The 72,089-nt window shown below is 36.9% G+C and overlaps 1 protein-coding gene across 2 annotated transcripts; it reads left to right on the forward strand.

Moving 5' to 3' along the window:
• The first annotated feature begins 27,725 nt into the window (after positions 1-27,725).
• Positions 27,726-57,861, forward strand: LOC5570833. 2 transcript variants are annotated; one of them, XM_021846483.1, is made up of 5 exons: positions 27,726-27,971; positions 28,067-28,390; positions 47,538-48,041; positions 48,112-48,781; positions 54,460-57,861. In XM_021846483.1, the coding sequence occupies exons 3-5, from the start codon at positions 47,898-47,900 to the stop codon at positions 54,711-54,713; spliced, it is 1,068 nt and encodes a 355-aa protein (XP_021702175.1). In that variant the 5' UTR covers positions 27,726-27,971; positions 28,067-28,390; positions 47,538-47,897; the 3' UTR covers positions 54,714-57,861. The 2 variants fall into 2 exon arrangements, with proteins under 2 accessions (XP_021702175.1, XP_001653341.1); XM_001653291.2 differs by having other exon boundaries at positions 27,726-28,390.
• The last annotated feature ends 14,228 nt before the right edge of the window (positions 57,862-72,089 follow it).

The raw sequence follows: 72,089 nt of genomic DNA on the forward strand, positions 1-72,089 counted from the left end.
ATTTCGTGGGGCCTTTTCAAAGTATATAAGTTTACGATTCTAATGACACTTTGATTAAAAATTTTGGTCGATCCAATGCTGAGGAAATTAGATATGATTTTTCAGTGTGTTTTTTTGAAAAATGTCACAACTTTAAGTAAAAATTTAGTATTCAAAGTTCAAAAAATGATTTTGGACGAAGTAAGAATAACTCTTTGCCTTTCAAATGCGGCTTAAGGAGTTTTAATTGGACATGTAATCACAGAGATATGGACAGAATACTTTTGTATATTTTTGAGGGGGTGAAGCCAAACTTAATAGTGTGTAATAGTAGGTCACGCAACAAGTTGCGGAATGACCATTTTTACAGCACACACGCCTCGTGTGTGCGGGTGAAAGAAAGGTTCGTCAGACAGAAGTGTTTGATCTGTTGAATCTGTTGTATGCTCCTATGGAACGAGCAACGAAATCAGGATCGTGTCTGGTTCACGCAACACTATCGGTATCGCTCATCCGTAAATATGGTCACGTATTCATTTCAAATTTTATCGTTTACCAAAACGTATTTTCGCGAAACATTACTAAATGACCTATGTACAAATGAGAGATTCTCTCCTCTCTCGCTCTCTTTGGATTATAACAGTGGAATATTGAAGCTTTTGGGAAGTTTTTCACTACAGATCGAAAGGCAGTTTCCATGACTAGCGTTTCATACAAAAAACGCAACAGAAGAGGTTAATGTGACTCAGTTATTGATCAAAGAGAAAGTAAACAAAGAGAGCTCTCATTTGTACATAGGTTCTTTAGTAATGCTTCGCGAGTATTCTTTCCTCCCAGCGTTTTCTTGTGGCTTCCATAAAGCAAGTAACATGTCAACTCCCATCCCCTTGCCGCCGTTATTGATATAATGATGAGAGCACCAGTACTTACACATTGAAAATGCTACTGGTCCTGAGTAGTGTCTGTTGGTTCCCTGTGTAAGTACAGCTGTTCTATTGAACACACTTCTGAAAATTTAAACAGCAAAATCATTTTCGGCGATGTCATTTTTAATAAAACCAGTATTTTCACATAAAAAGAAAACTTTTTTTTTGCTAAAATAGAAACTTTTATAAGCTCATGCATATAAGAAAGATAAGCACAAGTCATTCATTGAAAACATTTGATGAGTGCTTTGTACTGAATCAAAAATAAAAGTCGAAAAGAATTGCTCGGCCAAGTATCTAGCTTGAAGGAAATCGATGAAGAAGAATCGATCACTGCAGTTACACCCTTTTGATACTGAACATGACTCTAGCTTCAACTCAGAGTGTTAGAGCTACAGATTGGATTAATTGTTAATTGTTTTGCTCCTTTCAAATCTTAAGGAGTAAATGGGATATAACTTGTTCTGGTCCACTTCCGATTCGACTATCACATGGCAAACGTTCAACACGCTTATCCGATTATGAAACCTTGAACCATCTGATATGTAACTGTCTAATTTTATGCAACTGCGATCCCATGTACTTGCTTATACACTTCTTTAGTGGAACTGATTTCAGAAACCTGAATTACCAAGACATTCTGTTATTCTTGACTAGTTATGATAAGAAGCTACAGCCTATCATCTCGCTTATCAGAATTTCCCTCTTCAAGGGAGCTCACCCCCTCTTTTCTTTTCTTTTCTTATCCCATCAGATAGGATAACGAAAAAGTCTCGAATGTGGTGATGGCACATAGAGTAAAGTGGGGCAAAAGTTCGAGTGGGGTAAGAGTTTCTTTTTAAAATTTCTAGCTCAATTCAAAACAAATGTTATAAATGTCATGGTGGTTCGAATGCTATTCAAGTAAGAGACTTTCAATCCAAATATCATAAAATTCGTCTGAGATTTGGAAAAGTTATGGCTATTTGTTGTTTTTCGACGTGAATATTGTAATTTTTGGTCAAACTTTCGTTGCGTGGAACTAATCAAAGATAAAATCTTTTTCAATATTTTATGTAAGGGCGTTTCTAGGCCTATCATAAGGTTGCTTTGTGGTGTATTCGTTTTTGCATAAATGCTTGAAAACAATTTTTGGCCCATAGTGGGGCAAAAGTTCGACCCATGTAAAAAATCACGTAAAAATTTGCAAATTGCCTAAAATCCACATATTATCTTCAAATTTAGTTAAATTTATCTGATCGTATGAAAACTGTTACCAAAATTTTACATTTCCACTTAGTTTTGCGAAAAACTGATATTTTTGAGTATATTACAACCAACACGGTTTTGGGCAATTTTTTAATGAAAATTTAGTGTATATTTTTTGTTAAACTTAAGTTTACGGCTGGTGTAAAGTATGCCTGTCATAAAAGGATCGATATTTTGTGTTTTAGCCAGCGATCTTTTGCCCCACACTAAATTCGAACTCTTGCCCCACCGGTGGGGCAAAAGTTCGAATAAGACAACCAATTTAGAAACTGTTATAACTAAAAATGGGTAAATATTTTGACACAAGTTTGTTCAGCAAAATTATAGACAACATGTTTAAGGTTCACTGTATGGCATTTGTTTTGTTTTAACTGCTATTGTTTTCCTGGAAACTTTGATAATACTACTAAGGTCGAACTTTTGCCCCACCTTACTCTATATCCCAATTGTAAAAGGAAAAAGATCTAGTTGATTCGTACTTAGAAAGTTACATTCCTTAGGTGACCAATCTTGCCCCACCTTACCCTATTACGTTAGGCCACTCTAATACTATGAGTTTTTCACTTAACAGAAGCCAACGCGATTCAAAAAACTAATGGCTCAAAATTTATAATTCAGTTTCTCAACTTTTCCAGTACTACCGAACAGACAACGATGAAGATTCGATTTTCTCGTAACTCGTCTCCTGCCGAGATCTAACCAATATAGTGTATTTTTGCAATCGATTGAAATATACAACAAGATCCACTGGTGGCTGAAGACGTTCATACAACTTCTGCGATGGTAATCTGCTCAGTTGAAAGAAACTAACCATCCATCGTATCGAAGAGGTTGTCGTCTCGAGTCAGGTGTGAATAATTTTGTTTGCAAACTTTATCGTCCAGCACCGACAACAGGGAGGATGATCTTACACGATGAGGCGTTTAGTCTGTCGGCGGTGCAGTACAGTGAAAAGCTAGCTCCTTGGAACAATCTGATCTGGTGCATACTTGCTTAGCACGAGATGGGCAGAATTCAATTAGGAAGGCAAAGCCATCACCGGCGCGGTTTTCACGAGATTTAGCGCTGTGACCTTTGTGTAAAGTTGAGGTTTTTATTTTCAAAGTAGCGGAATAACAGTCTGGAACCCCGAAGATGGTGCCGGTGATGGCACCAGCGCACAGAAGGTACACCCACACGGAATACTTATAACCGAGTGATTTGTTTTGCTGATTGATGGAACCTTTTGCCGAAAACGATCGTCTCCAGTCGCCATCTGGGTTAGACACTGAACTTTTAGTCTAACGGCTGACCATTCGCTTGATAATTATAATCTGTGTCAAAGTTGTAAATTTGCTTTCAATGGTGGCGAACGCGTGATTAGCGTCTGTCATCAAAAGCAATTATCAGCAATTAATGTTGAGAAATTGGCAGTTTGTGCACGGTACATAACTTTAACTTGCTGAAGAAGTCTTTGAAGGTAAATGGCTAAAACTATTAAAGAAATCAATTGAGTTTTGTGACCTTCAACGCCTAACGCATTAAAGTGCTTATATGGAATCCTTACTGCGCCGATCGATTTGAGAATGGTTGAAACCCTCTCAGGACGACTTTTACATTAAAGTTGTTTAATGATGTTATACCTAGGTGAGCCAAACAGTTTTCAAAATTGATTTTAGTAAATATGTGACGAAAGAATAAATATACATTTTTCCCGAGAATGAGCACGATGGACCATATTTATCGTTGGTATTCCATGATTGACCAGAACAATCAAAGTTATAAATCAAATAAATGGGATGCACAGTGATTAATTAGCTCTTCTCAATGTGCTCAAATCGAAAGCTAAACATTTGAAAGCCAATAACAGTGCCGGTCATGTCCGTACTGTCATCAAAGAAGAAGAGAAATACAATCATTGTTACTAAAGACCAAATATACCTCTGCATCTCCACAGTTGTCAAGGAAAGCATATAGAATTAGTGGGAAAAAGTTAAGATCAAGAAGTCACTTTTGATTGATGATGCATTGCAGGATATATTCACACCCGAAAATGGAATATTGTACATAGTTACTCGATATAAATCATAGCATATTCATGGTAAAAAGACATGGAGATTGAAACTTTGCAAGGTACGATTTGAGCTGGTCATATTTTGGTCCTGATTGATGCCGCAGACGCTGGTTCCAGGGATTCTGGAATTTGCCAAATGAATTGAAAGTGAAGAAATATATTTATATATGAATCCAGAAACAAAAACTTTAGTTTTGTTTGGTCCATGCAGAACAGTCATGAAAATGATCTTCATTGAGACCCCATGAAAGACTGGTTGATGTAGTAGGTTATTCAACCAGAACTCCCAGATTATTTGATGCAACTGGAACATCTAATAACTTGCTTTAGTTAGAAGGTAACGTTACAGAATAAATTGTACTCTCCATGAGGTGTTGAAGTCAGCGTGAAATTTTGAGAAAATCCGACGCTAAATGAGCCGTCCGAGAACTTATATCCAGCACAATTGTGTTGGTTCGTCCCAAAGATGTAAAAGATTCAAATTCCTATTTCATAATACAAGAGTGTTTTAAAAAATGATCAAGCAAATATATTATACCAATCTTTTTGTTATATGTGTTTGAACGAAAACTTCAAACGGTAATGTTTCCCGTATTCGATTAATATTTGCGAAAATAATTACAGTTACCAAAGGCTGCTAGTGATACCTTATAGCTCTCAATGTGGCTATTTCATAAAACATTTTGCATCATTTCAAAAATGTGTTCATTTTGCAGCATGTATCTGCATCCCTTATCAGCCAAAAGATTCTCACCAACCACTTGGACCAAAACCAGACGACAGGTCGTATTTCAGCAAACGCCATCACCCATCCCATAAATATTCCTGCCCCGTAGGTGCTGATTATGTAAAAAAATATGCTCACTTGAACTAAGTAGTATCGAAAAAAAATCAATTAAAACTCAACGAACTCGAAGATGCACCTACTTCATCTGGGGGAGTAGCATTCACATCAACCATTTGAGGCCATTTCGGCAACTTGCGCGCGCGGCTCTCAAGCTGCAAGTGGCACAAGACGAGTGTCGTCTTTTGATTTTGGTGTGCCTGATTACCAGCCATAGCCGACGACCTCCGAGGAAACTTTTTTTTCGTATGGAACGCATCGTCATGATCGTTAAAATCGTCACCGTCCAATCGAATTTTTTTTTTTTTAAATCTTTATTTGAGTGTATTTTAACGCACGAGGGCTAGTTCTACACTCGTCCAATCGAAGGGGTGCTCGCGCGGGTCTTGTTTGGTAGTCAAATCGAGAGGCATTTAAAGAAAGGGAGCACTTGTTTTATCAACAAGTAAGAGATTAGCAATACCATGAACATAGAAAGGTTTCAAAAAAGCACTAAAATGTTTATTTTCTAACGGTCAATTCATAAAAAAGCAATGATAAATTTACAATCAGCAATAAAAAACAATCGATAATCCTATAGGAAATGTAAATGAGCAATCTTAAAATAAAAATTAGTACTAAACAAATTTGAAATGTTTCAAAGAAAAAAAATAGTATTCAAAAATCAAAATTATTAAAATAAAATTACCTAAAATATCCAATAAAAAATAAACTAACCACTCAAAAATACAAAACAAAAAGAGCAAACGTAAAGGTAAGAAAAACTAAAATAAAAAAGATTGCAATTAAAACAAAAAAAATGTTCAATGCTATTTTGTAATTATTACTAGTTTATACCCAATTATTGCTTGTTTCGAAACATTTTATTGTTTTTTTTTTTGGACTAAACTAGTAATGGTTATTCTTTTCCTAGGACATGGAAGTATTTTTCCCGTTCTTGTTTACATAGGCAGTCATGCGGTCAATCGATGTGATGCGGTTCGATGTGCGTGAGTTCACCACGCAGCAGAAAAAAAATGCACGATGGCAATAACCACAAATTTCTCACTCTCATCAAAATGTCATATTAAGAATGCGTTTACGTGCTGAAACCCTCGGGTGCAGTATCTTTTACGGTACGCGTGATCATTTTTGCTGATAGCAATTTTTTTTTTGCATTTTACGGGCATGTTAACGTTAACTCTAAATTCTACAGAAAAAAAAAATGAACCTGTTGGAGTCAGAGACCATACCCATGTCATCGCTGTTGGCGCTGTCATAATTTGACATTTACAGCGAGCATTCTTGAAGCTGCTCTGCTCGGTTGTTATGCAGTCAATCGTTTATTGTAGGACGCACACGCAAACGTAGGACCCAATATATCAAACCACATGCCCTTGGGCTTCGATAACTCCGAATATTACAGGCATAAATCCCATTTTGCACGCAATCATAACATTCTGCATGACATGCACGTCATTCGTTAGTTTATATGCCCTACAGGTTAAGATGACTTTAGTCACACTTTGCGTATTTGCACAAATATTTCTTATTATTCCTTATGATCTCAAAATTAAATAGATTTGAGATTTATAGCTGTGGTAGTAAGCTATTCATAATTCTATAGGAAGAATCTCCAACAATACTTATTCTTTTTTTTTATTCCTTAATTAGTATCATTTGTAATGTTTTCATTTTTTATATTTAGGTGTCCTGTGTTCGATAACACTATCATCCTAATCAGGATTTTTGTAACTGGAAACCCCGGGAAAGGCCCTCTAGCTGTAACTGATTAAAGTAAGATGGACTAGTCCATATGGAAATTGGGTTCGATATCATTATTTTGATTATTTTAATTCGACCAATTATTTTGATTCAGTCAAAATTCCGAACACCGAACATCGTAACTTATTTCCGCACACGCCGGTTAGCATTCCGATGTGATGGAGCTTAGTTTTTTGAGAATAAAATTTACATGCTGATTTTGAATTTATTATTCGTCCGAGTTCACGTTTTGCACGACCATGTTGCTAGGACTATCTCTAGTCACGGGCAGCGACCCAATCATGATTGGGGGTTATATCACTGGCGAAAATCCTTCTTCGGACTTCGGACCAACCAGCAAGCACGCAGCTGACCTTCACCTTTGTAGCGATAAATTTTATCTCTTACGTCAAATTGCGGGTGGCATTTTCCGTCAATTCCAAAATCGTGAACGAGCAGCTCACACTTTCTAGTATTGATAGATGCCGACAACGTGATTTAGTTGGGTGCACTACCCGATCACATGGAAGCAACAAGATTGTAACAGAATGTGGTTGTCTGGCATTTTTCTAGAACAGTTTTTGAATTTTGTATATTAAATTTTCATTTAAAGTTGTGACATTTTTCAAAAAACACACTGAAAAATCATATCTAGTTTCCTCAGCATTGGATCGACCAAAATTTTAAATCAAAGTGTCATTAGAATGGTAATCTTATATTCTTTGAAGGGACCCCACGAAATTTTGGTGAAAAAGTCTGGAAAGTATTCAAAATCAATGAAACAGTCAGTCAAGTCATCGTGCAAATGTTTGGGTTCACCTGAGCCGCACGCACATCATTTTTGTCAATATCTCTGCCATTTTTCAACCGATTTTAATAGTTTAAAGCTTTTTTGAGCGCAAATAATGGCGCGTACATGATTGGTTTGAGATTTCACAGATTTAAGTAAGTTTAGGTGTACCCAAACTTTTGCACGATACACCATACTGAGGGGTTGGAAAAATAATAAGAAGTTAGAATAACTCTTTGCCTTTCGAATGCGGCTTAAAGAGTTTTAATTGGACGAGTAATCACAGAGATATGGACAGAACACTTTTGTATGTTTTTTAGGGGGTGAACCCAAACTTTTGCACGGGAGTGTATAAATATAAATACAAAATAATTACACAATGTGTTCCAAGCATGTTACAAAATAACAAAATTCAATACAAATTCTGTTACTGCTTATACCATCGGATGTAATTTTACAAGAAACTCACAAATGCAATATCAAAATATATAACAAATGTTATTATGAATCTGTTACAGATGGTTTATTCCTAACTACTGTTGTTAGAAATGGGTAATAATCTTGTTATGTGATTCTGGTCGGGTACTGCAAGATAGTGATGCAGCACCCGACTCGCAACGAACTAGGCAGGCAAAGATGATGATATTTGGGCATGTCACGCGTGTGCCAACGTGATAGGTTTAAGCTCGAGATTAGTAAGTCTCCCCCGTGAAATTAGAAGTCATTTGAAATCAAATTAATTTTCATAATGATGTGTTTCGAAGCATCGATGCCGCTTCTGCTAACCAAGAGACATGAATTACAACTTGCACTATTGGTCAACATCATGGTACATTAAAGATATAAGGTACGTCGGAGCAAGTTGAAATGGTTGGAGAAAGATGAAAAGTTTGACTGATTTTTTCCTCAAAAGTTCGAAACAATCAATGGAGAATTGATTATATTTCCATTTATTAAGTAAGACATTTTTGAGATTTCTCACGTTACCCTTACGTAATTGAATGATGGCCCCTATTAGTCAAGAAACAGTACTAAGCTCTGTCTGAACTCGTAAGAATCCTGTTAGTTTTGGTTTTGATGACTATACGGCTTCAAACACAAAAGAAGGGATTTGTGATATATTTAACATATATTTTCAGTTGGTATATTTCCCTGCCAAATGGGAAAATACCAAAGCTGTACCAGTTTTAAAACCAGACAAAATCCTGCAAAAGCATCTAGCTATCGTCCAATCAGTTTGCTTTCCTTCATCAGTAAACTTTAAGAAAAAAAAAACAAATTTTGCCAATGAACAGTCCGATTCCACCATGGACATTCGACCACTCATCAACTTTTACGTGTTACAAAATTAGTTCGTTCCAACAAATCTGAACAATTGATCTTGCCCTTCTAGACATAGAAAAATCATTCGAAAGTGTTTTATATGAAGGTTTGATTGTAAAAATGAAAAAACTTTCATTTTCCAACATACATTGTTCGAATAATCCAAAGTTATCTGTCAAATCGTACACTTCAGGTTAATTATCAAAACTCCAAGTCTGAAAGACTTCCTTTAAGAGCTGGTGTTCTTCAAGGCAGCATTTGGGGACCAATATTATACAATATTTTCACATCTGACTTACCTGAGTTACCTCAGGGATGTCAAACATCTTTATTTGCTGATGACACAGGCCTCTCCGACAAAGGACGAACCCTGCGTGTCATCTGTAGTAGATTGCAAAAGAGTTTGGATTTTTTTTCTTCAAACTTGCAAAAATGGAAGATTTCTGCTTCCAAATCTCAAGTAATATATATTCCCACATAAACCAAAAGCTCTTTATTTGAAACATGAAAGTGACATGTCCTAAGACATAACACCTAGTTATAAGAAATGAATGTACTGTTTAGAGTGATGCTAATAAAGATTTAAAAAAAAAATAAAAGGAAGGGATTTGCATATTTTAGACAACGGAAACATCGAAAATAATTCAAAATATATAGGAGACATTGAGAAGTTGCTGAACTTTGCAATAACTCCTAAGCAATCTCCACCTTCACTAAGCAAGGGTTGCTTATTTTGTTAATAGATGCTACTAACATGCATTGTAGATTACCTGCCTCAGATTCTTCGAAATCATCGTTATCCCGGGGTTCATTCTTTCCAGCATTTTGGAGATGTGCCTGTCCGCCGATGGCCCTGGTCTATATGAATCAACCAGATTCACTGCGGCACGGTGTAAATTTTTCAGCTTGAAGCACTTCTTCCGAATATGGCCTTTATTCCGCAAAAATTGCAGATCATTTGGGAGTAGCCGGGTCGCTTCCATTGCCGATGCCCCTGTCGTCCCTCCCGTGCTATGGTGTTACTTGCTTCTGCTCTATGTCCCCCTCGGTATGGTTGCTGCCATCTCTCCCTTTGTCTTAAACCTAAATGACTTTTAACGGACCCTCTACCGCTAGTACCTTCTGCTCCAACATCTCCTGCCAGTCTATAGACTTGGGCCAATCTTGAAGCCATTGCTCCCACCCTTTGGCTTGGACTGCTGTATAGTACTGCTACCAAACTAGAGTGCCCCCCATTTTGTTGTTGAGCTGTAGTCAGAGTCAATGTTTCCTCACTCAAAAGTCGTTGTCTAAGGTTTTTATCCCTGATGCCGGCTACAAGGCGGTCTAGGATAGCAACCTGTCGAGCCTAGTATACGACACTGAGGTCGAAATACGCGTATCTGTCAAAGGATACAAACTCTAGTGGAATTAAATGGTATAGTACTAAATTAGGTTTTTTCATCTACTTAACCTGTTCTCAAAAATGTGTACCTTTGTTTTGTCCAAGCAATTTTTAAGCTTTGATACGATATCGTTCAGTGACGCTTCCCTAAAATTCCTCGAAGGATAAAGAAGTTTTATCTCGGCAAAAATTACCGGACCAGTGATTGTAATAAAGTAGGCCAATTTGTTCTCCTCCTTTACATCATTTACACGGAATAAATATTGCATGCGGGTGTACCAATCGTTAAACGATGTACCACGACGTAAAGCTCCATAGAAAAAAAGAAAAGGCCACGATGGAGCTTATTGTACTAATTGCCAATTATCAGAAGGTATTTAGGAACAAAAGGTATGAAATAATTAAATAATTCAAGTATTCAGTAATTGACAAAAGGTATTCAGTAAATGACAAAAGGTATTCAGTAAATGACAAAAGGTATTCAGTAATTGGCAAACGGTATTCAGTAATCGACAAAAAGGTATTCAGTAAATGAACAAATTTGTAAAAACAAAGCAGAATTAATGTTTGAAGAATAACCCGGTACAATGGCACACCCCAATAATGCAAAATGGTTGTTGAATCGGCAGTAAAACAACAATTTAATATTCATATCTCATCTTTTATATATAAATAAAAATGGAGTGGTGTTTGTATGTCATGAAATGACTTACGAAAGGGTTAACGGATTAGGATGATTCTTTCTCCGTTCTGTTCATCAAGGGTTCCGACGTGTTTGTTTGTATAGAAATCTCAAGATATTCACCGGGAAAGTCGGAATAACGAGAGTGAACGGAACTATAATTTTGTATGGGACGGTCCATAGCGTTTTTCAGCAGCCTACTTGATGGAAAGACGAAGTTTGCCGGGACCACTAGTAAAGTTATAAAAATAAACTTGGTCGTTAGGAAAATTGGAATTGTTCTTCAAAGTATTACAAATAACATAAAACGGCAAAATATTACTCACCCTATCACGCTATGTCTGAACCAGGCGATTATAAAACTCGAATGTACATCGGATTTCTTCTCACTAAAGATCAGTATAATCGGAAAGTTTTAAAATATTCTATCGGTGATTTTTTTTCCATACATTTTGTATTGGCTGAAATTCATCGAAAAATGGGGTTTTCATGGTGTAAAAAATTTCAAAATTTCACCGATGGAATATTTTAAAACATCCCTATTATGAAAATATAACCCAAACACTGAACACTAGCGAGAAGAAACCCGATGTACATTCGATTTTTATAATCGTCTGGTTCAGACATAGCGTGCCTATTATGTTCTTTTCAAGCACAACATTTGCTTCACCTCTGCAACTCAACATGAGCGATCGTCGAACATACTAGACCGGATGCCTGAATTCCTTCGAATAAACCGAGGACAATCAACTGTTTCTACTAGATTTGAAGAAAAGAAAACTTCTATTAATTATCAATCGAAACAACGAAATGGCGTGAAAGTTAAACAAACATAGCTGAAAACAAAATGGTTATTTTATGGACCACCCTATCGACCGCATACAAAAACGAAAAGGCCTTTTCGATTTTCACCGGCAATTGTGTCCGGAGTAAAGCTATTAATGTAATATTTTCACACTTTCAATTTCTTTAATGATTTTCCTGCTGTTTTGTCACCTTACTTACGATTTCACAGCGTCGAAAACCCTTTCGTTGACCGAAGCGAGAAATCTATCGGAAGCCACCCGAAAAACTGCACCGTGAACTTCAGAACCTTTGCGACGGCTTGGTCCTTCTCTGGCTGCTAAACGAGGCTACTAAATCGCTTATCCGGTGCCCGTCCCACGGCGAAATAAAGCACTTTGGTGATGAAAACTTGTTTTTTTTTCTCACTTTGCACGCAAAAGCTGTTTTTCCGTCGTCACTTTTATATGTTTCCATACCGGACAGAGGGAATGATGAGCGCACTGATTATAGCGTAAACTAGGTACCGTGATGAGAAGGTTTTTAAAAGAACTTCTACTTCAAGTGGAGTATTAGAACAGACTGTAGTCTGATTTATTTTTGCTTTTGTTCGAACCCTTCGGCTCTTGCACTCGTTTGTCCGATAGACGAATGTCAAATGACAAATCGTTAGGGATGTTCATAACGTACATATCAGTAGTATCTGTAACAACAGCTTGTAGTAGGTGAAAAACCTAAAAAAGTAACTTGGACGGGGTATGAGCAACTTTACAGAAGACCGGGTAACTAACCCTAGTAGGAACTTTGGTCAAATGCTGACAGGGGAGTGAGGGAAGGAGGGTTTGCTTCTGCAAAACTGGAGCTTCTGTACTCCATATTGGGAGCGACTGAGGTTTATTTTATGAATCATGGTAAAATTGACAATATTGAGAGTTGATGTCTTGCAAAGGGTTTCTGAGATAATTTCATGACGTTCAAGAAGTCGCATTGTTGCTTTGAGTCAAATTTACCTGTGTTCCTTGGCCTTACCCGGCAAGTTCTTACAGCACAAGGTTCCGGCTTTAGCCCTATTCAAGAAAAAAAAAACTAACAAATGTTGTATTCTTGCATTGGTAAAAAATGTGACTAGGGAACACTTTTTTCCGGTTGAAAACCCGTCCAGACCTGTCTAATTCATCCAGTCGTTCATAGTGAAAACCGCATTTCATTGAACGTTATTGTTTCTTAGCACCAGTCGATTGAAAATAAAAGGTCTGTCCTGGGACTTTGAGGGTTAGCAACGTACGGTACCGACGGCCGCCTCAATATGACCTAGTGCGGCTAAACCAACCAGATGTCGCAACTGCATACGTTCGGCACCTCGAGGCTGCATTACCGGAAGAGGGTGTGCTGGATGAAGCCCCTCTTGAGGACTTCTGGAGCACAACAAAAGCTGCCATCAACGATGCAGCTGCGAGCAACGTCGGGTACGTGGGATGGAGTCAACGGAACGATTGGTTCGACAAAGATTTAGGCAGATTCGAGAAGAGCAGAATGCAGCGTGGGCGGCAATGCTCCACCAAAGGAACCAGCAGAATGTGGAACGTTATAGACGGAAACGGTAACAGCAGGCCTACTACTTTCGGGAGAAAAAAAAACGTCGTCTGGAGGAGACGATATGGAACAGCTGTGCAGGTTTCAAGAAAAGTGTAAGTTCTATCAGAAGCTCAAGGATGGGAGCATTTTGACGGACGAGCGTGAGGTGTTCGAAAGGTGGAAGCAGTACTTCGACGAACACCTGAATAACGCTGATAGCGCAGGCAATGAAGGTCGGGACAACGGAGGAAATGCCTTCGTCAATATTGCGGACGATGGAAGCCAACCAGCCCCAACTTTGAGGGAGGTCAAGGATGCCATTCACCAGCTCAAGAACAATAAAGCTACTGGTAAGGATGATATTAGAGCTGAACTCATAAAAGGGGGATCGAAGAGGCTGGCCATTTATCTGCACCGGCTGATAGGCACAATTTGGGATACAGAACAGCTACCGGAGGAGTGGAAGAAAAGGGTAATATGCCAGATCTACAAGAAATGTGACAAGTTAGATTGTGAGAACTTCCAAAAAATCACGATCCTTAATGTGGCCTACAAAGTGTTATCCCAGATAATCTTCCATCGTCTGTCATCTGTAGTAGACGAATCCGTGGGAAGTTATCAAGCTGGCTTCGCTGACGGCCGCTCGACAATGGACCAGATCTTTACTGTGCGGCTAATCCTCCAAAAATGTCCCAAAATGAAAACCAGGTCCCAACGCATCACCTGTTCATCTATTTCAAGGCGGCATACGATAGTATCGACTACGTACAGCTATGGAAAATAATGGACGAGAACAGCTTTCCCGGGAAGCTCGCAAGACTAATAAGAGCAACGATGGAAGGTGTGCAAAATTGTGTGAAGGTTTCCGGCGAACATTGCAGTTCGTTTGAATCATGCCGGGGGTTACGACAAGGTGACGGACTTTCGTGCCAGTTTTTCAAGTTCACGAAGGTATTATGCGGAGATGGAGGGCATAACAGTCGGAGTCCGATTTTTACGAGATACAGTCAATTTGTTTGCTTCGCGGATGATATGGACATAGTCGGTCAAACATTTGAAAACTGACGGAACTATAAATAGATCATAAATGGGTGCGCGAGTCATGATTTTCGAGCATTCGATGCATGATTTCGAGCAACCTGCTGCGTTACGGCAATATGACTGATGATATCATGAGTCCGAATCATGGTGCATTTTCATAAGATGAAAACACTCTGGAATCATGATATCAGGGTGCATAACCCATTCGAACTTTTGCCCCACATTACTCTATTGCATTAATAAATATAAGATATATTGCTTGATTCATCAGATATTATACTGTTTGAACTTGACCATTTGGGGCTTTTACATTCCAACTCATCATATTCGATAGATAGGCTCACAAATTGCGTATGTATTTGACGTTGCGTCCACTCATCGCCATTCTCAGCTAACGTTTGCACAACTTGGAAGACTGGGTTCGCCCAGTGGTGATTAGCCTAGATAATAACTAGCAACTGCATCAGCAGCCCCGAAACAATGCCCCAGCATGCTAATGGGTGCAATATCTGCTGAATCCTGTGGTGGACCACCCTTGATAAGATAGATATGCAATACAACCCAATCGTAAACCGAACAGCTTGCACCAGCCGACCAACGGCAGCACAAAACGGACGATTAATGAGCGTAGATGTCTATCGCCAAAACAGGGTGAAAAGCAGTTGGATGCGTTGGCGTTGGTCAGCTTGAACTCTACGGCCGCAGTTTAGTAGCCGACATGCTGTAAAGTTTTATGTACTGTGAATTTATGGTGTTAGGGGAGGTTGAAATGATCACCATTATGTGAAACTTAATATGAAAGTCGGTCGATCGTCCGCCCTATGAGGCTTTAAAACATCATAGATTGTCTATCGAGAAAGATCGACTGGCAAACGCGGTAGAGCAAATATGAACACTTATCTGAAAAATTTGGATCTGAAAGTATATCATCGCAACAATTACAAAAAAATATTTTATAATTAAATAAGGCTTTTTATTTTGAGCCTGCATAGCAAAGAAGTCGGATTTCAAACGATAACGTCAAGAACTTATCTAATCATTTCGAAAATAAATGCTGAAATACCTCAAACAATTTTAAACCTAATAATTTAGAGATATTCGAAAAGGAATCAAATAATATCTGTCTATTTTGGTTCCTTTTTGAATATCTCTAAATCATTTGGTTTAAAATTGTTTGAAGTATTTCATCATGAAATTTCTACATTGCCTGAAATCTGAAAATTAAATTTTTAATTGATTATATCCGTGTCATCAGTGAAACAAACAAACTAACTGTACCTTGTGAAAATCGTACTTATCGTGGCAATATAAGAATGAAACGTTTTTTGTCTAGAACTATTGATTATGTTATTCTACAAAGGATATAAACTATTTCGGTTTTTCATTTGTTCTGTAACTTTTTTTAAGAAAATCTTCCAAATGAACCTACGTGGTAATAGGGCGCTACCCAACAGCCCACTCTCCATGATCTCCTTGAACCCGATCGTTTAGCTGCTGATAAGATCCGCTAATCACTACTTGACACACGATTAGGATCAGTTAAGAGAATAAAATTCGTTATTGATTGTTTCTCATCCATTCGATAAATAATAAAATTCCTATGCGCTGGCTGCCACTTTGCCAGATTGCTACCGGCGAAGCAGTTCGACCTCTTCACCTGGCCTTAACAGCTACACACCTGACGCAACGTTTTACAGCATACATATACGTGAAGATGAACTGTCCGCTAGTGTGAGGTCCACTGATGAACCTGCCTTTACCTACTCATGTGGCCACGACAAAAATAGTCGAACGGTGATAGTGGCTATAATTTATATTCATCAAGCATTCGCATAAACATCTCGTAAAATTTAATAAAGCAACTTTTGGCGTCGGCACAGTAGGGGTCAGTGAGTGGCGTATTTCGGTACTTGGCGTCGCTGTCGATCAAATAGGACTGATGCTTCGATTAATTCGATTGCAAAATATGAATTTTTAGTTGGTGTCCACGCAGAAATTAACCCCTCTAGTACAACAGAACAATATTTAAATTATTAACTATGTTATCTTTAGATATTTTACACCAACATAAGTTCTCAAAAATCTGTTCTGTTTTGAGAATCTGGGTCGATTTTGACCATTGGTCATCAGGTTCAGGAGATATTCAGAAATTTCATGGTAGACCGATCCGTAGTCATAACTTACGTCAATATGTCAGGCAACACAATCTTCCTCATATTTGCTTATTCGTTTTTCAAAACAATACTTTGATGAGTGTCTGATGTGAAAAAATAAGGGACATTACTGCAACCTTAGTGAATACAAAGTATAAACACCTGGAAAATTTCAATAATCATTATTTTGAAATTTCCACAAGCAACGATATATTTTTTTATGAACTGAATAATAAAAAACAATATGGCAGATCCCCAAGGAACATCGGAAATTTTTTGAAACCAGGTAACCAATAATCAAAATCAGCAAAGATTCTACAAATAGTGAAGTGTTTTGAGAAGTTGTGGAAAAATGGTGCCAAAGAAAAAACAAAAAAAATAATAAGATTATGTTGCTATTAGAGGGGTGAGTTTCTACCACATTGTAAACAATGGCAACTTTGACAAAAAACATCTCAGTCAATAACTGTGGAAGTGCTCAAAAAACACTAAGCTGAGTAACATGTTGTCCCAGTTGGAACGTAATGCCAAAAAGCAGCAGTTTACACTTTACCAACAACCTCGGAAAGTTACATCTCCAACTATCGACATCGCTGCCTAATCAATCGGCACAAATAGTTATGTTCGAGTATTGACAAAAGAATGTTGCTTTTTTTGGTTTTGAGACCTTTACCACAAATAAATCCCTGCCGTGAATTAGTGCCTTTACTTTCCATGATTGATGTAGCCCTATAATTATAAAAATCATTTATTGTTTGGAGTTTTGGCCGACTCACGCGCGTGTATTCGAAGCATCGTGACATGGAATGACTAGCTAAGGTGTGACCTTCACCTGGTGAACCACATCAAAAGCGGTGCAGGTTTGGGATTTAGCGTATATTGACGGACCTCGAAAAAATTACATCGCATGCGTGAACCCATGGATAAATTAATCAAAATATTGATATAGGAGCTTTTAGAGGGATAGTGGCAGGTGGAATTTGAATGAACCCAGTTATGGACCCCAACGTTGACCCCAATCAGCGAGATTTACACAGTACCCACGTAACGCTAAATGATTGCGACGTTTGATGTTGGACGGATGCGGGAGCCAGAGATCATGCTGATCGACCTTGTGTCTGCTAAGCCCTTAGAAGCCCCAGACTTGTTCAGGAAACTCGTAATAGAATGGTTTGGATTATAGTAGGTAGCGGTTATTTGATTATTTAGAAAGTAAGAGTGAGTATTTGAATATACTTGAATCTTTTGTTTGAAAACCACATAAGTGCATTTTACACTGAGGTCGATAAAAACCAAAACATACTCTACTCATCATTATCATAAGATTTTTAATTACTTTATTAGTATTATTCCAAATACTTAGGTTTTCTTTGTTAGGCAACACTATCATCCTTATTTGGTAAAACCTAATTAAACTTTTACAAACATTTTGTTAACAACATTCATTTCATATATTTAGTTAACATCTAAACAGATAAACTGACACTTATATTGAGCTGTTCGGTAATCCAATCCGCATGGTTATTAAATTAATTAACTCATTACGCGTGGTAAAGATGGACAAATTATGGGTGAAATTATGAAAAAATCCACGTGCTCGGCTGGGATTTGAACCCAGGACTCTTGTATGCTAGACGAGCGCTTTACCAACTAAGCTACCGAGCCACTTGGTGACCCAATAACTGAGTTGGTTACAAGTTTAGAATTCAAATCCCTACAGACCACGCGGACCCCTTTCATAACCAATATCCATCCATCTCTTGTTCCTACACACGCGGAGCGAGCGAGTGCGATTTATTTAGTGTTGAAACTGTTTGCCTATCGTATCGATGTAGGTACGATAGGCAAACAGTTTCAACACTAAATAAATCGCACTCGCTCGCTCCGCGTGTGTAGGAACAAGAGATGGATGGATATTGGTTATGAAAGGGGTCCGCGTGGTCTGTAGGGATTTGAATTCTAAACTTGTAACCAACTCAGTTATTGGGTCACCAAGTGGCTCGGTAGCTTAGTTGGTAAAGCGCTCGTCTAGCATACAAGAGTCCTGGGTTCAAATCCCAGCCGAGCACGTGGATTTTTTCATAATTTCACCCATAATTTGTCCATCTTTACCACGCGTAATGAGTTAATTAATCTAAACAGATACCTAACGCTGAATCAACAATTTCACGCCACAACATTCGGTTCGTGGCTGCATCTCTCCATCCTCGGTTCTGCCCCACGCTCGCCAAATCGATACGCACTTGATCCGCCCACCTAGCTCGCTGCACTCCATGCCTTCTTGTACCAACCGGATCCGACGCGAACACCATCTTTGCAGGGTTGCTGTCCGGCATTCTTGCAACATGCCCTGCCCATCGTGTCCTTCCAGCTTTGGCTACCTTCTGGATACTGGGTTCGCCGTAGAGTTGGGCGAACTCGTCCTGAGCACCCGACGTTCGAAGACTCCAAGTGCTTGCAAGTCCTCGTCGAGCATCGTCCACGTTTCATGCCCGTAGAGGACTACCGGAGGAGGCCATAGTAGGCCCAACTTCCACCGATGATGCGCCACCGTATTTCACGGCTAACGTTATTGTCAGCCGTCAGCAAGGATGCAAGGTAGACGAACTCGTCGACCACCTCGAAAGTATCCCCGTCTATCGTAACACTGCTACCAAGGCGAGCCCTGTCGCGCTCGGCCCCATCAGCTAACCTGTACTTTGTCTTAGTCGCATCAATCTTTGCCAACCTTTGCTACCTCGCATTTCAGGCGGGTGTACAGGTCTGCCACCTTTTCAAATGTTCGGCCGACAATGTCCATATCATCCGCAAAGCAAACAAATCTCGTAAAAATCGTACCCCGGCTGTTGAGCCCGGCTCTCCGCATAACACTTTCTAGCGCAATATTGAACAATAAGCACGAAAGTCCATCACCTTGTCGTAGTCCCCGGCGGGATCCAAATGAACTGGAATGTTCGCCTGGAACCTTCACACAATTTTGCACACCTTCCATCGTCGCTTCGTGAGCTCCCCGGGAAAGCTGTTCTCGTCCATAATTTTCCATATTTCTACGTGGTCGATACTATCGTATGACGCCTTGAAATCGATGAAAAGGTGATGCGTTGGGACCTGATATTCACGACATTTTTGGAGGATTTGCAGTACAATAAAGATCTGGTCCGTTGTCGATAGGCCGTCGACGAAGCCGGCTTGATAACTTCCCACGAACTCGCTTACTATAGGTGTCAGACGACGGAAGATGATCTGGGATAATACTTTGTAGACCGCATTTAGAATGGTGATCACTCGAAAGTTCTCACAATCTAAATTGTCGCCTTTCTTGTAGATGGGTCCTATCACCCCTTCCTTCCACTCCTCCGGTAGCTGTTCTGTATCCCAGATTGTGCCTATCAGCCGATGCAAACAAATGGCCAGCCTCTCCGGGCCCATCTTTATGAGTTCAGCTCCGATACCATCCTTACCAGCAGCTTTATTGTTCTTGAGCTGGTGAATGGCATCCTTAACTTCCCTCAAAGTGGGGGCTGGTTGGTTTCCAACCTCCGCAGTACCGACGAAGTCATTTCCTCTGTTGTCCTGACCTTCATTGCCTGTGCTTTCAGCGCCATTTAGGTGTTCGTCGAAGTGCTGCTTCCACCTTTCGATCACCTCACGCTCGTCCGTCAAAATGCTCCCATCCTTATCCCTGCATATCTCGGCTCGCGGCACGAAGCCGTTGCGGGATGCGTTGAGCTTCTGATAGAACTTACGCGTTTCTTGAGATCGGCTCAGCTGTTCCATCTCCTCGCACTCCGTCTCCTCCAGGCGGCGTTTTTTCTCCCGAAAGAGGTGGGTCTGCTGTTGCCGTTTCCGTCTATAACGTTCCACGTTCTGCCGGGTCCCTTGCTGCAGCATGACCGCCCGCGCTGCATTCTTCTCCTCCAAAATCTCCTGGGCATCGTTGATGGCTGCTTTTACTGTTCTGCAGCAGTCCTCAAGAGGGGCTTCATCCAGCTCACCCTCTTCCGGTAATGCAGCCTCGAGGTGCTGCGCGTATGCAGCTGCGACATCCGGGTCATACCGGGGCGGCCGTCGGTACCGTACGTTGTTAACGACGGAGAGTTTTGAGCGCAATTTGACCATCACCAGATATTGGTCAGAGTCGATGTTAGCGTCACGATAGGTCCTGACGTCGATAATGTCGGAGAAGTGCCGACCGTCAATCAGAACGTGGTCGATTTGCGATTCCGTATGCTGTGGTGATCTCCAAGTGTATCGGTATGGAAGGCTGTGCTGGAAGTAGGTGCTACGAATGGCCATATTCTTGGAAGCGGCGAAATCAATTAGTCGTAGGCCGTTTTCGTTCGTCAGCCGCTGGGCGCTGAACTTTCCAATAGTCGGTCTGAATTCCTCCTCCTGGGCAACCTGAGCGTTTAGATCTCCAATGATGATTTTGACGTCGTGGCTTGGGCAGCGTCTTTATCATCATCAGTGCTTCCAGAGTGAGGGCTGTGCACGTTAATTATGCTGAAGTTGAAGAACCGGCCTTTGAGCCTCAACTTGCACATTCTCTCATTCATCGGCCACCACCCGATCATGCGCCTCTGCATATCACCCATCACTATAAAAGCTGTTCCCAGCTCACGTGTGTTGCCGCAGCTCTGGTAGATGGTATGGTTACCTCTAAACGTTCGCACCATTGATCCCTTCCAGCACACTTCCTGCAACGCTAGGATGCGATCCTTCAGCACGTCGGTGAGTATGCGTGTGCTCCCAATGAAGTTGAGTGATTTACAGTTCCACGTACCGAGCTTCGTATTCTCTCGTTGATTATTCGTTGCTTGCCCTTGACATGGGGAACAGACGCTGTTGTGAGCCGCTCCTAACATGGAGTACAGACGCTCAAGGTTTGCAGAAGCAAAAGCAAACCCCCCCTTCCCTGTCAGCATACGACCAAAGATCCCAACGGGGGTTGGTTACCCGATCTTCCCTAAGGTTACTCGTACCCCGGCCAGTACCGCGAGGAGGTAGGGATAGGAGTTGCTGGGCAAGAGGCTAAGGACCGCACAGAGGGGTCTATTTTATTCCTACAGGTACGCGAGGTACCAATGGTACGCCATGCCCAGCCATTTACCAACAACAGTTTCAAAGTTTTGGGTAGTAAAGGATATCACCACAAAAAATATTCAAAAAGATTACGATATTTTATGCGTAAAACAATGTATACCTTTGTACTTCAGCTTTTGTCAGGGATTTATGAAAAAAAAGTCTTCAGTTGGACCGGCAAACGTTGTATTGTCACCCAGTAAGCCATTTTATAATGCTATAAAGCAGTGATTCCCAAAGTGGGCGATTTTTAGATCCATGGTCCAAATCCAAAGTCACAGATAACATGCTTTGAAAGTACAAGACATGTACCTGAGAACTTTAAGAAATTATTCCAAATGCTCAATATTCAATTACAGGAACTTTTTTGTATGAGAACCTTGATATTAGGCAACTAATAATGCTTTGGCTGGCATGCGGGTTCTCAATAAAAAAAAATCTATCATTTTAGTTATGGTACAAATTATTTTAAAAACAATAACTTAGAAAATATGGCAGACTAATATAGTATTTATAGAGGGGTTCGTAGCCGTGAGGTTACGCATTTCGCTTCATAAGGGGAAGGTCATGGGTTCGATTCCCAGCTCCTCCACAAAAAAAAAATCCGTCCAGCCACCAGAAGACACCGCACGGAGGGCCGTGCTTTGGAGAGCACATCCAAACTCCTTCAGTATCGGATGGTGACTGAGACAAAATGACCCTCTTCGAAGGCGGCTAGCCTCAAACGACTCAGGAACACGGCAAAATGAACCACCGCAAGAGCAATGGACTATGGATTATATGGAAATTGATTGGATGGAATATAGAATAGTTAAAAATAGAATCTGTATCGGTAAAGAAGAACTATGATTCCGGCAAATTGGCGGCCATAAGCACAGAGTGCCTTCCAAAATAAACATAAGGAATAAAAAAATAATGTTCCAATCCAACTATAAAACGGTTGGATGGCAAAGACGAAAAATACTATTTAAAAATATACTTGAAGAAATATCAGAGAAACGTCGGAACCTTTAGAACAATTTGAGCTACAGAAAATACTTTTTACATTTATTGCAGTGAATAATAAATTGAAGAACATTCAGGGTTTTTATGTGTTTTCTAGGATTTTGGATAAAAAAGCGTTCTCAGAAATATCAAACATATATTGATCGCAATTTCTGTAATTATTCCAGTTATTTTAGAAATGACATATAAATCAAAGTGAAATCACAATTACCGAATTTTATTACACATATTACATTTGAATATCTGAAGTAGACCGAAGTTGTATCAAAAGCTGATTTAGTAGCCTGTAATACACGCCAGAGAATATTCAAATTGTTATTACAGTCGAGATGAGGAGCTCGATATCGATGGACCCATAGAGATAGGGAAAGACCGAGGAAAAGAACATATTTTAAATGAATACTAACCAGCTCGATTGCAAGGAAAATGTGAAAAAATATAAACAAGCAGATGTCATCTTGTGCACCTAGATTATTTTGAAAAAAAAAATGTTCAACTATCCTTTGATAATGGGCATATCGACACACGGAAAAAAAATCGGGAATGAAATTAGATAATAAGTATACATATAATCTAGTTTCAGTACGCTTTTGAGAAAATATTGTTCAAAACTTTAGCACATTATGGTAACACTGCGGAACACGTTTTTGTCTCAAGCATCAAAATACTGCTATTTACTTAATTAACTTCTGCTGAATCCATTGCCATTTTCAGAAATATCATAGCACGTCTAGTTTTTGAGATATTGGCTGTTGAAAATGCAAAATTTCCTATATCAGACAATTTTTATGCAAGTTTCTCAGCTTGTATGACTATGTTATTGCTCAATTTGCCACAGAATCCATGCTTCATGTGTATAACAATACTTATCAACAAAGTTCATAATATTTTCGATGCTAAAAAGTTATTATTAGTGATTAAGAAAATTATTGTATTTTACCATGTAGGAGAAACGAAAATTTTTGTATGGAGACTGCAAGCAAGTTGAAAATATCGATTTAATTTAAAATTTACCCTAAAATTTCATCCAAATTGTATCTGAAATGAATGTTTAAGTCTAATTTTGCATGCTTGTTAAATTATATTATAAAAAAGTCCGATTAACCATACTTAAAATTTCATGAAAACATCAATGAAACCAGTGTTTTATATAACTTTAACGACCTGTAGCAGAGACATATAATTTGATCCTCGAGACACGCAAAAATGTCATTTTTGCTACGCTGTGTAATCAGTTCAAATGTTTGAATCACATATCAGGGGGGCGATTCAAAAAAAAGTTATAAAGTTTGGGAAACACTGCTTTAAAGACTCCCAGCTTTCTTTTCACTCTGTTTTTCATAGTTTTGGGGCATATTGTCCAGGCTCTTTTTGAAGAGCGAGATTTGGATGATCGTGAAGATGATTTTAAAATTGATGTTATTTTCAGCTAATTAAGTAGTTTTCGCAATCACCTATGTTTTATCTACAATTTTTACGATAAAAAAAAGTGTTCTGTGAAATTTTCAGCATTTTTATTTATGATTTAAATGTGATTCAGATTTATGGAAATAATAACCGAAAAATTTTGAAACATGTTTCAAACTCGTAAGTACTGTAATGTAAGCTCAAACGTATCATATTATAGCAACTCAAGAAGACAAATAGCACTTTAATTCGCCCTGCGTGCTAATATAGTGCTATTATATAGCTGGCATGCCCTTTATTAGCCGTATAATAGCCCTATAAGACCAAAACGGTGGATTAACGGGCAAATGTTTACTTGGAAAGAACTCATTCCTCAAACCGAAACAAGTAAGTTGCTAAAAAAGCAAATCCTTTTTTTAATTAATTTTGTTACAGATTTTTGTAGAAGTTTGCAGGGCTAATCCCATATGAGACTAAATACAGTCGACTTTCCACAACTCGATATCCTATAAATCGATGGATTTTTCGATTCCTTCAAATTTCCATACATCGTGCTCTTTAGAATTCGATATTTCTATAACTCGATATATGACGATGACGCGTGAGAAGTAAATTGTTCTCCATAACTCTGATTCATTTTAAAATCCTTCTTATTCGGGGAAACCTTGACTAGTTCTTGTTTGTGGTGGTAAATACTTGCAAGTTTTAATTAAAGTTGGAAAACATGGAAATAAAAACATACTTTCAGTAAAAATAACGTGATTTTCAAGCAATTCAAAAAAAAAGTTTTTTATTAATAGTTTGTTAAATACTGTCATCAAAATATTATTGCTTTCTTACAGAAGTGATCATACACTCCCGTGCAAAAGTTTGGTTTCGCCACCTAAAAAACATACAAAAGTGTTTTGTTCATATCTCTGTGATTGCACATCTAATGAAACTCTCTATAGCGCATTCGAAAAATATAACATTTTTTTAAGTTTTGTATACTAAAATGGACCCTGGGCTCCCACAAGAATTTTTTTTACATAAATCCAGAAAAATAGACGAAATTTATACAAAAAAAAAAAACTCAAATAAATTACTAATACAAAATATTAGAACATTAAGAATGGGATTTCGTCGACTTCACGAGTAACAAGAAAATTAGGACAGATTCAAAAATGATTCGGATAAACAAGTAGAGTGCCATCGTTTTGCTTATGTTATCAACTATTTTCTAACGTGACTTTTCCAACTGTAACGAAAGCTTTCTCAACGAAGTTTAAGGTTAGATTCGAATGTAATTTATGTATCTCAAATCAAGTCATTTAATTATTTATTTTGGAATGACTCTATCATTGTAGAGCTGGTAGTGTTAAAGTGCCTTAAATATAGGAACTTTAGAGGTCTCTAGTTTGTAAAAAGAAGATCAAAAAGAGACCAGAAAGGAACCAAAAAGAGACCGAAAATGAACTAATCAGGAAACAGGAAAACCAAACGTATCCTAAAATTAACCAGATTATAAGAGTCTGATACTTCATAATAGAATCAGGCCAGATATGTATGTCTCTTTTTTTAATGCCTCGTGACATTACGACAGTATTAGTGATCGTAAAACTGTATGTATTTTTTATGAATTTTACTTGGAATTTCGTAATAATTTAGATATTTTGCCAAGCTTGCGAAGATTCCTCCAAAAAAATCTAAGGAATTTCTCCAAGAATTTTGTTTCGGATATCTCAAGAATATAACCTAGATTTTCCCAAGAATTACTATAGGAATTACCGTAATGACGCCATTTACCGCTCATGCTCTAGACTGGACTGGAGGAACTCCTATTATAGAATTTGAAAAAAAAAATCAAAATTCTTAAGGAAATTATTGGAGGTAGCACCGTAGGATTGCTCAAGGACTTTCTGGGGAAAATCTTCTAAGACTCCTTCAAAAAATCGATAGAATAATTTCTGGGAGAATTGGTAGAAGAATCTCTAGAAAAATTTCATATCCCTGAATGAGTCCCTGAAAATATTCCAGATGAAATATCTGAAAAAATCACTAGAAGCTTTTTAGTTTATCCTTGAGATGAAATTCTTGAAGAATCTGCTGAAAAGCCGTGGGAATTTTTCTCTAGAGCCTGTAGAACATTGCAATCTGAATGAGTAAAAAAGAGACTCTGGAGACCATTGTGATGAAAATAGAGGCTTCTTAGAGACTTAACAGACAAAATGTTAAGTAAATTTGTATTTTCAACAACTTGAATATTAAAACATGAATAGAACAAGCATAATTTGCATTTAGTTACCTATGAGAAGGAAATCATCAAATTAATTTGGTTGTTGACGAATAAGCATTGAATTTATTTTGTTAACATATAAAATCTACAAAGATATGTAAAATATTGAAGAAAACATTAGTTGCATTAATTTAAATTTAAAATTGGTTTTCGACCATAAGTAATTCGAGGGATTTTTGACGTTATATAATAGTTTGTCTTCTCAAAAGCTTACAAAGAACATTTAAAATCTATTTTGTATTCTATTCTAAAGTATTATTTTTTTTTTCTGGGAAAAAAATTACGGCAAAGGCCCACGGTTCCCCACAATTGTAAATCTGGCCCTGTCTCTCAGTTTGCAAAAGTTTGGGTTCACCTGAACAATAGAAATAATAAGCCATAGATGAATAATGTCGCTGGTGTTCCCTTTGTTCTCGCTCAGAAACATGTTGGGTACATAAGTGTCAAACTGCATACATTTTCGCGTTGACATCTATGGACCGATGCACGAGTTCACTAATTTGACGTTTGAGCGGTGCCAAATTCACTTGTTGCCATGGTCACGTAAATAACACGGCATCGCTAAAACGTCAAATAATGAACTCGTGCATAGGTCCATAGCCCCGCCTATCTCCGCCTGCAAAAAATGTTGCTACTGCGACGCCAGCGACATTCTTCTTCTATGGTTTATTACTTCTATTACATGAACTTACTTAAAACAAGAAGATTTTGTGAAATCTCAAACCATTATTGAATAAGCTATGAACTATTAAAATCGATTGCAAAATTGTCAAAAAAGATTTTCGCGCGTTCAAGTGAACCCAAACTTTTGCATGATAACTTGACTGACTTTTGCATTGATTTTGAATAGTTTTCAGTTTTTTTTCGCCAAAATTTCGTGAGCGCTGTTTAAAGAATATAAGAATCCGATTCTTATGACTCATTGATTTAAAATTTTGGTCGATGCAATGCGGAGGAAATTAGACACGTTTTTTAGTGTGTTTTTTGTTTGTATATTGTTTTTTGTTACAACTATAAGTAAAAATTTAGTAAATAAAACTAAAAAAATGTTTCTGGAAAAAATACCTGCGCAGTAAGAATAACTCATTGCCTTTCGAATGCGCCATAGAGAATTTCGATTAGATGTGTTATCACAGAGGTATGGACAAAACACTTTTGTATGATTTTAAGGGGGTGGGTGAACCCAAATTTTTGCTCTGCTCTATGTGATGTGATAACCTAGCCAGTGCCAGTGGTTGTGTGTTAACAGTCGAATAGAAAATTATTTGCGTGTAACGATCGATTTGAACAGCACTTTATACCAAGTTCCGCCAGATGTCCTCCTTCGTCAAGTTTGTTCAACTAGTGCGGCGATAGAGTGTTTACTGGTTGCCCTATCGTCGTTCAATTTTTTGGTGATGCATTTTATTTTCGTTCAGTTTTGCTTTTGTCTGTCTGTCGCTGATGCATCTGCAATCTGCTGCAGCTGTCAGTTTTCTCGCGTTTGGTCTTGGAAGAGTTGCAACACCCAAATCGTTTTCTTTCGTCGCGAGTGCAAGTTTTACGGCATAAGTTTTGTGTGCTTGAAAATACGGAAAAATAGCTTTCCTTCGATTCAAATTCGCGTGGACGGAAGTGACTAATAGTCTCGTCGTCGAATGCTCATATTGAGGAGCAATTTCAGGCGATGATTGCGACCGTGTGTGATTACGAAAAATAGTTTTGCCCGACAGCGAAGAAAAAGGCCCGCAGAAGGAAATTTTCTTAGAAAGTGAAATTGCATCTATGTTTCAGCTTTTGTGTCTTTTATTGCACTGTTTTAGTGCCTAGAACGGATCCCTAGATCCGACCGACCAATGAGTGCACTATACGTAACTAAATTAGAGGCCGGGTGGTGCTTTTAAAAATCAGAAATTGAAGAATGGGAAGAAGCAGTGAATGAAATTTGGTGATTGTGTAAACAGGTTGCAGAGGGCGGTGGAGGATTATCTCGGAAGGGCCCTCCCGTTTCTCCGTTCATCGGGATTGGAGATCAGAATGTCCCAGCGGTATTGGCGGCATCAGCATCTGCAGCAGTCCTACCAACAGCAACAAGAGTATCGCCGTCGAAGACAGCAGGTTGGTTTGGGTGATTAATAAATTTGTAATCAGGGAGAAAAGTGGAAATTTAAAAAGCAAGCCTTCTGAGGCTTCAAGGGAGCACCACCCAGTTAATGACACAGAGCAAGGAAAATGTCACAAATCGATGATAAACAATCGATCTGTATAACTATTATTTTACAAGGGGGTTCAATGAAGGGATGTCGGATAGTTATGAAACAAGTCAGTTTATATATCTGTCTAGCTATATCTTGATAGGTACCATATCTAATCATGCTGGATTTTATTATTATCTGATCACCGCAGGTGTTCTATGTTCAGATTGTGAAGAGTTAAATCTTAGCATAAGGATCGGTAGCAGATCTCTTTTAAAAGACACTAGTCTCTATTTTAATGCAAGTTTCAAAAAAAATGTTCAATAGAAAGTCTCCAAAATTTCTTTCAACCAATATGATCTCCAAAGTCACTACTTTCCTTCTCCCTGCAGTGAATTCTGATTCAAAATACCTAATTTCCATCAATTGTTTATTAATTGTTTTCAAAGAAAAAAATCGAAGGCATTTTTTTTTCTTGAAAGTCTCCTACGGTTTATTCCAGAGTTTTTAAACAACTTCGTTGAAGGTTTTGTTTAGGAAACCAAACAAAAATGCCCTATAAAAATTTCAAATGATGTTTATATCCATTCCGTCGTGAATTGATCTATGGTTTAGTTTCATCATATATTACTAGACGAATAGCCCTAATTTTAGGCAAACAAGAATTCTGTGTCAATTTTCGGATTACCATACAAAATAGGCCAAAATCCTATGAACGGATCGAAAATTGGTGCTCTTCGACAGGGTGTCTACTACTGGAAAAACCTGGAATTCTCAGGGAATTTCGGTAACAATTAGAGAAATTTCTTTGAGGTAGTAATTCATGGTAGAATATGTTCATGCCACTAAATAAAAAAATCGGCGCTATCCACACGCTGTTTAGTGAGGATCGTTTTGGGTATGAAATTTTATCGACTTCCCAAGACATGATTGAATTTTATGAATAATATTTGATCTGTAATACTAACCTGGAATTCAAACAACTTTTAATTTACAATACCGAAACAATCATTTTATCAATTTTGCGGCTGCTAGCAGGTCTCTTGGTGAAGACTGTAGGTCTCTATAATAATGCAAGTCTCGATTAATTTTTCAAATCTACATAAGTAACTTTCATATGTTTTTTGAGAAAGGTTATTAAGAGTAATCACAACCTGTCTTCTAAAACTGTATAAAAATGAATCTCCTTTTTATTTTATTATTATCGTGCACATCACTTTAATTTTGCATGCAATCAGCTCGCGTTTAAACACTAGATAGTTCTTATCGTTTCCCACAAAAATTGTATGACAAAATGATAAGCCGTTCCATTCAATTACCTACGCCTTTTTTGCACCAGTGTAAAATCGACTCAAGTAGTGTGTTGTTTTGATTCGTGATTAAGTCACCATACAACGGAGCGACGAAAATGATGGTTAGGTTGCGAAAGTTGAAAATCTTACTTACGCCGTTTTGTAAATCCTGAAATTAAACGCTCTAAAAGTGATAAATCAAGTTGGTTTAGAGCGGAACGTGTAGAATTTCGTCTGCGAAACACGTATGATTGATAAAGAAAGTTTGTTATCTTTTCTGACTTGAGTCTGTTTGAATAAGTTTTCGAGAAGTCTCTTTTTATTAAAGGTCTCTAAGTCTGTTTTTTTCGACCAAAATGGTCTCTAAAGTCTTTTTTTTTTCATATCTTGCGTACGATGAATTCTGATGCAAAAATATGCAGGATCCAGAAAAACCTTCAGAGAGTGTTACGCGACCTATCAATTTATCCTTTAAAAATTTTATTCATTTCATTTCTCCATGAAAAGCTTCATGAATTATCCTAATGGTTTCTTCAGAGATTTCATCTGGAATACATTCAGGGACTCCTACATGGATCATTCCAGGAATTCTTCTAGAGATTTCTCTACCAATTCTCCCATATATTTTTCCAGCGATTTTTCAAAGAATATCTTGAAAAGTTTCTCCACAATTTGCTCCAGGAAATTCTGGAGCACTTCAACGTTACTGTCTTTTAATTTGCCCAAGGATTAGCTACTTAGTAAATTTTTACAAACACTATCTTAGAACTTGCAGATATTTTTCCACTAATCCTTCAACCGAATTTTCCAGTTGTTACTATTGAACATATTTCAAAGATTCATACAGATTTTTTCGTACAAAATCCGCAAAGGTTAACACCAGATTTTTTGAAAAAGAAATCAGGGATTTTTTCCAAGAAACCCGACACGTGATTTCTTCCACGAATTTCTCCATTCCATCCAAGAATTTCTCCAAAAATCCTCGAGGGGTTATTCGAGAAAATCTATTAGAAACTTTTCAAAAAAATTCTTAAATTCGACCGTGTGTTTCTCCATTGAGTTCCTTTTAATTTTGTTTCTAGGAATTTCTCCATAATTGAATCGAAGAATTGTAACAGTTCTTCCTAAAATTTGTCAAAAAAAAAACAGAATCCACAAAAAAATATTTATAAGTTTCCATACCAATCAACACTTGAGCATTTTTATCCAGAAAATCCTCCCCACATATTTTTTAAGGGATTCTTTCCGTTTTTTTAAGAGTTCCTTCAGAAAATGCAGCAATTTATTACCCAGAGTTTTGATTGAATCGTTTTTTAATCTTACAATTTAGCTATAAACTATTCTAAAATTTTCTCAAGGGTCTATGAGTTCTTCTAGTAACCCTTACTCATCAAGGGTGGCTCATAAAAACTTACACAAGTTTCATCAGAGGAGATATTCCTTAGCCGAGTGATTAGTGTCCGCGGCTACAAAGCACAGCCATGCTGAAGGTGTCTGGGTTTGATTCCCGGTCGGTCCAGGATCTTTTCGTAATGGAAATTTCCTTGACATCCCTGGGCATAGAGTATCATCGTACCTGCCACAAAACATACAAATGCAAAAATGGCAACTATGGCAAAGGAAGCTCTTAGTTAATAACTGTAGAAGTGTTCATAAGAACACTAAGCTGAGAAGCAGGCTCTGTCCCAGTGAAGATGTAATGCCAAGAAGAATAAGAAGTTACTTTAAAATTTGCTTTTGAAATATCCCACGAATTTTTCTAAAAATGTTCTCCAATTTATGAAAAATATGTGGACAAATATTTAGAGACTTCCTTGAGAAATTTTAAAGAATTACTATAGGAATTCCAAAAGAAATCTCTGAGCAATTCCTGGAGATATTCTTAGAGAAGTTCCTGGAGCCATCTTTGTAAAAAACATCTGGTTGAATTTTTGAAGAAGTTCTAAACGGGAGTTTTGGAGGATGTCCTAGAAAAATCGATGGAAAAATAATCAGATAAAATCTTGGAGGTCTTAGGGCTTTTTTGGAAAATATCTGGAAGAATCTTCAAAGAAATTCCTGATAATCTTAGAGTTAATTTCTGTGGTTACATGTGGCAAAAATTAGGTTATGTTCTGAAGATATCCAAAACAAAATTATTTGATGAATCCCACGGAAAATAAACACTAAATGAACTCCTGAAGAAATTTAACAGATGAGCTAGCCTTGGGGTGAAAATCTATAAAATACAGTATAGAATTCTATCCATCTATTCTAACCTGAGAAAGTCTTTCTAGTAGATAATATCCATTTTTATTTGTGGCAAGCACTTGAAATAGTTTCTGATGATTTTTTTTTTTTTGAGAATATCATTGAAAATGCATACAAACACAAGCAGTATTATTCGTCGGAATGTCTTCTTTTTCTTGGCATTAACGTCCTCACTGGTAGGGGAAGAGGTTGTAAAACGAACACCTTAAGGAAATCATCTTGTTTCTGATAGAAAAACGAGGAATTTGTACAGTTCTATCTCACAACATCAAAAATAGGGATGTTATCTATAGCAGCGACACGAATTCAGATTAAAATAGCTAAATTTTCACATATTTTCGTCGCTAGCAAAAACCCATGCAAATGTTTATTTTACCTGCACTATGTGGGTAAAATGAACAGCTGTCGGTGGTATAATGAACATTATGCAAAAAACGTGAGTAAAACAAATATTTTTGAAAATTTTCGTTGCATTCCCGAAAATATAACCATTAATAATTGTAACCTATTCAAAAAGAATTCTAAAGGTATCAGATTTGACATCATATCATAACGATATTCTGCTCACTGAAAAACCTCAAGTCTTCCGAGCTAAAAATTACGTCAGTTCTAATTACCAAAAGGTTTTCTAAAATCTCAGTTTTCGTTGATATTTTTACTTCAATTGCCCTACGTATCAACTCGAAGACTCCAACTAATGCTCTAAATCGTCCGTGCATGATAAAATTACATCGAAATTTCTTTTTTCTCGGTAAAAGACACGGTGCTCATTTTACCACCACTGTTCATTTTATCACCACTTCCCCTACAGAGCCTGCTTCTCAGCTTAATGTTCTTATGAGCACTTCCATAGTTATTAACTGAGAGCTTTCTTTGACAAAGCTGCCATTTTTTTAAAGGCACGTTAAGATGGAACATCTTGGAATCCAAAGATGGCCGTCATAATGATCGACTTGTGACCCTAGTTGTGTTTCAAAAGGCACTAAATTGGAGAAATTGTAGACAAACGTTCCTGATCTTTTTATTTTAATCTTTCTGCTTGTGCATAAAGACAAAATAAAAAGTGTACTGTTGTTGGATGCTTCCTTCGCGAGAAGGAAGCACCACAGTAGACAACGGGACTAGCATGCAACTTCCAGTGGCGCAGTCGAAATACGTTCCTGACGAAAAGTTTTTCGGACTGAAGCGAGAATCGAACCCACACTCCTTGGCTCGATGCGGCTAAATGCGTGGTAAGAATTTTTTAAGAGATTTCTCCAATAATTGCTTCAAAAACTGTTCTGAACAATCCTGGATAATTTCTTTGACAACTTCCTTTTAAAAATTTTTAAAAGAATTTCTTCTGGACTTTATCGAGAAATCATAGGAGAAATCTCTCCCTCTTCCTTCCATGTTGGCTTGGTGTCGATCGATATATTTGTTGCAAAATGATAGCATATAAATCACAACTGTTGTCCAAATACAATGGCGGGGAACGTGCCACTGGAGCCGGCCTTCTGATTGCTTTGCTTTGTAGCCGTGGGAACCGCCCCTACTAATAGAGAATTTTTTCTTTGTCTAGATCTCATCTCGTTGACTGGTGGATTAGGGTGGGGCTTATTTCCAAAAATCTTTCGTAGTCAGGATTTACAAAGTGGAAAATGATCATCGGTCCCAAAATAACATCCTGTGAAAAAATGAGAATTTTTGGTGAAGGTTTAGAGGTGGCGCAAAGGGCGTATGTGCAGTTCTCCCATTTTAGTCAACTCTGAAAAATTTTGGTATGCTTTTTAGCTTGTTTTGGTGATTTTAAGACCCTTAAGGGCAAAAAATCACCTCAAAATTGCGATATCTCCACTCTTTTAGATAATATTTGACGAAATATATTTTATGCATGCGATTTTTGGCCCTTGAATAGGTTACAATGACTGATTACTATGAACCCGAATAAGAATAGCTGGGGAGGATTCCTATGCTTGTAGAATGGAACAAAGAGCAAAGAAGAATGACAGAAAGAACAAAGAGCACAGAAGAATGTAAGGTGGGGTGGGTTAAACAGGGGGAGGGTGTAACTGATGATATTATATTAGAATCAACTATGGAGCCATGAAAATATCTCGGTTGGATGCATGAGATGTGATTATATGCAAGTTTAACACTCATTTAGTATTTTAGAATGTCCGTTTGATATAACTCCAGCAATTGCTTTTATAATCTGAAAGAAATTACAGAGGGGCCCAAATCCATACAGGCTCACAATCCGTACACTTCATACAAATAGAAGGAGTTTTATATGCAGTGGAAGGGTTTAGATTCATTTCTTAGGTGTTCGGATTTTGATCCCACACGATATATCCTTATTAGGTAAATCCATAAACGATTTTTGCTTTCCAGCAATAACACTTCTTGTTAGAATTTCCACAGGAATTTCTGGATTATGACGCCATTTCAGCAATTAATTGCGTTTGGGGTTCCAATACTCAGGGTGTCCATCCATCCGGGAAATCCGGGAAAACCGGGAAAAACCCGGGAATTACAAATGACCGGGAAAAATACGGGAAATACCCGGGAATTTGGAGAACACCCCGGGAAAATATGTATTTCAAACATAAAACTACCGGTTTGTTTAAATTTTAAGTCGTCTGTTATTAGTACTTCACATTATGAATAATTTTTGGTAAGTTGGATCTTTGAAACATTTCTCGAAGGGTATTTAAGGATTTTTGGAAAGGTGCTTTTCGAGATGAGTGTTAGATTTCCATTTTAGTTCTTGGTAAATATTCATTAAGATATTTACTGATAGATTATTTAATCGAACCGATAATTGACCAGTATTTGAAAGTTCTTTCTGAGAGATCACTGAAGTATTAGTAAATTGCTAATAAGATTTAAGCGGATTCTAGAAAGGTCCTAGGCTGATTTTGCTTGAAATTATTAGTAGATTTTTAGAGGTTGGCAAAATGCTAAGCCAAAAAAAGTTTGCATTTATTGGGAGATCTTCTACAATCCTGGACAGATTCATTAATAGTTCCCTTTGACGGATTGCTAGGGTTGTTGATGATACTGATTCTTGATGAAGCCTTGCCAGGATTATTAATTTGACTAGTCTTTGATCTATTACAAAGTTATTATGAGGCCTCCGACGAGATTTTGTGTAGATTTCTGCAGATAGCGAATTCTTTCAATCACCCAAAACAAATTTCGTAACTAGATCTTTGATGGATAAATCAATAACGAGGGCCTCTAGTTATTCTTGACCAGATTTTTGTTATATTTTTGACAAGATTCTTGATATCTTGATCAAATCTTTTGAAGATTACCTGGAAATTGCAATCTTGGATTTATGTCAAAAGTTTCAGCCAGTGTCATAGGAGAACAATAACATGTATTTGGAAATACCGTCTCTGTAATTTTTTTTTTCTTGGATTCAACATGAGTTTCATCAGATCAACTATTTCTCCATGAACAAGCCATGTCTAACGCATAATTACTAAGGCATTCTTAGAAGGCAATGGGTTGGCTATTTGTTTATATAATTCCAAAATTTCTCTGAACTTCCTATGAATTGGGTCCTAAAATGTTACATGAATTCTTGTTCTTATTTAATAATACGAAAGAGCATGTTCTTGCGACTATTTTAGCAATTTTTAAAGCTCAAATAACGGATATAACATATTCAAACTTCAATTTTAAAAATAATTCCAAATATGAACCTTGACACTTTTGATCATGTTTGACGATCATTTTGTCGAAAAAAAACGCCACAGGGATTTTAGTTTTAACCTGAGAGTTTTAACACTAGGGTTGTTCCTATCTGACATTTCGAAAGGGACACGGTAAACTAAATATACCCTAAATTTGAGTTTAAACCAAGGGGTCTGACAAAATATCAAAAACCGTAAAAAAATTGTTTTTGGACTTACACCAACGAAAACCATTTCAATATTTAGTAAACATGTGTTTATGGTCTAAGTCTTAGCGTTTGGTACTAAAATTGCAGGGTGGCCACCGAACCGGGAAAAACGGGAAAAGCGGGAAAAAGACGGGAATTTGAATCCACCGGGAAAAAGACGGGAAAACCCGGGAATTTGGGAAGATCACCGGGAAAATCGTTCTGAACGAGCATCTTCAAGCTGTAATCTACAAACCAACCTCCAAAATAAGTTATAGAAAGTAGATATATGTAATGATATTTCCATGAGGCATCCACAGCATTGAACAAATATCTTTCAAACATTAATGATTTAGTTTCTACTATACTAGACCATATTAATTCTCTTATAAATTTTCTTAAAAGTACTTCACTTATTGCTTAGCAAGTTTCAATATCAGCAATATTTTTTGAACTTTTCTCTAACTTTCTGTACTCAACGTTTTGAATCAAAATTTAATTCATTATTGAAGATTAGTTTAGCACTCTTCTGTAATTGCAGAATACCACAACTAATCTTGAAAAAAAAACCCTTTTAAAATGTCACTAGTTATCAAATCGACAAAGTTTAGAATTAGTGCTCATCACGATTTTAATAACGGTCAAGCTGTTACAGCTCATATAAAATGTCTAGAATATCCATTCAAAAAGCAGTGGGTGGGTGCCTGTCAAAAATGATAGTTTTCGGTGTTATTACAATTTTGGGTGAGCCCTAAGTAAGTGCCTTGTTTCATCCATACTTTAAATTTACTTGCTTTAGAGAATTCTTTATTTTCATGAAAAAAATTCAAAGGATTAAGAATTGAAATAATATTAATTACGGTAAAGAACAACTTGGACATCTTGATTCTGTTCTTAGGCACCTGTGGCTTTAGTCGGACAAATTATCTGAAATTCAGCATTGATATGCACTGAACATGATTATAAACCAAAGCCAAACCTCGAAATTTCAAGAGCACGAGTCTAGAGAACCAAACAGAGCTCTGAGCTGAAATTTTGATTGTTTTATCATAAGCATAAGGCGGCATCCACAAATTACGTAACGCTCTAGGGGGAGGGGGGGAGTAGGCTCAAGCGTTACGGCTCATACACAAATTTAAAATTTTTCATACAAAAAGCGTTACGGAGGGGGGGGGAGGGGGTCAAAAATTTCCAATTTTAGCGTTACGTAATAAATGGACGCCGCCTAATGCAACCAATCCATCAAATTTTCAACGCAAACGGTTGTCAGGTTCTTTAGATCTTAAAACTTGAACTTCGAAGTTCGGCTTAAAGGGCATATTATTGGTAAATGTGGTTCAAATAGCATTCAAGATAAACCCCTGAAGAGTAGGATCTGTTTTATTAGCACAATTAATCATCTCTTTCCCATAATAGATAGCTTCAGAGCTCCGTTGAATTTCGACGAACATGAGACAAATCCATTCAGATGAATACTATACTATGCCATAGTTTTCAGAATAAGATTCTATATAGTGAATATAGTGAAGCATTTGATAAACAATCAAGTCATTATGGAAAAACAAAAAAAAAATAAACCGGTTACAAAAAAATTCCGGTGCTTTTTTATAGAAACGGTTTTTGATGTATAAAAAGTCATTCAATGGATTAAAAATCGGGAAAATTATGTAAAATAAACCGGGAAAACCGGGAAAAAAGCGGGAATTTCAAAATCGAAATTTGGTGGCCACCCTGAAATTGGGACAGGGACCCTATTCGAGGGGGTCACGATCTTTTAGAAAATTCAACAAATATTTTATATCTTTTGATCTAAAATTCTTTAAAAATTTTAACCAAAAATACAGAGCTATTACAAAAACTTCAAAATGTTATCCGCGAAAACCGCGACTTCTGAAATTCGATCCGTGACTGGAAGCAGAAGTACCAAACCGCGAAAAAAAAAATATTCAAATTGTCATCGAAATCTTCATGTCACAATACCCAATCGATTTTTAATTGTTGTGACAAATTTCTGTGTTCGTTGATGCACTTTTCTTAGTACCGTAATCCAGGGGCAAATTAATCACTATAACTTTCTGTTATATTATCCCTAGGAACTGAGATATGTAACTATTTTTTTTAGGAAATAATATAGTATCATAAACCTAGCTTGAAAATAAAAAAATGAAAATGGTTCACGAAATTGAATGGTGGCGAAATTGATTTTCATATAATAAAGTAAAAATAAGAATAATAAATTTCTCCTAAATGTGGGTCCCCTAATACAGAAAATGACGTAAAAAAATCTTACAGCTTTTGCATTTGACCATTTTATTGTGAAGTTTAATTTTGGAAACTAGAATAATATACCTAAATGTAGTTTATTTACCTTGTAATAGGCACGTTTTCCGAAAATAAACGGTTCGAAAAATTACGCTAGTTATGTAGCATGATTTTAAAATCGAGTTCAATAGTTCAACAAAATTCATATACTCAAATTTTGCATCTAAACTTAGCACCAGCGGATTGTTTAGTACTGACTTTTCCAACAGTATTGCTTACACCTAAAAAAAAACTGTTAATATTTATGTGCAAAAGTATCCTTATAAAACTAAAACTGTTTGAAATCTTGGCACGTATGAAGCATCCTTAAAAGATATTGCTTTCTGATACCGACCAAATTCGCCAAATGACCCGGATTACGGTAACATTTCATTAGTCCGACAGTAATTGACCAATGTACAGTACATTGCATTATACATTTAAAGCTCTTTCGACGTTTGAAAAAGATGCGTGAATATTTTGACTCGCAGATCCTTTCCTTATCCCACTAACCCAATATCCTTTCCACGGAAACTGTGGATATGCAGAGGTATACTCGGTCTCTAGTAACATTCTTTCCCTTCCCCGATAACCGTAAGGACATGGCCGCCACCGTTATCGACTTTTAAATTATAAGCTATCGGATTGCGCATTTTCAGAATGGTAGCAAATTGTTTAACTGACATTTTTCCGATATTATATCTAGATACACAATGAATCCTAACCATCTTAGCCAGTGCCTTCAGATTTTATATTCTTTAATGCTTTTTGTCAAATGTCGAATTACAGATGAAATGTTATTACTTTTTATATTTTCCTACACCACATTTTTTACTTTCAAGAATCCGTCATCGTAATTATTGCCATCATTGATACTTCACAAACAGTTTTTCAGTTTAAAACTGAAACTTATACGATGAAATTGTGTTCACTGTGTTTTAGTTGAAGAATTGAATATAGTGAATGCATTTTCTTTCAAGTAAACTTTCTTGATTTTGAACGAAAAAAAAAACGCTATTTTCTGCATAACTGGGCCCTAGTGACTAAACTATAAATTGCACTTAACAGCGCTCAATGAGATGACGAGAGTTTACATTTTTAAATACAAATTTCCTAATGATGAACTGCACAACTTGTGTCAAAACAATTTATTGGCGATTTTTGTGGCACGATTCAGGAAATCCGCGATTTTCGCGACAGAATTGCTGTCATTCGTGATGTTTGCGCCTGGCCTGGCAAAATTCGCGACTGTTGTAACAGCCCTGATATCGAGTCGCAGGATCTTTTTGTAATCTGTTTTTTAAGTTCTTGGACATCCGGGAAAAATCCGGGAATTTGAAAACTGATTTTGAATGGACACCCTGAATACTTCACTTTCGCCACAACACCTTCAACATAACTTCGGACAAACGAAAATGCAGATGAAGTTCAATACATCGTTCTACATCTGTATTTGAAATCGATGTGTATAAACAACAGCAGAAGGAAAAAAATCGGTAGTCAAAATTCAAATTATTGCACGAGCTTCTATAGAGATAAAGCACTTCAGGTTGAAAACCTCTCAAATAAAACCAAAATTAAGTCGTCACAGTTCTGAAACATATTGTTTAGGACAGAGCTACATGAAGGAATTTTCACAGGATGTACTATGTATATATAAATAATTATATAAATTAGTTATGAATTTAATAGTTACTGCGTGAGGCTGAATTTCCAGGATGTAAATTTTGCAACGGTCCCTTTCGATATATTGCTATCATCATTCAGAAACAAAAACAACCAAACGATTATTGAACCAAAGCAGTAAAGTGACGTGCATTTATCTATATCAACCAGGAGAATAATTATGAAACTTCGCATGGAATTAAGGACATTTTAGCCGCTATTGATTTTTTTCCATAAAGTCCAATAAAGTTGCAATAAGTTCCAATAAAATCGTATACATGGGTCGAAGATGGTTAAAAAATTGGTGCTCTTCCCCTACTTGAAGAAAAAATGCTCGAAATATTTCTGAAGTAGGTAATATTAAATAGAAGTCAAGGGGTCGGACCTGGTGTAGTGGTTAGAACACACACCTTTCACGCTGAGGATCTGGGATCGAATCCCATCCCCGAGCAAAACAAATGAAAAAAAAGAAGTCAATAAATATAGGGAAAGTGTACCAGTTATGGCTATAGTGGTTCCCTATTTGGCCATATGTGTTTTCGCGAAAACTTTCACATTTTTGATATTTTTGAATGTTTCAACATCAAGATTCATTTGATATCAAACTACTAAAACACACAGAATTTTAAGTTTCGCAAATCCCGACACGAATGCCAAACGAATGGTAAAGTGTCGCTAATAAATAATAATAATAATAATAAAAACACACAGAATGATTAAAAATTTGAAAATAATCAATTTATCACGTATGGCGAAATAGGGAACCATTATGTCCATAACTGGTACACCTACCCTAATCATCGTTTTCTAGATTCCTCAGTTACGCTCAAGACATCACTAGTTTCACCCTCCCACCTGTTTAACCCACCCCACCTTACATTCTTCTTTGTTGTGTTCTTTGTTCTTTCTCTCATTCTTCTTTGCTCTTTGTTCCATTCTACTAGCATAAGAATTCTCACCAGCTATTCATATGCTTATTCGGGTTCATATTAATCAGCCAGCGTAACCTATTGAAGGGCCAAAAATCGCATGCATAAAATATATTTCGTCAAATATCATCTAAAGGAGTGGATATATCGCAATTTTGAGGTGATTTTTTGTCCTTAAGGGTCTTAAAATCACCAAAACAAGCTGAAAAGCATACCAAAATTTTTCAGAGTTCACTAAAATGGTAAAACTGCACTTACGCCCTTTGCGCCACCTCTAAACCTTCACCAAAAATTCTCATTTTTTCAAAGGATGTTATTTTGGGACCGATGATCATTTTCCACTTTGTAAATCCTGACTACGGAAGATTTTTGGAAATAAGCCCCACCCTACTGGTGGATCCCTTCAATATCGAGATAAAAAGATTCAACCGTAGTTTTTTTTGAAAACTCTGCCTTAATACTAAGAAACACAGGAAATAAAATAAAGCATTTCTTTAGTGTGCAAACTGGGCTAACCGTTATATTTAAGTCAACTTGCTGCGTATGTACCATCTATAGCACGTTACTCTGTTTGTTTATTTACCTTCATTCTACTCATGGGGAAACTCCCAGTTTCCGAAGTGTATGCTCTAAATATTTAGTTTACCTTTGATAAAAATGCTGTTTAGTCTTCCTCGAGTAGACATCAGAAATACAACCTGTGTTTACTCGTGGTCTCGAAATAGAATTTTACAGATCATTTAGCACGGTAAATTGGTTTAAAATTTAGAATGACGTTGATTTGCTACCCCCTTTGCACTGCAAGTGCAACCTGTTGAAGTAACCCTCTTCTAAAACGGTCATCTATAGCCACATTTTTCGTGTTACCAGCTAAACATCCAATTGCCAACACAAAACGCCTCCACTTTTCGGCTATGTTCAATTTGCCCCCATGGTCGCGAGAGAGAGCTTGTCGCTGAGGCCGCCACGTGCGATAACTCGACAGTCGACCGACCGTCTCGCGGTTAATTACAATCCGCAGTGCAGTGTGCGGCATAAAATGTAATTCATTTTTGCACGAATGTCTTCGATTTTTTTTGTGTTCTCTCTGTCGTTACCCTTTAACTCACTTAGATTGTTACCTTGGCAGTTGGCTGCTAGCAACAAGCCCCTTCTTTGGGGTTCAGTCACGCAAAGAATGAAAACATGTGGGTTATAAGAACTTTCAGGTTGAGGATGGTTGAGCAACGGTGGGGACGTTTGAAGATGATTGAGTTTTACTACCACATTTCATTAGATTTCCTAGAAGCAATAAGCAGACAATTTTTTCATGTAGAAAGTTTTATAAAAAATAGTTGTTTTTCGCTAGGCAAAAGGCTTTTTAATTTTAAAGTTTTCATTCGCAAATACTTAGTCAACAATCAGTTTTATTGTGAATGCTTCTAATGTTTTAAGAGGAACACAACGCGCCATAGGCTTGTTAGTGACAAAATTGAAAGTTTTTTGGAGATGGATTACCATTCTGTTTTTTAAATTAAAAAATTCTTTGAATTGTTCGATACAAAAAGTGTCGACGTTTTCTTTATAGACTGATAGAAGACTATTTTGATTCATGTTTTATGAATCGAATCGCTTACCAAATGATACTGTCATAAATTGTTGAATAGTTTTTCATCAGAGGTATCAACATATTTTGTGTTGTCTGATGAAAAACTATTCGAAGAGCTTGTAGAAAGAGACTATGTAAATATATGACTTTCAAAGTTGAGGTTACATGAATCGCATCGCTTACCAAATAGCTTAGCTTAGCTTAGACTGACTACACATATCAATGGTTGCTATTCCGTGATTGACCGAAGTCAGTGAAAATGCACAAAGAATCAACTAGAAGTTCAGCTGGGATAGGCCATAATCTTCTTCAGTGTGCATAATTCAGTGCCTCTATTTATACAAGGTCAATAACGGCGCCGGCCACGTCCTTGCAGTCAGGTGGGATTGAGGGAAGGAATGTTAGTGTGTAACCTTTGCTATTTGGAGACCGTGTTTGCCTCTGCATCTCCACAAAGGTTACTGGGAGGGATGTTTGTTAATGGGGAGGATCGTTGGGTCAAAGGATTCACTTTGATAAGCGATTAGACCATGATAAACAATGATTTGTGAGATATATACATGCTTATACGTAAATATAATTGTTCATATAATTTCTATGTAGAGGAAAATTATGCCGACACTTGAGGTGACGAACCATTCAAAGTTTGTTGAACAAATACCTAAATGTAACATTCCTACAGCTGTCAGTACGAAAGCATGTGTTATTATATTTTACTCATTTGAAAAGAAACAAAAGACTCAATTGGTTGGGACATCATAGAACACTCTTATTCTTATGCCGACACTTACAGTGGCGAACCATCCAAAGTTTGTTGAATAAAGTGGACCTTTCGCAAGTCTACACTTGTAGTGTCGAACCATTCAAAGTTTTTTTAATTACAAAAATAAAGGTATATAAGGGGTGTTCTGAAAAAAAAAAAATGTTAAACATAAATAAATCATGAATCAGAGTTTGTGTCGACACTCACAGTGACGAACCATCCATAGTTTGTTGAAACATCATATTTACATCCCACCATTGTAACGATTAAATGTGCAGTCATACATATTTTATAGATTAGAAATAGTAGCATGAAACGAGCTCACCAATTGATCCGTTATCCTTGACTGAGCGGCCACAATCCATTTTCAGCTTCACTCGTTTGCTCGGCTAGCACCCAGAAAAAAAAAAAAAAAAAAAAAAAAAAAAAAAAAAAAAAAAGGCGCGCGACTCGAAAAAAAAACACGGACGACAGCTCGGGCTTTCTTGACGCACTGTCCAGGAGCAAGCGTCAAGGTCGTCGAAAGATCAAAAAGAACGAACCGATCGCGGCACTTTTTAACTTACTCCAACCGAACTCCCCGATCACGCCACTTTTTCACTTACGAGACCGACGCGCGACATGTTTGATCCTGCCCTCGTCGCTCGCTCCGGCAAAAGCAAGCGTCAAGGTCGAAAGATCAAACAGAACTAACCGATCGCGGCACTTTTTCACTTACTCCAACCGAACTCCCCGATCACGCCACTTTTTCACTTACTAGACCGACGCGCGACATGTTTGATCCTGCCCTCGTCGCTCGCTCCGGCAAAAGCAAGCATCAAGGTCGAAAGATCAAACAGAACTAACCGATCGCGGCACTTTTTCACTCACTCCAACCGAACTTCCCGATCACGCCACTTTTTCACTTACGAGACCGACGCGCGACATGTTTGATCCTGCCCTCGTCGCTCGCTCCGGCAAAAGCAAGCGTCAAGGTCGAAAGATCAAACAGAACTAACCGATCGCGGCACTTTTTCACTTACTCCAACCGAACTTCCCGATCACGCCACTTTTTCACTTACGAGACCGACGCGCGACATGTTTGATTCTGCCCTTGTCGCTCGCTCCGGCAAAAGCAAGCATCAAGGTCGAAAGATCAAACAGAACTCTGAATCGCATCGCTTACCAAATAACAGATAAATACAGATTGTGTAGCTTCTGGATCCTTCCTACTAACAAAAACTCCTTCACGTGACAACCATGAAGATGCAGAGTTGTACTTGGTCTTTAGTAGCAATGGATGTCACACTTACATTCCTTCCCTTCCCCGACTACCGTTACTCCGGGGCCGCTATTGAATTTAAAATTTTTGGAATTGACGATGGTAGGCTACTCCCGAGCTCCATTCTGTTGATTCCTTGTGTAATTTTGATTATTCTGGTTAATCAGGGAGTAGCAAATCCAAATTGAACGGTCATCAATGTTCATAGTCATGCACATTGATTATGATTGAATGAAGAATTCTTGAGCTTTGAATGATTATGAAGAAATTTGGCTCTGCTGTAGTGGGCCCAACTCGTAAAAGCTACTCAGAAGGTACTGTGAAAATACAAGCAAAATCGCCTATCGATGCTCAAATTTCATTTTGTAGTTGAAATATATTTTTTGTACAAAATTGCATGCGATCAACACTGCCGGAAAAAGTTGTCATCAGTAGACATTTGTTACATTTCTATTAAATGTTAACCCTTTCTTTCCAATGGTATCTCCAGAGCTTCATTAGTTTTTGGACAAACTTGAGACAAACCGGATAGATGAATACTATGCAATAGTTACTAGAACATGATTCCATATTCATTAGAATAATCCAATAGTCAACTGACTGTTTCAATAGTAAAACTATCGATAAACAATCAATTTTTTGTTCAAGCACTTTTTATCAAACCGTTTTTTTTTTTTTCATAAAGAACTAGTCATTTAAAGTTATGTGAAAGAAAGGTCCTATGTTGTTTTTCTCACACATAAATACATATTTTAAGAATTTAAAACGCAACCTCTTGCAGAACGATGATTTTTACAGCAAGAGTCGTACATTTTCCAATGTCGAGTTAGATAAATAAATTACATCGAGTACTGTAAAAACCGAGTTCTGCAACGAGTTGGGAACAATGTTTTTGCAATTTTGTAGAACATGAGGGTATCAGCAATCATATCGGGATGCATTCACCATTGTTTTGCAATTGCATTGCGTAGTATCATCATGTAACTGATTTCACTGTCCTGACTCTGTATTATCTGCGCTATTCAGGTGCTCATCGTAGCGCTGCTTCTACTATTCAAACACATCGCGTCAATTCGTCGAAATGCTCCCGTTCTTATTCTTTTAACTAAATAAACTGCAAGATTGAAGCCGAAAGTATAAATCTGGAAATGGACTTAGTAACTTTTTGGATTTGAATCCGTCTACTTTGTACTAATGATAGAAATTGAATGGTAGGGGGATTATGGGCACATTAAGCAAATACATATTTTAAGAATTTAAAATGGGAATATTTTTCAGTTTCCCCCGGCAAGTTTTAAGTTTAATGTTATAACGACGTGTTACATTCATTCATAATGATGAAAATTATATCAAATGTCAGAAAAACGAAATAATAAATTGAGTCGAAAACAAGCCTGGTAAAAAGGTATCGGAGCAAAATGAACACTTTCGAGAAATTTAGTGATTATAATAAGGACTGTTCATTTTATAAAGTGAACACTTTGTTTATGCTATATCTATTTTATTTATTTATAAAATCGTAATCGGTTTTCTGTGCATCGTTCAACTATTATTCTACAATGCTTTGAAAATATGAGGTCTTAGAAAATGCTTTTGGTTGAAGAGTTAAAGCTATTCGAAGAAAAGCTATTTGTCAAAGTTTTATTACTTTTCTCTGACATTAGGTAATTTTAGTGATTTATCCTTTTATGCCCAAATTTGCTGAAACACCATCCTTTCACTCCCAGCAAAAGAGAAAAGTAAAAAGTTCAAAACTAGTTTAGATTACTAAAGAAATAATATTTGTATAACCGAGAGCTAAATCGTGAGTTTAAACCGTACTCATAAGTAAAATTTTTACTCTTTATGGTCGTTTTACTAAAAAGTCTCATACTTTTAAAATCATGTTTGCATATTTATCAATCGACAGTAGAGTGTCCATCCCGGGACAAAAAATCCCGGGATTCGACAAATTTCGGGGTTTCCCGTTTCCCGGGTTCTTATTTCTGACATCCTGGGATTCCCGAAATGTACGTAGAATGTGATGAAAACAACTAAATTTCAATGAAAAGCAATCACATTTTTCCTCACTATCAACCTTATTTGATAAAGTAGAAGATTAATTTACCGAGTAAGAAACACCTAAACTGCCACGAATCGCAACTCAGTACCGCCTGTAAAAAGTAGGCATTGAGAAAATTGACTGAGAATTTTGCAATCTCGATTTCCATACAATTATTTTAAAAATTCCAGGAGATTGGAACATTTGACGATCTCAATGAAACTTTCATAACTTGCTTTTCACTTTACCTTTACGTTACCTTTCCAAGAAAAATATAAAGATGACCAAATAACGACTCATTTTGTGGACTGACATGCGTTTACTTTTCATTATGGGACAATTCGACTTGATTTGATTATTTTGAGCGATTTCACCTGGTGCTTAACTTTTTAGCCGGTAGTATGAAAATTTTCAAATATTCTTATAATAAAATTGAGCATATTTCTGGACAAACATTTGAAAAAGGCTCAAGAGGTCTTGAGCCTTTTTTCGGAAACGTTGCTGTTGAGCCCATTTTGGCCCGCCCACGCAAACTAACACCACTATCAAGAAGATTAGTGTTAGCTCTTCCTGATAGTGGTATTGGTGAGTATGATCGAGTGGAATTGAGCCCCACAGCGTCTTGCAAAGCCATTGTTTACCAATGTCGATGTGCCCTTTTGAAATGTTTGTCCAGATTTGTAGTTCACTGCCAAAATTTCATGCCGATTGCTCATATGGAAACAAAGTTACAGCATGCCAAAGTTGAGTATTTTGTATGGAAATCGGCTTTCACTACAATTATTCTGAACACAACTGTACATTATGCCCCTAATCCCCCTAGATATTGTGAATGTCCATGCAATAGCCAGATTTCTGAACATTATTGAGAACTTATATAGTGATCCGTTCAACAACAATACCTATACTATAAAAACCAACTAAGCTTTCAATCTATCTAGCCGGCTCGTAGATGATCGTAATTGATGCACTTAAACGAACTATACTCGATATGGTACAATCGATCAATTTCATCCCGTTTAAATAACCGATCGCTTCAAACTTTCGCACTAGTGTACGTACAAACAATATTAATAGGCACTTACTGCCTTCTTGCCTTATCTTTCCAGATATTAGTCACCATCGATCGCTGTTTGTACCGAACCGACCTGGAGCTGGTGGCGCTTTAGTCTGTTTGTGTTTGTTCGCTGTTCGTGAGTTCAACGGGTGATAAGGCGAAAACGCTACATTCCTCACTATTTGCAAACGGAGGAGAAATCCTCTTCTGCTCTGCCGGGATTTGACCAAAACAGTACGGGACACGGATTCGGAGCGAAAAATAACACTTTAATTATTGCTATTATCATTAATACGACTATTTAGCATCTAAGCGCACGCGCAGATAGTAGCATTGAACAACCGACTAGGGCGACTTGATCTCAAGCTTTATCTAGAATCTAAGCCAAAAGTATTCGCCAACTACAAGCGCCATGAGAACCAAACATTTCCTGTTGCTACTGTTTGCGGTGATAGGAACCAGCTTGCTGTTCATATTGTTCGGTCCGGCTGGCCAGCAGAATGATTCGATCAAGAATATCGTCTCTCAAACACACGAACAGCTCCGAAATTTGCAGGTGAGTTTTAGAGTTATCAAGCTTCAAACGTGAACCTAAGAGATGAATTGCTTTTTCCCATGTTTTGCAGAACAATTTGCGAGATGCTAACGAGCAACATCCAGAGATGGATCCAAAATATTTGGCACAGTTGGGATTTACACACTCGCTGTACAATGGAACGCGGTCTAACTTTTCAGTTGTGACATACACACAATCAGGCGAAGTGGCGTCCACAATCCTGTATGCACAAAATATCGCCACCAAGCTGCCGAATGAACAGCTTTTGATCTACGATCTTGGACTGTCTGAGAGCGATCTGCACACCTTGCAGGCATTCTGCAACAGCTCACGTTGCAATGTGATAACCTACGATCTGAGCTCTCTGCCGTCATATGTTACCGACGAAAACATGCACGCCTTCCGGCCTATCATCATTCACGATGCCTTGGCGAGGGCGCGAACTGTCCTGTTCACTGAGAACAACGTTCGGTTGCGGAACAGCGGCAAGGAACTGGCCGACATACGGACCAAAACGGAGAACACTAGCGGGGTCATGGGATGGACCACGCAACAAGCAGTCACCAGCCGTACACATCCCAAGATGTTCGACTACTTCGACACCGATTCGGACAACTTCCAGTTCCTGCCGATGGTTTCGCTGGATTTTGTGTTCTTTGTCAGCACACCGACGGTGAACGATAAGATAATGCTGCCCTGGGTCAGGTGTATGCTAACGCCGGAGTGTCTGCATCCGATCGGTGAGTAAGATTTATGGGATTGTTTCCCTTTACTGTGTTATCTTTGCGAATGGTGCAATAAATCAATATCACGGGGTAATGCTTGGAACTCGATAAAGCTGGTTAATGTACAGCAATTATAATTGATCAAGAAATCTAAACGGAGACGCGGTTCAACTAAATTTTTGAGTTTGTTTGTATCTTTTTTCTCTTTTTTCTTTCTGGCATTACGTCCCCACTGGGACAGCGCCTGCTTCTCAGCTTAGTGTTCTTATGAGCACTTCCACAGTTATTAACCGAGAGCTTACTGTGCCAATGACCATTTCTGTATGCGTATATCGTGGGGCAGGTACGAAGATACTCTATGCCCTGGGAAGTCGAGAAAATTTCCAACCCGAAAAATCCTCAACCGGTGGGATCGAACCCACGACCCTCAGCTTGGTCTTGCTGAATAGCTGCGCGTTTACCGCTACGGCTATTTTGGGCCCCTGTTTTTATCTTAAGCATAATAAAATCAATTGGCTGGAAGCTTGATGGTCCACGAGTAGAATTGTTAGCTTTGGGTATGGGGACGACGAGGCTCTCTTGCCATTCCGCCGGAAAATTGTCCGGCAGCCAGATTTAGTTGTTTGATTTTTCCGGGAAACGGCAGATTTTTGAGCGGCGGATATCCAATGCTATCCGATCCAGCTGATTTGCCTTTACGGCGACTAAGAGCTTTAATTCTTCACGCAGCGAACTGGACTATCGAATTTCATACATTTTGCCTTATGAAAGGTGGAACGATTATTGCAATACGAACGCTTTATGTATCGTTTTAGCATCACTTCACATCAAGGCGTCGATTGGCGCGTGGTGTGCGCTCGGGCCTATCGATGGCAAGGCTCTTGGTACGATTCCAGGTTGCCGCGATAAACGTTTTTTGTTTTCAAATTCTGGTTTCATAAGGCAAATTTATGAATTTCAACCCGATTTCTTGTGGCGAATTTTCATAAGGGGTTCCTATGTTTATCGATAGTCCATTTGCCTGAGTGTTGGAGTGAGAAAGGTTCGTTGATGGCTGCACCTCTTAAATCGTATGGAACGGAGAAAAGGTAAAATTAAGAACTGCACCAACGATTTTCAACCGACTGCATAAATCTGTTAACTCTACCAAAACATAGTCAACATCACTACACAAGAAAATATCTTCGGTTTATTTAACCACAGTTGCAGTATTTATGACCAGAAACATTTTAGATTTGACCAGTTTGTCATTATACTTTTGACCACACTGTGTTGTACGGTGGGTGTCATGGATTGAAATACAATGCTTTGTAGTGGATACTACTATGGACATGGTCACATTTACTGCACTGCTCAGTGATTTGTACCAGATTAGTAAAGTTAACAGATTTTTGTAGTCGGTTGAAAATCGTTGGTGCAGTTCTTAATTCTACCATGGATTCGGTAGATTATACAACAAAAATTGTTTGCGTGTAAGAATCGCGCACACATTGGTGTGCACAAGCTTTTTTTCTCAGTACGACGGATTGAACTTTGTTTGTATTCTCAATTAAACGCGGTCGATAAGGAAGTTTCATAAAATTTCGTGAATTATTGAACTTTTACGGCATGTGATTGGATTGAAATCCTTGTATAATAAAGTGGTGTGACTGGCGTCGATCGCTAAGTATTTCTTTCAAATCGTGTTCGTCTCATTGTCTCGTATTTCAACAGTTTACTCACACACGGCATTAATTTCTTGTTAGTCTAGTAAAATTATAGTAATCCTTTCTAACGTTAACAACAACATTCGGATTTCACGAATTTTTGTCGGGTTTTGCGACTGAATCACTTTTTACGATTTGAGTTTATTGAGTTGATTTTGCATCAAAATCTCAAGCGTGAGATTTACGAAGCAGATCTCTAATGAGTTTGCTCTCACGGGAGAGCGTATTGATTGAGATTTTGAGTGTGAGTCTATCAACACTGAATTGAACTGAAGTTATTTATCGAAATACAGTAGTTTTATTGCATTTTTGATGTACAAGTGTACGAATCATAATAGCTGTCACAAAATTACACTTGGAAAATGAAACTTTGCTGCAGGTAAGTTTGAATATCGTTTTGAAGTTGTTACGACGGATAATAACGCTTACGACGAAGTAGAACGAAACCTCACCACTTGCAATACGCACAACAAGGTGGAACATTTCCTGTGCGTCTGCCCTCAGTACGAAATTCAGCGTATAAACCATGAACTTTAAAAATGTTCAAATTTATGCTCTTTCGAAAGCTCCTGTCGAGTACCGTTTTGATTCATATTACGGACACTTAAGGCCTAAACGAAGTATTACTCATCAGAAGGAATATAAAATGAATCATTCTGTATGATTCCTCGGCGTTATCGAGCCTTCAATACAATTATCTTTCAAATAGTGGATGAAGATTTCGATTCCGCAACATCAATAATTTCAAATAAATAGAAATGTGTGGACTTTTCATGATTCTTATTACTTTTGCCTTATACTCCGGACACTTTGATTAGAATTCCAGACAGCTCATGAAAATCATAATGATCATTAATTGAAATAGTCAACCCACTAAAGAGGTGCCTCAGGCAGTTGAGCATTATAAATTTGCATAGATATCTATAGAAAATGCTAAACTACCGGCGCTCCAATCGAGCCAAATTGTAAACTAGAGCAATGAAATTAAATCAACCATAAAAAAAACTTAATTAAACCTAGGCCGAACACATTAGCTGTGACACTATTGTAACTCGAACAAAAAATGGAAATACGAATTAAACCGAAACGAATAGACAATGCTTATAAAAACAAGTCTCGAACATGAGAACTTTAGAACGGCAAAAATTTAAACATTTCGTGTGAAATGTATCCCATACAAAGTACAGTGCCCGGAAATTGAAGCTGTCCGTAATATGAATCAAAACGATAAGTAAAGAAACTACGTTCGGTTGGTCAAATTGATGGGACCCTCGATAGTTATTATTAAAACAATTTTTGAGGATCCCTCGATATTTGACAATTCTTGACTCACTTAAACTGCCATAACTCAGAAACTTCTTCAACAGCCCCTCCACAATAACATGTTTTGGAAAAGAGAAAACATACGAGATTCGTTTGAAAAAATAAAAATATTTGGTGGCCATATTAAATTTGGGCGCCATATCGGATTTTATCGTAAAAACTGAATTTTTATGGTGTTCGCAACCACCGATTTTTTTGCATCGTTGGAAAGCTGAGCTAGTTGTAATTGTAATTGTAATTGCTCAATCCACACCCTGGCAGACAATTATCCGCCAATCTAGACACGGGCTGGGTGAGGACCTACCAAGCCTCCCCCGTTAACATGTCCTTAACCGTTTAGCACACCGGGTTCTTCCACAAGCAGGCGCCGGAATTAAAGCGGTCCCACAAGTTTCAGATACATTAAATAGATATAGTCCTTCTGGCACTAAACCGAATAGCGCCCTCCACCTCATCATCAGCACTGCCCATCCCGCATGCCAAACAAAATTCCGGAAGTGGTGTGCCGTGTAGCACATCAGATGTTCTACAGAGCACACCACCTCCGACACCATGCTCAACGTACAGCAAAGACAGCGTTAATAAAAGCGGAATGCGCCATTCGATTCAGTACCAGAGGGACTATAAATGTAACGAAGAGGAAATGAAAAGATAGTAGAAATGGTTTGGTTGTTCGATTGCTGAAACGAGAAGAATGAAATAAAGTTGTTACGTTAAAACGTGGTTTTCATAGTTAAATAAATGTATCGATAGTTTCTCATCTGTTTCTTTTCCGTATCGTAGTTCCGTCGAATCTATCCACCTCGAGTTTTGTCGACTCCGCTCGGGCAATGAGGACCGCGATAAAATAAAAAATATAAAAATATGAGCATTAGTGTTTATCTATTATTTAATGTGGTTCTCATTTGCTTTCAAATACCTAAGTAACATGTGAACTCTGCCTCTATCAGAAAATTCTAATAAATCATAATTTATTCTCCTACACTTTCCCTAGCACAAAGTATTCCTATTTAATAAGACAAGTGCAAAAGCACAAATAAAAGTGTGGGACCGCATCGAATCATGTTGATGCCCTCAGAGCACTGATTCTTCGATTTGCGAAATATGAGTCCGCTGAATACACCGACCCAACTCGACGCAATCGCGCACCTCTACCGGCACCTCCGCACAGGTAAAAACTTCTGCGATAATCCTGTAGTGTGAAAGAAATGCGCAATATTATTTTGATTTCAATCCTAACTTCATGACCCGTAGGCTCACGCATATGATTGTTCATTATTTAGGCTAAATATACCTGTTTATACCTGTACATCAGAAAAAAGAAAAACGACTGCGAATATCTTGCAGCGTAAAGTTTAAGTGATCAAATATACAGCACTATAATAACCTCCTAATATAACGCAGAGCTAAAGATTCTTTCTTGCGTTACACAATCTGAACAAGAAACCATTTTCAAATACTTCCCATAATTTATGCGAGGCAAAACAGATTCCACTTCTACGTAATGTAACCCAGCATAGCTGCCCAACTCTCCAGACCTGCGCCCTCCAAGATCCAAGGTGCTGCTGCCTTACGTTGAAAACTTCTTTCCTCAAAGTCTGTCTATCAATTCCGAACTCTATTGCATACTACAATACCAATCAGACCCTATTCCTGACAAGACACAGAGTCACAACCCCAATGTGATGGATTTACCCACAACCTTGTCATAACCCCTCTTACGTTTCGCTATCCTCGGAAGTCACCCATATTGATGCTTGGCAAAAAATAGCAATATTCAATCCACAAATCCCAAATTACACCACATTAAGTTGGTCCGTTTGGCGTCGCCGGTGGATACCTGTTCTGACATTCGTTTCTTTCAAACCCCATTTCAAGCCTGTCCCCCCACTTTATCAATACGAATGTTGACGAATCACGATAATCTGAAGATCATGACCAGAACGGAGGTAGGATTTATCACAAGGGACCAACCACCACCATCGTTGGAAAGCTGAGCTAGTTTTACACAAAATGTGAAAAAATCAGACGTGTATGTTTTTTGATCAAAAGTTATGTGCGATTTTGTATTGCTGTGTGCGTTTGAAATATCAAATGCGGGAAGATTTTTCACAAAGAAGGCGAAGTCAAAGATAGATTTTTATTGCTAGGTTGGCGGTGATTTTTATCGCGGTTGCGAAGAGTCCTTTGATTAGTTTGTGTTACCGCATTTGGAACGCATTTGAACAAGATTCGCACGTCAAACGCAAACAGCAATAACACATTTCTTGTCGCGCTGGTGCAATTTGCGGTCAAATAATGGTGCTATTGCGATTTACGCTATAATTAGTCGAGAGAGGGGGGTTGCGAGCGTACATCGCAATAGCGTACATTATTTGATCGCAAATTGCACCAGCGCGATAAAAAATGTTTTACAAAATCGCTCATAACTACATAACTGTATTTAACAAAAAAAAAAAAAAAAAAAAACCTCAGATTTTTTTATATTTTGTGTAAAACTAGCTAAGTTTCGGATTATTTTCTCGGGTTCGGGTCGGGTTTGAACAAAAAATAAAATAAGTCGGGTAGGGTTCGAGTTGTGAATCCCGACTATCTCTGTTAATAATACACTAACTTTCCTTCACAAATTCATGTCCTAATTGATCCAATACCTTTTCCATCCAGGTGCTCAATCAGCCGGATGCAAGTACAACAAGAAGCCTCAATATCGCTACTCGGGCTGCCACGGCTACGACACGTCCGCCTTCAACATCATCCTGGGGCTGACGTTCGGCTTCGACGAGGCCAAATACTCAACCCACGAGGAGTCGTCCAATGCGCTGTACTACGTGGAGAGCCTCGAGCAGGCAACGAAAATTCTCGAAAACCGACGGAAAAACGTCAGCGACACATCGGAACATCCGTTCACGGAGGAGTAAATGCGTTGGTGGTGTTGGTATTGTTGGAGGACCACAGGTTTGCATTGGGAATAGTTTCGCCCGTATCTCTTCAGCGGGCCAACGTAAAAACTGACGTCACAAATTTGCAAGATAGCTCATAGGTGACAATACATTTTAGTCAATAGGTACACATTGACGTAGTGAGTTAGGAAAATACAAGTTAGTTCCATTAGCGAAGTTAAATCGGAACAGTTATTTCGCACAGATTTTCATATTTAAAAACAAGATGATTTTGTATAATCCCCACAATTATATGGGATCTAAATTTCACAAATTATTATTATTACTAAAACATTATCGTAATCAAAGTTTTTGAATTTATGCGCACAAAAAGTTCTTTGTTTTTCTTTTAAGTCCATCGTTTTTATCTGATCTTCGGTCACAGTTGAAACGTAATTGTTCCCTTTTCTTCGCTACTGCAACTGTTTGTAATTCATCTTATTGTAGCTTTAAATTAGCACACTACCTGTAGTTATTTGCAGGTGGCAAATTTGCACACAGAGATACGCGCAAACTTCTCCAAGAGACAAAGCTGCCCTCGTGCTGAGGATTAACCAAAGTTTAGTAGATTATTTTCCTACGCTGTAGATAGAATGTAGGAATGCAAGCGAATATAAGTGTGTATCAAGGAAGGGTTCGCCGATAATTATTTACACTTTTTTCGGGTTTTTATGTAAATATAAGTGTTATGTGGTAGTTTTGTTCGCCAAAATTGTGTCCAAAAGAGAGTTCCAATTCCGTCGCGATTATAGTCTGATTGTTTTAAAATTTATTATTGCAAGAGTTGTGTCGTATATAACTGCTGGTTTTGTTATGCTTTTACAAAATCTTAATTGTTGAACAAAATTGAGATGCTTCAAAGCTCAGGTACAATTTTTGCTACACTGTGAAGCACAAAACTGATAGGCTTTCTCATAAAAAATTCTAGGTATATTAGGTAAAACAGCGAGGTCGCAATTTTTAATTTTTATTTATAAGTACAACTGCTTAAATACTTCCTTGGATGATTCTTTTCTAAAGCTCATACTTTTCATTTAGAAGAATGTCGTTTGGCATAATTATATTGAAAAATTTGAAATAACGGCTATTTGGCAAATGTTATTCTTCATTTTGTTCAAAATAAGCTTTTTTAATTTATAAATGTTTCAATGACAACGGCCAATATGACCTTTATGACAAACGGCTCTTGGTGACTTGATCACTTATGTCATATGGCCCCCTCCCACAGAGCATTTCAACCAGCAAATATGTACAACGCCTCTCGTAACGTCCCATAAGTTGCTTTTTGTATAATAGTATGAATAAAGTTATTCTTTTATAGTTTTTGATTTTGAATAGGTTCGCATGTGATTGAAATACCTACTATTGTAATGTGTATGATATGATAAAAGGTTATTATAACCTAGCATTAAAACCGATGGCCAAGAAGATAACTGAAACGACGCAACAAATCATAGGGAAATGGAATAGAATTGTATTTCTTTGCACAGATCGTAAAAAGTTAATGCTGTGAAACTATTTTTATATAAAATAAGTTTTTTTTTTGTATCTTAACCTTACATCGGGTCGATTGGCATTAAAATGAGTAGCTATACGGTGCAGTAGATTACTGTCGCTGGTTCAAAGCGATGGTATAATAAACGCATTAAACTATGTTCTGAATTTCCAATCCGAATATCTATTGCGTCGACAAAAAATTAAGTTAATTTAAAATAAAATGTTCAGCTTCGTTCAAATTTAAAAATTACGAATATTAGCTGACGTAGACCATTTATTACATTATCAAGAAAATCAAACTGTAACTGCTACTTAAAAAAATCAACCCTCATTGAACAGAATGTGAGCAGCCATTTATGATACTTATGTAATTAGTAGATCAGATTCGAGAACAAGTATTGAACATAATTGCGAACAAACAATTTTCGATAGAAATAACAACCATTTCCTTAGGAAAGTCCGTTGTGATGACAGACGATTTCAAACAGTAAATTTTATGCGAAAATTTTAGACTAATCTGGGACGTTTCGATGGAATGTTTTGCTTATTTTATCATATAGGTATTATTCAACTTGCTTCGTTATCTCGTTTTTAAATATTGATTACAAACTCAACTCCCCTTCGCTTTTACTCATCAATCGAACGCATTTGCTACGTTCTTCCGTAACCTACAACACCGCTAAACGACAATCGAGTTTATTATAATAAATGACACAGATGATCATGTTTATTTTTATATTGCCGCCAAATGTTTCATCGAAATGTTCCACTGATTAGTTCTAGGCTATACAGCAGCACTTAGCAAAGCCTGCGTAGTTTAACTCCCTCACATATCCCCGAACAAATTATTACCGAATAAAAGCATATTGTATAGTTCTTAACAATAAAAGTCACAAGTATTAGCCGAATGTTTAACTGAACTCATTTTTAAATGGATCCCTAATAAGTAAATATCATCTATAAATTATTAATATTACCAAGCCAAGCGAGTAAAAATAAATCGAATCTCTTTTGTAAAATACGCAACATCCGAAAAATAGGGAATCAAAAATACCTATCCACCCAAAATTACGCTACCATGCGTCGATAATAGGTTTCATTTCCTCCGTTGAGATTGCATTAGGGCTTTTAGGTTTCCGCTGAAATAAAGCTACTAAAATTGCAGCATCACGAAAATCGAAATATATTAGCTAAGCTATTATGACGAATGACCTTTCTTCGAAATACAACACTGCAAATGACCAGAAAAAACAGGATTTATACAATCACATACTACTAAAAATGCTTTCAAAGTTGTAATTATTATGCTATAACAAAATTTTATCAAAAAATAAAAACCTCATGAATCATCTTCCGAAAAAAAACATCAAAATATAATGCAGCCAATATTACTTGAAGACAAGAATTCAATTGATTAGACCCGTTTGATTTTCAACCAACAGGAAAGTAACTTGTTAAGCATTTCATCCAGCGGTAGCTTCGAAAAAAAGCTAAAAAAACAAGCAAAAATGCTGCTTTTGATTACATTAGTGAGATGTTAAGAATTAAACGATAAAGCAAAAAATACTACATACTACCTTACAAAATACTAGACGTAGAGAATGTTAGTCGTGATACAAACAGGTAATAACATAAATAGTAAACTGGCGGAAATTCAGACGGGAGAAATACTTCATAGAATTAACGGTATCATAAACTGCTAAGTTTAAATCATGCTGTTTTAAGCATATGAAAATTTAATGGAAACATTGTTTGATAAAGGTAAAAATTTAAAATAAAACCAAAATATTTGAAATAATAAGTGAACGTTGTTTTGATTGATTGAGACCAGTTGAAGATTCCTCGCATAACTTCTGATCTCGCCCCAAAAGCCATTGGTAACCATGTGTGTAGCTCGTTGTTTCTGAGCATTTGAATGGATTTTCAAGTTATTTAACAACGCTATGGCAAAGAAAGGATCATTATCTACCTGCCCGTGATGTTGGTTTGGATGCTTTCTTGTGCTCACCAAACTGGTATCGTATAATTTGGCTTTCATTAAACACAATACTATTACTCTAATCAAATTAAAGGATAGATAAATAGGTAGATATACATATGGGAAAAATTATCTTGAATTCCGTTTAAAAGTTTATTGGAACACCACTTTAGAGATAACTTCTTCAAAACACTTCGTCAACATGCAATTTGTTTCAGAAATACATTTGAAAAATATAAATTCATGAAAAGTTTCACAAATATAACCATTTTTTAACATATTTTCATCAAATTTTCAAACCACTACAACAAAAAAGCCCCACGTGGCCCCACTTTTCTTTCTTCGGGACAATGAAACTTATGTTCTTGACTAGTCGTATACAAAAAATTAGCTGCCGCCATCTGCCGCTTCAGGAGTTATCCTGGAATTTGTAAAACACTATTTTTAGACTGGTTTTACCAAAAATTTAAATAAATCTGAAAATTTTGCTAGTAAATGATGTATATTTACTTTTTAATAGTTAAGCTTCTCATACTTGATGACAAAATATTTTTTAACATTTTTTTTTGTATGAAAAATGGTCAAAATCGATTTTTTGACTGTTTTTACTAAATTGTCATACATCGTAATCCACGTCAGTGATAGAGTGTAAGTGTCTTCGGAAGAAATGTCAAAAATGCCTCAATGAACAACTTTGCGGAAGAAAGTTTTTTGCTAGGACGCTCCTATCAAAAGATAAAACTGATCTAGATCAGTTTTCACTTATCTAGATCAAATCTGAATGTGTCAAAACATAGTACAAGTTATTCCAAAACACTTTGTCGAAGACACCAAACCTCTAGGGTGCATATCCAGAGTACTAGAGGTTTTGGCCGTCGAAAACAGCGATCTGCCCCAGTGTGACACGTGGCTACCAATGGCTTTTAGGGCGTCATCTCAGAGTATGCGAGATTCCATCTATAAATTCGAGCTCTTGATTTACTTAACTAACCCATTTCTCTTTCCAAATCACATCCAATTAATGTTTTTCGATAATTTTCAAGAAAATCTGAACCCACAGACAAATAGACGTAACACTTAGAACAGATCGCGATCAAAATGAGTCGCAAGAGCATATACGCCTAATACTAAAAACACTGTGTTTGGCCGATGGGCCAACAGGTGGCAGTAGTGTGTAAACGTCAATCACGAACAAAACCGATGCGAGCGCTGCGGGTGGTTGGCCACCTACTTATAGACCAATCCAGTTGCCTGCGTAGTAGTGCAATGTTGACAAAATTTTCTTTGTTTGCTGTGAGAACTGTCACAACATTGCTTTTGTTTGCTGTGAGAATCCAAATATAAACAGAATTGCTGCAAAACAACCACTTCCTTGTTGGCCTGCTGTTGATCGAAAGCTCAATAACGTCAAACAAACATCGATACGTTTTCATTCTGAGGAAATCGACTTGTGTAAGATTGATTGTGCGTTGGTGTTCGTGGCAGTTTGCTTGGGGACCTCTATATATCAATCGATCGTTAAAAGGTGATCAATGGACATCGATAAGAGTGTGACGTCTGTTTGAAATTTTCAATTTTTTATTTCGTGTGATTTGTTTTCGGCCAGAAGTAACGTACAAATAAATTGCCAGATTGTCCGGACGTTTCGGTCGTTTCACTGGCCTACGACCATCTTCTGCGAACTAATCTTCTAGCCGTAAAAATGGTTATCTCGTAAAAATCATTTTTTTTTTCAGATCTTCCGGATGTCTTGTCATGACATTACGTCGATGTTGACATTCATCCTTTAAGTTGTATAATAATGAATTCAAATTATACGTGTATTACAAATTTTATATGTTCTATAATTATGATTTTTGATGTGTTTAAAAAAAAACGCACAGTGGTCTATGATGATTTTTACGACCAATTTTACGGATCTTCTGAAGGGAGTTGTAGTGGTCGATTAGCAGTTCCGATAGAATGATTTTATAAATTGATAAATTTTATGAATACTGCGGATTTTCCAGTGAACCATGTTGTTTACCATTGAAGCTAACTAGTCCCCAACACGTGTGAGGCTATCTTTTCACTGACCGGCACCTTTCCGATAAGATTTGGGTCGCTTCTTAAAACCAGAGCTATTTTTGATTGTCTTTATGCAAATAAAGAAGAAAAAACATATTAACCTCTCACACACCTCTTCAGAGGAATGGCGCCAACGAAATGAAAGCTCAAACCATCGGTTGAATAATTGAGGAATTGAATTTTATGAGTTGAAATGTACCGTTTTGACTCATATTCCGAACACTTAAGGTCAACAGTGACTTCAAATGCATCTAATTGGCATAAATTGGCTGATATTTGTATAAATTTTAATTTCTGCGCAAAGTCTAACTGTTAGATGTTGGGTGTACCAATAATAATGTTGATTTAATTAGTTTTAGTATTGTTTTAACGTAAACGTATGGAACAACATTTTGATTCAAATGCCAAACACTGCGCTCATTCTGTCTCATATTCCGAACACCTTGATTCAAATTCCGAACAGCACAAATAAATCGTATTCAAATGAATAATTTCGCAAATAAATTTATCTGAACTTGCTCTACTGGTCTCAAACTATACAATCATCACTACTCCCGCGGTAAAAATTATATTGGAGACGTTAAAATTGAATTGCAATTGACTGCCATTTCCTTGTTATTTGGTGACATATTTCAGCGAAACATTTCAACCAAATCGCCATACAAAAACCGAGTGTTCGGAATATGAGTCTGTTCGGAATTTGAGACAAAACGGTATTCATAGTTTCGCCTAACAATCTGATCTAATAACTCCTCTGTGCGGCAGAATTCCATGATATTCAGATCACTCTTTTGAGACCATAAACGTCCTTAACAGTTTTGCTAAAACATGATCCTCAAAATACTACATGGATACGTTGAAATATTATTGGCCCAATATCAGGTTCAATTACACACCTGTGCGGCAAAATTCCGTATTTTCCAGACCACCATTAGTAAATCCTATACATCAACACACGCTGTGTTTGAAGCAACAGATAATAAAAATCGAATGTTAATAGGATATTTTCATCTTTTCAAAAAAGTCAAAGGGACGGTTGAAAACTAAAAAAAAAGTGCAATTACCCCACTGTACAGCAGCTCTACAGATTTTTGGTCCATCATTAAGAAGCTTTATGGTCTTCCACAAATTTCTGAAACAATATTCTTTTTTTTTGTCAGTAGCGATAGGGGTAGTACTGGCACTTTTAATCTGCCCTAAGCTCCTTCCCAGCATTTGCTTTTATAAGCCTCTATTGCGTTCATCACACAGACGTTCCTAAGCAATGTTGCTCAAATGGTCACTGTGTACCCTAGCAGCAATCAGCCCTTACTGTAGTTTTGCAGTCTAGTACTTCAGACTACTATCAATCTATGATGAGGCCTGAAATGCTACTAGAGTGGTTAAAGTGAAGAACGAAATAGTTTTATTTAAAGTTCCTCATTCCCCATTTCATTTCATCACTCACTATTGACACTTTTATTCATCACTATCACGTATATCACCGATTATCACTCAACAACTTTCGTAATGCACTTCAAATATACTTTACATTATATCACTTTTCACTATCATAGCTACAAATTTTCACCAAAATTACATTACACCATTTTCATATAAATTAATTGTTATTATCATCTGTTATCATTACTAAATAATTAAAAGATATTCAATTCATTTTTTCATTATTTTTGTTGCTGTAGAGTCAACCACGATTTAGCACTACGATCAAGAATATTACAGTTAAAAAATCACTTCGAACCATTCTTCTGCACTTGCTATCATTATAAACCCTTTTATCATGCATGTGTGAAGAACTAGGCAATAGTGTTTATATTCAGAGAAATGATTGTAAAATGTATTTTTACCATTATTAAATTAATGGTCATTATTATTATACATACATGTATTTTTCACAAAACTATCACAATCACTACCAATTCTATTTTCAAATTTTCATCACAGATAGATTTTATTATAGAATCACTATTAGCACCCTCACAATCACTAAATTTAATAACGACGAGTGTAACGCACAGTTCCACCAAACACCATTTCTTATGCTGCATTATAGAACGATTGATCACACGTTGGCTTTGAAACTTAACCACCATTACTGATTAGTACAAAGGATGTTACAGCTCGAGTAGACGAACAGAAACATCAACAACCAGCACTGGTTTATAAGCAACTACTGAGCCCTGGCGGTCCCTCCGTTCGAAGAGAACCTGAAAATACGCCGAAACATATTAACAGATCCTCCGCCTGAAAGCAGCCGTTTCCTGATAAATCATGAACCGTTGGAGGTGTGCTAAAGTATTAGGAAGGTGTTATGTTTCACAGACGGGTATTATTATGGTGCACCTTCTACTTTGGCACCGTCAAACCCTGTGATCGTGACCAGGGATATTTCTGAAACAATATTCTTAGAATACTTTATTGCATCTTTTGAATAATTTTACCCATTGAATTTCGGCTAGTTCCGACAACCATAAACGTCTGTAAACGTCTGCTTGTCGACTTTGCCGAAAGCATACTTTTCGAAGTACATCGTTGATAGGTTTACATAATATTATTTCAAGATATTCAAGATTATTTGCTCCGCCATCCGAAGGCACTGTACCGGAAACATTCTTAAAAAATCACTGAAACATCTAAATATTGTTGCAAAGAATGTTGTTAAATTTATATGGTGTCCTCAAGCGCCATCTACGCTTTTACTAAGCACGATATCCTGAAAAGGTTTCACAGAAACATTAAATTAAAAAGTGTCGGATCAAATTACTCCACTGTGAGGCAGAATCCCGAATGCATTAAACAAAAAAGATATCCATTTTTTTTCGAAACCTGAAAGCAACATTACCGATTTTGTCAATGAAAATAAAAAATGCTTTTTGCGTAACGCGACACCATTTGCAGATCCCTGTTGGAAGATAAACGTAACGTGATGCTCATTAAATGAAACCATTGAAATTGTATAATTATTCAATATTTCTTACCAGTTTGAAGTCACACTCTGGTTTTAATTAATACATAGAAGGATTGCCTAGAACAAACCCGGGTTCTAAAAATTATAGCAGAGCAGATGCATAATATAAAGCCTGTTTAATATTTGATAATGAAAGTCGGTTCCTCGTGGTGTCGCGTTACGCTGGAATGTGTCATTACGAAAAGATCCTGGACCGACCGGGAATCGAACCCAGACACCTTCAGCATGGCTTTGCTTTGTAGCCGCGGTCTCTAACCACTCGGGTAAGGAAGGCCCCTTACCTGATATGCGATGTCTGGTGCGTTCTCTACAACTCCCACATCAGCGCTCGAGGCCCTTTTCAACGTTGCGCCACTACACATACATCTTAAACAAGAAGCACTTTCTTGCTCTTACCGTTTATGGGTACTGGATCTACTGGAGAAAAGCCAGTATTTACCAAACAATTCCCTTCACGGGAAGAGTGGACGTCGGGCTATTTGGAAAGAAGTATATGAAACAATATAGTATGTTACACTGAAGGCTCCCTTCTTGAAGGTAGAGCTGGTGCAGGAGTATATTCTCGTGAGCTAAGGCTGAATCAGTTTTACTCACTTGGTAGAAACTGCTCCGTTTTTCAGGCGGAAATATTTGCTCTTATGTGTGGAGTGCAATCAGCACTTCAGCGCGTAATGGGTAAAGTCATATACTTCTGTTCAGATAGTCAGGCTGCTATAAAAGCTCTTGCTTCGGCCAACTCAAGGTCGAAGTTTGTTATCGCATGTCGAACTTAAATTGAGGAACTGAATTCAGTCAACTCTGTAATCCTTGTATGGGTACCTGACCATTCTTTCATCGCTGGAAATGAACTGGCTGATGAACTAGCTCGCGAAGGAGCATTGCATGACTTCATTGGCCCTGAGCCGGCTATTCCAATTTCGAAGTGCTGGGTGAAGTTTCAGATAAATTCTTGGGCGGCAACTCAGCAAAAGCAATAAGGTACCGTGGGGCAAGTGGGTAATGGATTTTGCTTAGTTGTGATTCTTCAAATTCTAGAGACTTTAATTTAAAACAAATGAGGTCGTGTATATGTTTTAGCTTGACTCTCATCCAATATAAACAGTATACTGAAATTGATCTTTATGTAAAATTGAAGAAAAGAGTACGTCTCCTTACTTTTCACTTGCTCCACAAGTTGGGCAAGTGAAAAGTTTATTGTTTTGAACAATAAGTTCAAAAACTAACAGTTATTAACGATTTCTATTATCTTTAACATTTATTAAGGCGTCCCAATGAACAATAACATAAATAACATGTAAACAAAGAAAATTTTGTTCTTGTTACTTGAATTTTCTTCTGTTCAGTTATGTTTGTTTAAATGATTCGACAACATTATAACTGCAACATTTCCAATGTTAATTCTTACATCATGGGACAGCAATTGTATTTATGCTCTGTAGAATTTCCACCGCTTGTTATTTGATTTGAAAATCGGATATGACGTCGTATAACTCTTCGGGAGAAATCAAACGGAATCCTTGAATAAAGTATTTAGAAACTTATTTATGTGGATAGACCTATACCCCATTTTTTATGTTTTGAACTAGCTTTACATAGACATTCCTCGAGATTTCCGTGCGTTCTCTTATATTGGAAATTTTCGATCAACATCTTCCTTTTTTAATCGGCTGTTCGAAGTAAACATTTTATTATCGTAATGTTTGGCAACCTTTTTTTAGAGAAGTTCCATGACTTGGCTATGATAATAGCTTTTACCGCTTTGAGTATTATCACAAGTCAGTCCCATCTGCATTTTCGTCAAGATTGAGTTGAGTTCAGTATTCAACATATTTTTCAATGCTCTTTCAGCTGCCCTAATGAGATAATAAGATTTGTTCAGAAAAAGTAGGAAAAACAGCAAGTCAAATTGTTTTTTTTCTTTATTAAGGTGATTTTTAGCGCATACGGCTAGTTCATCACCAACAAGTCAAATTGTCCCATAATGAAAAGTAACCGCATATCAGTCCCACTACAGAATTCCTCACCGTGTAACACAAAAATGAACCGTGTTTTGATCACCTTTATATTTTTCTCAGAAATATATCATAGTGAAAAGCAAATTGTGAAAGATTCATTAAGATTTGAACATCTTCCAATCCTCTGAGATTTTTTGAATATTCGTATGGAAAACGAATTTGGAAAATTCACACCCCATTTTCTCAATGCCTATTTTTTACAGATGGGACTGACTCACGGCAGTATAGTGTTTGGTGAATAATCAGCACGTTCTGTTGTTCTACGATAACTGCGATCCTTGTATACTTATAGCTACCTAAAGAGAAAACACATATTCAATCTCTCACTTGCCCCACGTGATTAGAAAATTGACGGTGTTTCAATTTATTTATTTTAAGGCTATGTCAAACTAATTCTAAAACTTTTTTTTTTTGCAGTTTAAAACTGTTAGAGGGAACAACTTAAAAGTGGTACAGAAAATTATTTTTCACAACTTTTTTCCGCTGAAAATATTGAAATAAGATTGCACGCCGTCAACTTGTTACGGAGTGATAGTTGACAGGTTAACAATCTTTCGCTCTATTATGCAAAAATGGCTGAAAAAATTCAGAAATCTCTTACCTATCGTATTGTTCTGAATAGCCTCAAAGGTTTACGCATTAGTTTAAACGTTAATTCACATATTCAGTCAAATATACCAACTATTTTCACTTACCCCATTTACCCACGGTACCTTATTGGAATAGTTTGGAGTCGTGTCGTAAAACAAAATTGTGCATTACTAAGCCATCTCCAAGGGTAGCGAAGTATTTAACAAATCTTTCAAAGCAGAATTGCAGTCTTTTGGTCAGAGCGTTGACAGGCCACTGCCGACTCAACTATCAAATGGCAAATATTCAGCGTGCTGATTCATTTTTGTGTGGTAGTTGTGATTCCGATTATGGAACTTCGTATCACCTGATATGTAACGGTCCAGTTTTTGCACAAATGCGATTCCAATTATTTGGTTAACACTTATTAAGTGAAACTGAATTCAGAAGCCTAAATATTTAGGACATTCTGTTATTCTTAACCCGATGTGGTAATGAGCTATAGGCTCTATTTACGCTCATACGTTGTGCAGTGCCTTTTTTAGGGCGCTGTTCGAACCCATTGTGGTATGGAGCTACATGCTCTCATTTCGCTTATGCGATCTTCCCTCTTCAAGGGATCCCACTCCTATTTCCTCCCATCTTTCCTTTCCCTTCCCTCTCCCATCGGGTAGATGATGAAATAGGCCCAAATATGGCGATGGCACAAATCTCCCAACTGGAGGGGAACGTGCCTTTGAAGCTGGCCTTCTGATACAGGGTGTCGACCCAATTTTGAAAATAAAATTTCCTGACTTTCCCTGACCTTCCAGTCGTTTTCCAGAAAAATTCCAGACCATGTTGATTTGTTTGTTTGGTAGAGTTTATGTTTTAGGTCGTATGAATAAACTTAGCAATAGTTTTAACGAATAATTTTCTTCAAGTTGACATGATAAAACTGAGCACTTGGGTATGTACTTTTCATACTTCATAATTCGTATTAATAGAGCGTTAAAAGTTGAGTAGGAGATAAATAAAATTCTGAGTCGTTTACTGATCATATTGATATCTTCAAGCGCAAAAGTTACTTTTAAAAATGTAGAATACGATGTATTCGGAAATTGAACTTCCTCAGATATAATTTTACAAGCTTCAGGCATAAAGGACAATTTTGGACACCTTCCGCAAGCTGATTATATATTTTTCATACATAAGACGTCACTCTATTAAGAGCATTACTATGCTTTTTTATTGGAAGGACTTTCTTCCTTGGCTTTGGCTACTTCTTTTTCAGGTAAAACTACAGCCATTGTCAAAGAACTTTCTTCAAAAAATTCATCAAGGAATTCTGTATAAATTCTCAGAAATTCCAATTTAAATTCTTAAATGTATTTTTCCAAGTATTTCTCCAATATTTCTTTCTCCAGGAACTCCTCTAATATTTCTCCCAGAATCTCCTCAAATGTTTTATCCAATGACTTTAATATCATAAAGTATTATGTTTTAAAAACTCTTACGTTGTTCATCCATAAACTAATCCAAAGAGTTCTAATTTGTTTAAGAATTTTATAATTATACCTCAAGTAGGCGAATTCCGGTGCGTATTTTCTTTGAAGAAAACAGAATTTTCTTGCTGGTAAAGTTTCTTCTATTTGAAGAAATTGTTCACCGGAATTCACCTACGGGAATCTCTAAAAAATATTGAAGAATTTATTTCAGTCATGATTTTTTTTCATAGATTTTAATTTAGAATCCATATGAATATTACAGAAATACTTCAAAAAAAAATGTTCAGGGATCACATAGACACCCAAGTAACATTTTTAGTTTTTTCATTTACTACAAGCTGTTGTTACCACCATATCGTTAAAACTCATTTTAGAACTTAAGTCTTAACAACCTTAATAAACCTCTGATAAGACCCCGTTAAACCAGAAAAGGCCCACACTACAGGAGGTTGTTAAGGCTATACCTTAAAACCGCTTTTAAACTTCTTAGTTATGCTTCGTATGAATACATCTACTCTTGTAGTATGCTATAAAACATTCATAAGAGCTATTGTATAGTCTTATTGAGCTCATCTAGTGGTATTAAATATTTTGCGATATCCTAAAACACGGAATAAAACCAATGTTACGAGCTAATGATTGAACGAACACCTGCCAACAAGTTGTTTATAAACCATAAACTTTTTTAAAATATTGAAACCATCATGATGTTTGCCGATTCATAATAATCAATTAAAATAATCATTTTTTGTCTTGTAGAAAATTTCCTTACAATCCACAATGGTCGGGCTCCATATAAAGGAGCGGCCAAAACTACCAAAACACTTTTTTGAGATTTTTATGGTTTTTATCATTTTAAAATATATCTCATGTATTATATTATTATGATTCTTAATTGAAATTGTATTAAAATTTAAATTTCTTTGACTTATATAACGTTAAAATGACTGAAGTCAAAAAAATGAAAAATTTAGCAATAAAATAAAGTACAAAATTCATATATAAGGAATCCAATATTTTTCCAAAGTTACGCACTATCTGAAAGCTTATGGTTCAACACTTTTATCGAGCATGAGGAAGGAAAAAAATATTTGGTTGAAGTTTTAATACTGTTCAATATTACACTTTAGTAATTTTGATGATTTTGAACATGAAAAACAACTCTTGTCGCGTCATGTCGCCGCGATTTCGAATATTGCACTTTAAAATACATCCTTAGATCTTACAAAAAACGTTTAAATTTTTTGCAGAAATTTGCTGATTTGCAAGATAGAGCTATTTGAATAATTCAATATTTTCATACATTTTGACGATATTTTTCATACAAAGTTTATATAAAATATATTTAACCACTCTTCATACATATTTTGATCAAACTCGTTTAAATACAAACAAAATTTGTGCTTTCAGCCAAATTTGATAGCATTTCTAATAAAAAAAACTTTTTTCAAAAAAGTTACGTAATATGTGAATAACCCCTTCTGAAACAATAAAAACGCTAAATAACATATTCAGATTACATATTTCATCGATTAAGGCAATAAAATTAGTTTTGGCCAAACTTCGTTTTTTTCCGACCATTGTGCAATCGCGTGAAATTCATGCCAATGAAAATTTACTGGTGAAATGACATACAATTTTTCGATTTACAACAACGCGCCACACTTACGATATCATTATTAACTATCTTATATTTTACTACATTCCATTTTCAGAATGATTTCATGCTCATCTCAATTATAAATCGAAATTTCCCACGCATATTGTAATTATCAACCCGAAATGGCGACAATAAAAATGGATTCAATCCATTTAAATCTTGCTGGTCTTATCTGGGATGGTTTAAGATCAATTGGTAACTATTCGGCACAATATAATCATTCATGAGAGCTTTTCATCTTAAGAATCCTTTCGCGAAACCCTTTAGGGGCAATGGGGGCATTATGAACATACGGGGCAATATGAGCCACCCCGGTTTTGACCTCAAAACAGTGTTTTAATGTCTAGTGTCATTATCATCTGCTAAAGGATGCCTCAAATAGCCACCACAATAAAAACCATAAGAATATTCGTTTGAACACTCAAGATATTTACAAAAATGTACAAATTTGTCCTTCGTCATAAAAAGCTTATAATCTTGGCAGTTTTTAATTAAGCCTATAAGACAATTTTATTCATAATTCTGGTAAATTTTACCAATCCATTGAAACTTCTGATCATAATGAACAGTTAGTGAGCGAAATTAGATTTGTTCGTAAACAAAATTATTGAAAAACAATATATTATTTTCAAGGTGAAGAGGCGGGGCAAAATGAGCCACCTAGATTTAAGCAAAACAAACGATGTTTTGAACATAAAAGTGCATTGCCTGAATATACCAGATTTTTTTTACTGCATAGTGATCTTTATGCACCATTACAAATGGAACACTTTGCTAGAAAATACGTTGAACCAAGTATCGCAATTTAGTACTAGTATAACATGGTCTGTTTACTATGTATTATGTATCTTTAAAAAATAAGCCGCTAGAATCAATAATTTTAAGCAAAGCTAATACAATTTCCTTTCCAATAATGTACTCTTCACCACTAACTCTTCTCTATACTATTTTAAATAAAAATCATTCGATTGAATGAGGTGGTTCATACTGCCCCGTAGGGTGGCTCATAATGCCCCATATGGTTGGTGACCACGTAGAAAAACATAGTTTTCCAAAAAGTTCCTGTAAAAATTTGCAAGTTGATGTCAACATTAATTATCGACGTAACATGGAAGATAACATTTTATAGTACATGTCACTTGCATTTCAACCCTAATTTTTGCTGTTTTTCTATGCCTTCCATGGTGTTTATCTTAGGCGGCTCATATTGCCCCGATCACCCCTACTAGCTAAAATTTTATTAAATAAGATTATTTGTTCTGCACTAAGACAAATAGGTTTTTTGGGAGCCTTGGGTTAAACTTAATGCGCTTGGGGGGCCTTGGGTTAAACTAGTGCTGTCAAAAGAGTAAACAAATCGGAAGATTAAATTTTGTGATGTAATATAATGAACTTAATTCAATTGTTACGTATCTCATTATGTTTTTACTGGAATGCTAAATGATCAAGCCCGTGGTTGATCGATTGTATTGATGCAGAAAACGGTAAGTGATAGGTGCCTGAAAAATGAAAGCTTTCGTCATGTAGCTCAGCTGTTATGTGCAGCATAATTGTACCACTAAAACGGGGAGTTCAGGCAAGCATGGGAGAAATATGCTCTATACGGTAGTGAGATAATTCTACGAGAGGAATATTTGCCATTTTATGTTCGCGTTTTGATAAGCTCATAATTCTCTACATAATTATCATTATCGACATAATGATTTTGATAATCACACGCAGACTGCATTCCAGTAACATGCATCAGACAGTTGAGATTTATAAAGACTTTAACATGACTTAGTGCAGCCCGAAGAGTTTTATCGATGTTCTTGCAAGACCAACAAGCTGAGGTTTTAAGCATAGGTTTTGATAGATACTAAATAGCTCCTTCAAAATAAAATTTATTATCAACAAGAGTGACCGGCAAATAAGTTTTACGGGAGCACTTATAGGTATCTACAAAGTACTTTAAAGTGTGTTTTACCCAAAATAACGTTTAGCACTTTTCAATGCTTTGTTAAATCTGTTAAGAATGAATGCATCTCTAATAAAACCTCCATAAATAACATCTAAGATCAAAAAGCACTGAAATTGTTACTTGGGCACTTTTTCAAAAATGTTTTCATTTTTTCTTAAAATTCTTCACCATGATTCTGTACAGGTAATTTATGTTCGTTAATTTTTAGAATTCCGATGTGATTTTTTTAATTTAAGCGACCGTTCTCCCCAAAAATTTATCTAAATATTTTTAAGGAATGAATTCTGGAATTGAATAACGCGCTAATAAGTTTGCAGATGTTCGTTTTTATGTGTCGTGCCTCCAACAATCCTCGATTTAACTACACTAAGAATGAGTATTCAATGAGTATCTTCCAAGTACTTTTTTCGGGGGTTTGTGCTAACGTAAGAACTTCATGTACACTCACAGAACGCGACACGAGAACGGACATAATACATATTGTTCTTGCAAAAAAATAAAAAAACGATTTAAATTTACATTTTTTTTCGACCGGTTTCGAGCTCGATCTAGCCCATCTACGGGAAGATGTCCGATTAACCTTCCAAGTGATCTCACAAACTATCAAAGGATTATCGAGCAAATTCCTTCAAATCAAATTCCTGAAAGTTCTTGTTCCATGGATTTTATGGATCCACAAAGATATCTTAGATAGTGATCTTCATATTTTTTGTAGAAGTTCGTGTATATTTTCAGAACAAAAAACAAACTGGACATATCTGTAAGTAAGCTCCTGAATAAAATCCTGAAGTAACGCTTGGAATTCACGATATTTTCATAAAATCCTGGACAATTGAAATTGGAAAGTCAAAATTGAAATAGATAGCAAAATAGACAAATATCAATATTAGAGCACTTTTCGGTATTATCTTTATTGTTTCCAGAAACGACATGATATTATGTCGTTGGAATTATGTCTTGCAGATTTGTGCTCTTGAAATTTTGAGATACGGTTTTCATCTTCACCTTAATACGAGAATCTTCATTGGTTGTTCTCTATATTTCGTTTTATCAGTTTAACTTGGATATTTTGGGCAAACTTGTGAAGATTGACATGATTTGATGAAGTGGGTTCCATTTTTTCCTCAAGATTTTGAAGAGAAGACAATGATTT

Source organism: Aedes aegypti, chromosome 2, assembly GCF_002204515.2.
Source record: "Aedes aegypti strain LVP_AGWG chromosome 2, AaegL5.0 Primary Assembly, whole genome shotgun sequence".
Lineage (NCBI taxonomy): Eukaryota > Metazoa > Arthropoda > Insecta > Diptera > Culicidae > Aedes > Aedes aegypti.

Excerpts from the sequence above, each read along its gene's own strand:
- LOC5570833 (XM_001653291.2), top strand. The coding sequence starts at position 47,898 with ATGAGAACCAAACATTTCCTGTTGCTACTGTTTGCGGTGATAGGAACC. Across the intron at positions 48,042-48,111 it reads AACAGCTCCGAAATTTGCAG|AACAATTTGCGAGATGCTAA; the intron begins GTGAGTTTTAGA and ends CATGTTTTGCAG. Across the intron at positions 48,782-54,459 it reads GGAGTGTCTGCATCCGATCG|GTGCTCAATCAGCCGGATGC; the intron begins GTGAGTAAGATT and ends TTTTCCATCCAG.